Here is a 72,089-nt window from a genome sequence, read left to right on the forward strand (position 1 = left end):
CATGCACACACACACACATACATACATGTCTGAGAGACTCTGAGGGAAAAGGACATAATTGAAGACCTCCCCGTGGCACTTCAGCTATTTATTTTCTTTTTCCAGTCTTCTTTTCTCCATTTTTTGTTCATAAAAAACATCAATTAAGTATTACACAGCGATTAAGGAAAAAGAGAGCTGCAACGTGGATGAGATGCTCAAGAACTGAGACCGCAGTCTTCTAACAAGATTCATCGATTTGTTCAACCTGGACATAGATGTCTGCTTTCATACCATCACAATCATTTTTCCTCTACAGAAAACTGCTGTATGTTGATCAGCAAGGTTCATACACTCATGTAGGGGAGTTAATATACTGGGGATCCAAATGAAAATTCACCAAAATTATGTAGATTTTACTGAAATGAAAGATACATTATGTTTTCCAAGGTTATTCACTTGGGGAAATATATACGAGAAGTTCTTCGTTTTTTTCCCAGTCTCTCTCTATCCTGTCTTAATTAAGAATATGCATTTTTATTTTTAACTTCTCCTCAAATGTTATCTATTATTAAGAGCAGATGTCCCTCCACTGAAAGGGAGAAAGAGACTCAGACGGAGAGCATATAAGCAGCGCTGAGTCAGCAAACTGCTTTCTCTGTGCGTACAGGAAGGTGAAAAACATCAGTGAGCAGTCAGGTCAGCCTTAATATAGAAACTCTACAACTAAAAGTAAACACAAGTAAAGAGGACATGAGACACTAAGGACAAATATTTGCCATTTAATGGCGACAAAGTGAACTGCACAAACCTAAAAATAGTCTGGTTTCTATTGCATTTCATATCTTACTGTATGTGATGTGTTCAAGCACAGATTAGAAAACGTTCCCTCTATCATTGATGTTTGTAGCTGACAGTTTAGTGCAGCTCTGATGTTAACACAATGATGGGTAATTACAATCTATCAAAGAAATGATTCCAGGGTATTTATCCTGTTTTGTCTTAACTACTGTATCTGACTTTATGTTTCATTGCCATATCTTGTTCATTTTTCTGACTTGTTTACAAACACACACACCTTAGTCAGTTTTTTAACCTTTTTTTTTTTTTAATTGAAACATCATAAAGTTGACAGGGTGTGCTAGGCAATAACTAACACGTGAAGAATAGTAATCCAATCCAAGGTTTATAAAGGTGACATGGTTGAAAAACACATCAATGTTTATCTCGTGTTTTTGCTGTAACACCTTTTCAGGCTTAGATAATTAATCGATGTAAAAGCACTAAACACCAGAAATGTTGCTATAATCTTGTTATTTATCATTTGCTGAACAGAATGTTGAACTGTTGTGGTATTTATTATTTTCATTTGAGTGTTTCCTTCTTTTTTTTCTCTCTCTCTTGTTTTGACTGCAAAGTTCATTTGGAAAGTTGGAAAAGATTAAGTCTCAAACCGTATATGAAACTAAGCACAATGACAAAGATGAAGCAGCCTGTGAGAATATCATTTACATTGCATATCATTACAAATTTTGCAGAGACAGTGTTTTCTTCTGTGTCTGCTTACCAGCTTATTTTTTTTCTGCATGTTCATCATCATCATTATTGTCATTCATTATGATGTGCAATGAGCAGAATGTAAATATATACCATACCATCTGCTAATATGTTTGATACACTGTTTCGGTCCATCAGTAACAAAAGTCACAAATAGTCATAGTACTTTATGGCCAACATTAGTAGGCTTTTTTGGAGTAGACAGCTTAAAGTACAGGATGATCAGTGTTGCATAGTACAAATGTTTACTCTATAGTGCTTATATACTGTAAATGTTGTTTTACATATTACTGTAGATTATTGGTGAAATGAGATGACAAGTCTTACTGTAAGTTTTTGCACTGTAAGTGAAAAATCTCTGATTGGATGTAGGTGTGATCTAATAGAGCTGTCCAAGGCTCAGCTGTGTTTTACAATTTATCTTTTATCACTCATCAGCAGATGTCAAATAAAGAGCTGATTACCAAGCCAGTCATCATTTATAGAATTGAAATAGGAGTTAAACAGGAGCACAGCAATTGTTGTTCCCTCAACAGTTTACCTGATGGCACAAATCAGTATTATTTTACTGACCTTAAGAAACTGCAGGTGTCATAAACTCAAATATGAGACCATCCAGAATATTTTAGAAACACATTAAGAAAAGAAAAGAAAGATACTGAATATGTATATTCAGTATATATATGTATCATTTAGATTGAATGAGATTTGGAGGAATAACTTTCTGTCTCACAGAAGCAGCTCAAAATAATAAATTACATTTGTGAAACTAAATTCCACAGATTGATTTTTATACAAATTAATTCTCATAAATTAAATAAGAAATACATGGATGTAAATAATTCATAGGCGATGTGTTCACAAACAGGTATTAGATGAGCTCACTACTATGATCAAAAATGCTCAGTATCTTAAGTGAAGTAAACTGATGATTGTACAGAAGTGTTTGTGGCCTGGTCTCTTCGGCTATCCAGAGTGCTTGTGAGCCACCTTCTGGTTGGAAACTACATAACAGGAGTTTTAATCAGTATTCAGTGCACTGGATCCTCAGGAGAGAGTCTAAATTTATCCCAGGCTTGAAAACCGCTACAAAGCCTTGGACAGTTATTCTAAAGGGGGCCCACATCCGCTCTACACTGTAATTATCAACTCCTGAGTGGACATACTGGACATGGTGCAAAGTTATTATATTATCTTTAGTTCCATTGTGTGAAGAATAAGTATTAGCTATAAATTGAAGGTGTGAATGAACTCACGCCTCTTCAACTCACCAACAGCACACAGATTTGTAATGTTTCCCTCTCTGATGCATAGAAGACAATCTTTACAATGACTTTTACTAGCAAAGCACAGAGTTTCCGTGCTCAATCCAATACATAAGGCACAGAACACACTTGAAGAATCATCAATCAGTCTCTGTAACTGTAACTGTATGCTTTACTAGCTCTATTGCTTTTATGATTAACTATTGTGTTTGGATAAGCCTGAGACAATTTTGATCTTGGCAACAAAGTCCTTTCTACCTCTCTTCTTTGCACTTTGTTTTGTCTTCGCGCCATTTCTCCTGTACACATTCATGCTAGAGAAATTGTGGCCCTGGTCATCTTTACACACCCTAATAATGGATGATCTTAGGAGCTGTTACACAAACTGTAAATCACGGGTTAAGTGCAACAGCTGATTACCAAAAAAAGATGTAAAATGTAACTGGACACCCATGATCACCAGAGTTGTGGTTGCATTTCATTCATCTAAAATGTGATTTCTCATCTGTAACCATGTTCCAATCCTCACACTCCATTTCATTCTAATAACGGCTAGAGGTTTGTGAAACAAAGACCTCTGAACTTGTATTTCTTATTCATACAAATCTCTTATCATTTGAGAAATATGATGTGGTATAAAATCTCAATCCATTTCATTGTCATTAAAATAGAGACCTATCCCAATCAGTTCAGCAGCTTGATGAACTGTGTCAAATTATTGAAGCCATTAATCCACTTTTCTTACACATGCATATCATTTAATTGTACTTACTGGTGAATGGATTTATCATCATCAGCCCTAAAATGGCACCAAACCATACATTTTACTTTAATTTCACTAAATTGTGACAGCGATACTAACCACTTCTCTATTGCTTTAGGCTTTGCATGGGCTTGTAAAAACCCTTCAGTGGTTACAGATACATTGAAACCACACACACGCATACACACACACACATACACACACACACACACACAGATGTAATTGAATTTCCAATAAATCTGACTATGTAACAGCATTATTAATTGTCTGTTTGTACAGTGATAACATCAGTGGTATTACAGATGATGTAAACACCATTTATTTATGTAAAAGAACAATGAAGTATGTCTTTGTCAAAGAGCAAAGTTTTATTGATTAATAAAGTTTTATCCTGCTTATTCATCAGCAATCTTTGAGACATGATTCAGTTTTTTTGTAAAACAGCACAACATCCATTATGGAAGGCTTTGTCCAACCAAAATGGGAACATATATCTACAGAGTGAAAAAGTTGACGGTGAGTACCATGTGAACAAACACAAACTCCATCCCACTAACTCCAAGTCACAGGGTCAATATAAAAATATCACATTTGTCACATCATTTCTGTCAGTCAGCTGCTACATGAAAAATCAAAGTTTAAAAAGTTATAGAAGGATGAAAAAATGCAGATAAACATTATAAATATGTGGCATCTCTATATATGCACACTGCATGTTTTAAATGTCTTCAGGCAAAATATGTTATTCATGTTAATCACAGAGATTTTCATTATCGTGTGCACGGAAACTCATTATCATTAGCGGCAATAAACATCAGTCAACAACAGTGTGGAAAACACATTGGTAAACAATATGTGTATGCTGAGCAGCTGAGCAGTTCCCAAAACATTTGAACAGATGAATAAATACGGTCATTACATAAGCAAAACAGTAATCCTATTGAATTAGTCACACTTGTCTCAGTCTTTGTAAATGACACTTTTATACTTAGATTTCTTCACTATTATATGAACATTAAGCAGTTGGACATTGGCTATGTGAAGAGCTTAGTGTAATGTGGCATTAAATTGAGTGAAATTCAGGTTGTGCAGGGGTAAAGCCCTCAAGCAGCAAGTTACGACACAGACCCTGCAAAACTGTAACATCTGTTTTATACCCATCATTCAAATCATAAATCTGTGCAGAGCTGCAATTATAAAATATTGTGTAGGCCTGTAAGGTTGACCGGCAGTGATTTTAAGTTTTTAAGAAGGAGGCATGAGATGGAAGTAAAATTGCCACCAAGGTGGTATTTATTGTTCCCCCAACATGCTGCATAACACCAACACTGAACTGCACTTACATCTTATTCCAATGAACTGTTTGCATCAACACAAATACACCATTCAATCAATCATTTAAGTAATTACAATGCCACAGTCACATATCAGATTATAACACACAATCCTGCATTTGCTAAGCGTAACTTTGGAAAGATTAGTAAAAATTGATGCATGTTAGACATTTTCTACTTTGATATGTTCCTCTGATTCAATTTCACACCTTTGCATCATTATTTCCTGCATTTATCTGCTGCCGACGAGACAATGTTAATTATATCTCAAAGAGACGAGTAGAAAAGGGAGCTCATTACCTTTACCTTTTTTTAGGTTCACAGGAGGCCGTGAAATACCCAGGACATCATTAACAGCCCGGCAGTGGCTGAACTGTTATGTCTGGATCAGACTAATCCTCACTCCTGTTCAGTCAACAAATTAAGTGGCTGGGAGGAGTGGATGAGTGCCCAAAGGCTGAACTGTGTAATGTATTTATTTAAAGTCAGATCCGCCTCATCAGGCATCTCATATTGGCAAAAAAGACAAAAAATAAACAATAAAAACACAGTGATAAAATATTAAGTGACTATACTATGACTTTTAAATAAATTCTGTAACTGAGAAATAAATGGAAACGTAGCTTGAAATGAATATTCATTAGCAAATTGTACAAATCAGAAACATTACTTTCCTTGACAGAATGAATTATGTAAATGTAGTGCTGGTTTGCTGCAGGCTGTCAAATGGCTGCAAAAAAATACTCAACCTGAAGAAAGCACTGTAAGTTTTGGCCTTAAATGGAAATAACACCATATGTCACATATTGCATTTGTAATATATTGTGAGTCATAGTTTTGGTTAAATATGGTTTAAAAGACAATTTGAAACATTTAGGACATTTGAAGCAATCCTACAAGTCCTAATTCACTTTCATGTGCATTGAGGAACATCACCCAACATCTATGTGGGATCAGTTTCTGAGATCTGAATGTAGACTATGTGTACTTGACATCTCCAATTTTGCAAACTTCACCCGTAAGATGCCAAGAATTGAACCTGCATGGAGACGTCTTACTGTTGAACTGAGCGGGTTGGAAATGGCCATGATGTGCTGCTGTACTTTGATCCAAAATTGACTTTTACATCAGATCCTTATCGTAGTGTCTACACGGGTAGATGTGAATCAGAGAAACAGCTGAGTAGCAGAGGATCAGACAATGTTTACAGTTGTTGTAGCCTGGGAGCACTAAGTGATATGAGAAAGCTCTGATGTTTGACTGTCTACGCTGCAGCTGAAAACAGAGAATGAAAAGGAGAAGAAATCATCAGAAGCTGTGTAACATGTTATAAAATCATTGAGCATGTAATTCAAATGTTGATGCACGATTTCATCTCAGCATGTTAAGGAGCTGTGAAACCAGAGATGAGTAGAGCTGGATGAACTCCATTGCAGAAGAGCTCTCACTCAAAATTAAGTCTGTAAAAAGCCCTTTGGAGGACAATTTTCCTCAACTCAGGTACAAATGGACCCATCTGGTGTTTCTTTCTTTATTGCTCTTCTGTCCTAATTTTTCTAACTCGACAACTAACTCTGTCACCAGCTAAAACTTCTTTAAAAGTGTATGTTCATGGGTTATTTTATATACAGGCAAAAGGTCGGTCCAGGAATGAGAAGCTGCACTGAGGCAAAAAGCCAAAGCAGGAAGGTACTGTACTGTAAAAGGTTTCCTGTGTAGGCTGTGAGAGCTTAGATATATAGTATCCCACAGTAGCTTTGATCTTGAACACAGAATATTTGTGTTTTCCACCACCTCTAAGATGCTTGTTTGCAGGATGTAGCTGCCTCTGACTTCAAAACCTAGAGTGTGCTCACTGGAGGTCAGCTCCTATTGCTGCTGCAGAAGTCCAGGAGCTTAAAGTGAGAACATGAGAAGAAGGTAATACATTTCTACTAATGCTTTTCTAATTACAAAAGTAATCCTCCCTATCTTTTTTTAAACCCCTTCAACCTGTGATCTGTTTTTCAAAAAGGCGTTAACCCTCTGGAGCATCCCATCACAGGTAAACTCATAGGGAAGGTACAGTGGGGCTCAATCTGAGATATACCAAGTACTTCTAGTGGAGTGGAGTGCAATGAAAATATAATGTAGGGAGGGAGCTGGATCCAAATTTGTTTGCTACTCTGGTGTCATCAAGCTGCATCTCCACTGATGCATACTTGACACCACACATAGAGTGTCCTCACACTGAGGATAGCACTCCTGTCTTGTACATGTCATCCATATGCATGGCTCTCCTATGGCCTCAGTCTAAGGATGCTAGGATGCCAGCCACAAAGATGACACATCTGCCATTTATGTATATCTCCCTAGTTATATATATTTGTTGTCTAACAAAGACTGTGGCTTGATTTTACTGTTTGAACTACTAGCTCATCATTTGTCTGTATGGTGCGTTTGGTTAATTGCAGGAAGTTAAAGTTCGATGAGTGTTCAGGCTACACAGTGAAGGGTCTAAGCTGGAGAACAGGAAGCACCAAGTTCTGGAAAAGACAACCACACAAAAACCTGCAACAGACCACAAATACAAAACTGTTCAAAATATCCTGATGCTGAATAATCACATGGTGTGTGCAGGTCAGTATGATTAACTCTTGCACTTCTTTACTGTGACCACACGGTGCCAGCAAACACCAGCATATGAGTGATGCAAACTTACACTTCAGTACTGCTCCAATGAGGAAGATCAGAGGTCACTGACCCGCTCCTGGAGAGCTACTGCCCTGCATGTTTTGGGTATTTTCCACTGTAACACACCTGATTCTGATTATTAACTCAACATCAAGCCCTTGACAAGCTTCATGCTTCATTCTCCTTGATAACGAGCTTATTATTAGAATCAAGTGTGTTAGAGTGGAGCAGGGTTGGAGACCACTGAGTAAGAGCTTACACAAGTTAAGTTGTCATTATGTTCTGCATTTACTCACACTTTTCAAACCCATTAATAATTATTTTGTGTAACAGGAGAAAATATGGGTTTAAAATCATTAATTTCTGGTAGAGATTCTAGTATTTCCACATATTAACCATAAACATATTGAACTCAATTGCAGGGAAAAGTATATAAAACAATGACCGAACAGTAAACCAGCAGAGAATTGGGCTCAATAACACAATATTATTTCCAGTGTTATTTTCTGTCTGTTTCTTCTCTGCTGGCCTTTTCTCTTAACTTCCTCTACACTGAATCAGATCTTCATTTCACCCTACATCTATATTTTATCTTTCTAACTTTTATATTGCTCTCCTGAACTCAAATGTACTTGTCCGTGAGAGTGTTTCTTTGTGTAAAACTACATAATATGATCAGTTGGGAGAAACTTTATCTTTTGTGATATACTATAACTCACCATTGTGTCCTATCACTTATACGTGTCATTTGCGATATATAATACACCATTAACAGATGTATAATTTAGGAAAATTATACATCTCGACACTCTTCAAACTGATAATAAATGGGCAAATGAAGGCACTATGATTATGTTCATCACTAATCCTTTCTAATTTAATATGGCCTAAACCTTAATCAAATGCCCACTTCAAACTTTGAATGACAGTAAATCATTTAAATTATACTTTTCTTAAAAATAACTAGGTTATGGGTCATCATAATTAATCACTAATGCTGTATGATCCAACATTTGAATATTTAAATGACCTTTGAGAAACTAAATTACACACACATGCTTATACACTCACTCTCACATAAATTACAGATACTAAAAATAATGTCAGGATCAGATCTGTATTTGATCCAAGCTGTCTGTAGTGCTGTCTGAATATGTTTAAGGCCTGTAATGTCTCTGTAGATCAGGCTGGTCTCTGGTTTTGAGAAACAAGGTGGAATGTGAAATGAGTAGGCATTATGCCGATAAGTTCACAACAATGCTATATCTTTCAGCCTGTATCACTTGTTTGAAGCTTTCAATTGGTCTATTCCTGTATGACGCCAGTCACCCTGATAGCTCACCCTGCAACAAAAGGCTTTTTTGTGTGGACACTCACTCCTTTAGGTATGGAGGCAGAAAGGTGAACATGAAAACTGTGGAGATGATTTCACTCCAGGGGATTCGTTCTCCAAGGGGAGCCTGTGTTGAAGGCAGTACCTGCACTGTTAAAACCAGATTAATCTATAATCAGACCAGGATGCATTTGGATCAGGGGGGTGAGACACAGAATCAAATTGGAACTTAGAAATTTCTCTCTACTTTGTTCAATTCTGAATTCAACCAGTATTAATTATAATAATACTGATACACTACTACGCAGTCACTATAATGATACCACTACTAAAACAACAAAAAAATTAGACCCAATCTCAACTTTGAGCATTCCACAAGTTAAATGTCAAGAGGCTCAAATAATAACAATACAAATCATGCTGTGGCTGTGAAAGTACAGCCGGTTGCTCACTAATTGGAAGATGGGCAATTCGATCCGCAGCTCCTCCAGTCTGCATGTCGATGTGTCCTTGAGCATTATACTGAACCCCAAGGTGCTCCTGAGGCTTCGCTGTGTGTCTGTGTGTGTGTGTGTGTGTGTGTGTGAGAAATCCTGATGAGCAGGTTGGTACCTTGCACAGCAGCCTCTGATGTCAGTATATGAATGTGTGAATGTTGACATGTATTGTAAAGCGCTTTGAATGTTTGGAGGACTACTAGAAAATTGCAATATTAATGAAGTCCATTTACCATGAAGAGGACAGAGGAGAAGGTCTCTGAGACAATATTATTTGTTTTGTATTTCAGCTGTGGGATTATTTAAAAAATGCTCAGCCTAGAAGCAAATATGTTTCGGCCATTGTATCCTATCAAAATCTCTCTCAGCAGCCAAGGAGGAAATGGCTGCATGTGATGATTCATTCCCTCTTTCAAAAGGTAATTGTTTATGAGTTCTGATAAAATCACTTCCAATATCTGACGCAATATTTTGGTTACTCATGTCTGACAAAGAATTGGGTCAATATGAATCACATAAATTTCTCTTTCTGTTTTCACTTTGCTCTTTCTAAGTTTCTCAACTGAGCTCAAATCTTTGCCAACATCACCTCTGCTGTTTGTCAGTTTTGCCACTTTCCCCATCCAGATCAAGACTCAGCTAATTAAAATCTGCTGCTTCTTCTGACCATCAATGCAATTCATTTTGATAAAGGCATTTAAGTGACATCATCATGGTAAATGGTAAATGGACTGTACTTATATAGCGCCTTTCTCGTCTTTGTGACCACTCAAAGTGCTTTACATCACATGTCATTCACCCTTTCACACACATTCATACACTGATGGCAGGGGCTACCACGCAGGGTGCCAACCTGCTCATCAGAGGGCAATTTAAACCATTCATTCTCATTCATACACCGTTGGCACAGCAAAGGGAGCAATTAGGGGTTAAGTGTCTTGCCCAAGGACACATCGACTGGAGGAGCTAGGAATCGAACCACCAATCTTCCAATTGGAGGACGACCGCTCTACCTCCTGAGCCACATCATCACTATCAGGTTATGTAGGAAAAGTATGTAGAAAATGAGCTCAAGGGACATTGAACAAAGTAAGAACAAGAAACATTCAGATGTGCAGTTTCACAGAGGGTTCAACCACAATAAATGAAACCGTTTTGAAACTGCAGGATATCATAACTCTATCTTAATAGAGCACAGAGATGAACACTTTACACTTTATCATGTTTTGCATTTCCAATATTGAGTCATTTACACCTGGCAGGGTTACTGAGACAGTGATATATGTGTTTGGAAACACTCAGATACCTCACTGAGATAGATGAACACATTCACTACTGTAGCAACGTCAGTCTTCATCTCCTTCTTCTAAACCACTGAGGATCACAACAACAACAACAACAACAACAAAACCAAAACAGCATTACAGAAATACCAAAAAGAACAGCTAACATGCTCACACTGGGAATGTTAACATGCTGATCTAAGCAGCTATAATGTTTACCAGTGTTTACATGCTTTGCTAATTACAACACAACACAAAGTACAGCTGAGGCTGATGGGAATGTCCCAAGTTCAGGTCATAAACTACAGTTTTGGACAAATTGAAACATTTCATAACAACAACAACTATAATAATTATTTATTTATTTATTTATAGCGCCTTTCACAGACCCAATGGTGCTTTACATACAGGAACAAAACAAAGCAACACAAAGCAAGCAGAGGAAGAAGATACATGTTTATGGAAAAGGTTAGTTTTTAAGCTGAAGGCGGTGCTAGATGAAAAATTAGAGGAGTATCAAAGTTATAAGGCCATCAGTTTATGACCCCATCATAGACATTATAATAATAATATTGCCAATGCCACCAATGTAAAATGAGTGAAAACCCTATTTTCATGCATCTTGATGAACTTTAAAGACATGCTGAAGAAGACGACTACATGTTTTCACCTTCAGCTCCTTGATGGATGGATGGATGGATGAACTTGAAAAAGATCCAGCCAACTTGTAGTGTATAGACTGTCCTTTTAATCAATCTGTAAAACCTCCAAAAGACACATTGATTGAATAAAGAGCAGTAAGGCAGTTACTAAGTTTCTTTTTTAGTAGTTCATGCTGTCTTTGCTTTCAGCATTGAGGGTGTGATAGCTCTGCTCCAAGAGATCCATGTTTAATGCTGGTCAATCTCTGAAACTGGGACCTAGTCTAACAAACAGGTTTAGTAACTACTGTGGTTTCACACCACTTTATAAAGAAAAAAAAATCAATTCCCACGCACATTTATTATCTCTGCATTGATTTATTAAAAATGAGTTCCAGTCACAAGGACTTTCTCAAGACATATCAATCACAAAGGGGCACATGTGCTGAAATACAGCCTATAACTGCATGATAGCCCACAGGTGGGTTGAAGGTGTGCCCATGATCACATACAACAGCTTATTCATGAAAGACTCCTTCAACTTTCAGAACATACAATATCTATAGTTGAAAGCAAAGATGCAAATGCACAATAAGTGTGTGTGTGTGTGTGTGTGTGTGTCCAGGGGGGTAGTAAGCAAGTAGTGTCACATATTCACATAGGTTGTGGTACTTTTTTTCTATTATGGAAACCTGCATGTGCTGTGTTCTATAACTACCCACAATGCAGCTTCTTAATCATCTCATCCCTCATTATGTCCTTTCTCTTCCTCTGCCTCCATTTTAATCTGGACTGCAACTCTTCTTTGTGGTTTCCTTTCAAAGGAAGTGAGAGAGACTCTGAGAGATGGTTAATTTTAAGAAATTATTTCGCTGCACTGAACATAATTTCTAAATCCTTCCATCTGAAAAGAGCCGTTGAAGCAATCAGCAGTAGTATACAATTACTACTTATATTCATAGGACTTCGTTAGCAAATATAAGTTGTGAATTCCTTTTTAAATGAGCAAACATGATTTTAGTAGTAGTCTACTTATGTCCATTTAAGATACAACAATTATATGATATTATATTTTATCATAGTTGCCTGAGGATTGCATCATGATAATGTGATTATATTTAAGTTTAGTGCTCTTCATTATTTATAGGCGAGAAAAAATGGGAGGTAAAAAGAGAGAGGTTAAGGACAGAGAAGACAGACAGAAGTGAGGATTAAAGGTAAGAGGGAGCAGAGATTGTGATTATATTGATATCTCTTCAATAAACAAGACTATTCATCTCTTGTCGAGAAAATAGTTTCCACAAAAAAAACCCCAACAAAATACTGTGACCGCCACCTCACTTAGCCAAATCACAGCTTATATTAACTCAGCCTCCATTTCATATACTCCCTTATGAATAGCTCCAATTTCAATGCTGTCTTGTTTAAATGTCTCTTTTTTTGCATCAGCTACTGTAACTGTAATACAGTCTGTGTCCTTTTATTGAATACGCATTTAAAAAAAAACAAAAGACAGGAGGATTAATCATTCTCTATTCAAATGGTGAATAATGTATCTAAAATGAAGTTACTAGGACTGCCCTAGGTGAAAAACATGTATGCCACATTAGCTCCACAATTAGACACAGACAATGTATGATTATTTTCTTGTGTAGTCAGTGTCTATATTTCCTGTTCCTGCTCAATTTTGACCCAGCTGTTTTTCCCACTCCTCACTCCTCTCATTATGTCTGTGTTCTCTTCTTACTTTACTTTCTCGCTTCTTTGTGACCGGTCAAGCCTGTGTCCTCTTGGTCAGTGTACAATCAAGAAGCTGAAAGCAAAAGGAAGGAAGCTGTAATTTCCTTCATGCACTTTACTCAGGGTCCATTAAAGGCCAGTGTTTAATGTTTGTGGCTGACAAATGTTTGGAGGAAAGCATCTCTTTTTAACTGTGTATATTAATAACATTTTACCTATATATGTACTTACTAAATATTCACTGTTGGATTTTTTTTTCTTTCTTATGGGAAAAAATATTGTCCAACAATGATGGGTTGACTCATGATGTGAAGATCACACTCTGATGTGTTGTAAGCCTTCGGTGAAGTTCTTGTGTTTTTTAATATGAGCTTGTCTGTTTACACTCTGCTTGGCATGTGAAGCAAAACAAAGAATGTGAAATATGAGTATCATGGCAACGCATTTCAGCTTTATAGCCAGCTATATGGATGCAGAGGGCAGGGTTGTGTGTCATATCCGGCAGAGTAAAGGGAAAGCTGACTGGAATGACTTTCCTGTCTGGCTTCTTACTGCATGTCTACTCTCTCAGTGTTGCATTTCTTGGCCAATCCCAGGTTCATCTGAATGGACTAAATGGACTAATTGTTTTCCAGTCTGTACTGTCTGTGTCAAGCAGTGTGGTAAAAAAAATCTAGTTTACCTATCATCAGCTGTGGAGCCACCAGTTACACAGAGACAGTCAGGGGCAGGAATGCTGTTAGAATTGCTGACATGTTATACTCATTAAGTTTATACTACAATGATTTAGTTTATATGGATTACAAATATTAAAACATGGCAAATATTGTATTACTTTGGCTTTCAGCATTTATGAAACAAGTGTTTAGCTTGTTATTCATCCATCCATCCCCTTTGTATTCCCAGGGAGAATTTAATTTCTGAAATTAAATATCAATACTAAACTGAGCACACCACAGTTTTCTGACAGCAATTAAAGGAGAGCTGCTCACTTGGCTAACTTGGCTGAATTGCATAAGTAACCGAGTTTACAATTATTCATATTTGTATTTGTTGAATTCTTTCTGTTTACTTTTAATTTATATTTATAGAATTAACTACTAATAGTGTAAAAACAAGGGTTCACCCTAGTGTGAGCAATCCAAGTTATATCAGTTTACTCTGGCATGCTTTACTGAATTTTAATCACCACCATGGACTAAAAAAACACATCAAATACCAACATGATGAGCAATTACAGCATTTGCAGAATCAGGAAGAAGGAAATCTTACAAATTGGACAAACTGAACCAAGAAGAAGGTTCACTGAGTTACACTACAGTACGTGGACACATTTGCTCATTAAAAACAGAACTCTGGTCAGTCCAACTTTGTATAGACATCCATGATGAGCAAATTTGCAGAATCAGATGGAATAAATCTTTCCAAATGAGATGACCTGTTCTAAGAAGCAGGTTTAGTAACTTGTGGGTAAATTTGTAACACACAGAACTCCCTGAAATCTGGAGCATGCGCAGATGAAAAAAAACAATGCTCTATTTTTTTCTGCTTAACAAAGTCAAACTCAGGTATATCAATGAACTCATTCCTTCAACACACTGAAAATGCAGAAGCCATACTGCCCAGGTATCTTAGAGGCTTGGGCTTTAGCATTCTCTGTAAAGAGCCAATCGCTGAGAAAGACTGGCCTGTTTTCATTCTTTGGTAACAAAAGCCATCCTCTTTTTGTTATCCTAAAGAGGGTAAAAAGCCTTTCACAATGTGTTGTGGCTGCAGATGCCCTTGCTGCTGTACCCTATTGCCTCCTAGGCTGATGTAAATGCATTATTTTAACACACAGTCACATCACACTGGTACAGGGCTTCAGTCACGCATCAAAAACGAAAAGCCATTAAGCAGAGTGAAAAGCATATTATTGAATAACAAAGATAGAAACATACTCAACCACTTTGACTTTTTTTACCAGAGTACACACACCTAGAAATTCAAACAGAGATGGACAGAGAAAGAGACTGATGGGGAAAAAAGAAGAGCTAGGGATACAAAACTGGCTAATAAACAAGCAAAAACAACACAGTCACAGAACACAGAAACAATCATCAGACCCCATAGATTGAACAAATAAATGCAGTTTATAACCATTTTTGCAAGTAATGGTTCTATTTGGGGACTTTTTGGGTGTCAGAACAATGATGCAACTTACTGTAAGAAGCTCCCGTAGAATTCAGCATTATTAGTGAATAAATCTCATTAGATAATCCTATGGGAAAAAGTTATATAGTAAAATGCTAGATATCAGAGTTGGGGAGAGAGGCTGATGTTTTGTCATCATGGGACTACCTACAGCAACAAAAAGACTAAAAAACACCGAATCAGAGAACATAAATACTAATTTTGCTTCAACATCAACAACTTCATCCTTATTGGTATTTAATATTTTATACATGATTAACATTCATAAGTTAATTAACTCATCAATATGGTAAAGGTATTCTGTGTCAGAGCTATGTATTTTCTCTTACACTAAAGGAAGAAAGGTTGATTTGGGAGTGCTCAGAGATAACAGAAAGAAATCTGTACACACAACACCTGGTGAACAAACACACATCCAGTAGACAAAGAACAACATTAGCATTCATTTGGAGTCCTGTTTCTGCCCACCTGATGAATATATGTCTTTTTTATTTCTCCTTCATTTCTCCTTCTAGCTGTTTATGCTTTCTACCAACTCCCAAGGACAAATGTCTATTCACAATCTTCCAAGTCTGTGCCTAAAATAGCAGTCCGGTTTCCATATGAACACTAAAAGAGGTTTTCCTTGCTGTAATCATTCCTTCTGTTCATACTGGCTTTTAAAATATCCCCCTTCACATGCGTTTTTTGTACAGTAGATGTAAGGTGATTTATGTGCATTTGAAATGTAGGTTGTACCTGTGGTTAAAGCATAAAGGATCACTTACTCATCCATGCTTTTTCTCACTGAAGAGTGGCCTTCGTTTCTCAGATGTAGGATGCTTTTTTTTGTTATTGATTGATAGAAGGTCCAGAATAAAATGTAGTGTTCTTGCCAAATACATAATCTAGCTATAGCTTCTGGGATTGTGTCCATATTGTGTGACTGCACTGCACACTGGCACCTGTCCATGAGTTCACATTTAGGCCATAATACTTTACATTGAGATGACCTCATATACATAAGAAATGCTTTCCTTGGCATTGGAAAAGTTTTACCAATATAAAAAACATTATACAAACAGTAATATATCTTTTGTGCAGTTCTAGGTGTCCTGCCAACATGCTTTTCTCTTTCAGTGGTGGACTAAATTGAAAATGCTTTTTGGACCACAGGGTATTTTTTTGTTGACGCAAGTGGCCACTAAGACCAATTGGAAGCAAGGCTGAGTGGTTATCTGTTGAACACACCCATTGACTTAACATTCAAACCATTCAACAACAAAAAAAGATTACCATTTAGTCTATTTATTTTCAAAATATAGACTTTTAAACTTTTTTTCATGAAATGTTATAAATTATTGGTGAACCCTAACCGTAAGCTATCTGGCCCCACCCACCTGGTTTTGCTTTTGTTGTAGCTCAGTTTGTGCACACAATAGAAACCATTTGTTTTTGAGGGAGGCAGGCAGGCAGGCAGGCAGGCAGGCTGCTAGGTAAACAATGGTCCATGGCGTCCAGAAAAAGGTGTGTGAGTGAGGCTCCTGTCAGACCCATTTAAAAGCAGGCTGTCACTGGGCATGAGAACATAAGATCAAAGGGTGAAGTGGTTTTACTTTTTTCACTACACTCAAAAAAGAGTGATGTGAGTCTAACTATGATTTTTGAAGTTAAAAGAGAGAGGATGTGCCAAACAATTCTGCACCTGTTGATCTTGATGGCACTCAGCTGTCTTTCTTGGGCTGAAGATAAGACAGAGGTTGCTGTCTCCTGTCCAGGATACCAGACGGCCTTTAAAAGCTCCTGCTATGAGTCTGTAGATCTCAAGCACACTTTTTTCAGTGCTCAGGCTTGGTGCGAGCAAAAAGGTGGACACCTTGCATTTATTCCAGATGAAGACACTCAATATTTCTTTCAGAGATACCTGGACCCAGAGAAGGACATATGGCTTGGGGTAGCACCTTCTGCCTCGCCAAAACTGCTATTTTCTCCAACTGACAAAGGTAAGAAGGCAGAAATGTTCACTCAAGCATATACCTAATTGCTTCTATCCACAACTGAAGCAATACATATATTATAAATAAGCTTCTTTTTCTCCAAGTGACTTACTTCTTATACTAGTGAGTACTTTTGACTCCATATTCTGAATTCTGCATTGGCTTAAAATAAAGTACAGTGACATGTTCACTGGATAATGCAAGATGTCATCCAGTGTAACCGTGTGGATTATAGATGTTTTATTGTGTTTGGATAATAATAGAGGTCACTGTAAAGATAAGCAACATCAACCCTTTTCTACACAGGCAAGCCTAGTTAGAATGATACATTATAGGTTTGGGTCTTTATTGATAATGAATGTTTAATTTACTGCCCCAAGTAACTTCAATTAAAACACGTGTTAACATTGTATAATAATAATTGTTACTTGTACCCAAATAAAAAGAATCACCATACAGGTAATGTTGGGGGAAAGAAACCACAAAGGTCAATGTACTTACTGTCACATTTGCTTAAATGATATACTGAATATTTTATGTTCAGCAGTGGTTTGCTCCATCCTCAGGTCCTCTCTCTTGGCTGGATGGTTCACATATCATCTACTCAAATTGGATTAGCAGCCCGCAGCCAGGAGCAGCTTGTGGACACATACTGAAAAATTCAGGCCTCAGATGGAAAGCCACAAGAAACTGCAACCAAAATCTACACTTCATCTGTCAGTATGGTATGTTTTTCTGACTCAAACTCCGCAATACTGTAATACTGAATCACGGTGCGGATAATCATCATTTTGTATTGCTTTTGTAATCTTGTGCTGTAGAGTCTGGGAGATCCATTGTGTGTGAAGGTCGTAACACTACTTTGCAGTGTGGTTCTGGTCAAGTGTTAATGATAGATGGTGGCTTCTATGGTCGCAAGAACATTTACTACTGTCAATCCAAACCCTCTGCAATAACAACATCCACACATCAGTGTGGCTGGGTGGATGGTACAGATTCATTAAAAGGTAAAACACGGTCAAATACTTTTCTGTGTGCAATAAAAACATCAATTATTTCCTTAGTATTTAGCTGTTATTCTCTATGACATTTGATGTATGTATGAATATTATGCTATCACCTAATCCAGCAAGAGTTAAGTGATCTGAACTGTACAACAAGCACTCTTAGCTTCACAATGGGCTCTGAATTAATTGCCATACCTAACAGGGAAACAAAAAGAATAGGAAAACAAACCCTCTGTATGGATGAAAACTGTGATGAAATTCAATCCACTTTTAAAGTGATAACTAGATATCACAAAGCATATATTGTGTCACTACAGGCCTTTATTTGGAAATAATGATGATGACATAATGATGGCTTACATCTTCAGTAGAGTCAATATTGACTCATACATTTAAGTGGTGGCAAAAGCAGACTATATCATTTATACTTCCTTACTCAATTATCATGATCAGTGTCATGGTGCAATGCAGTCTATGGATAAGCTGAGGACACCTGACAGGTCAACAGTCTATCAAAAGCTAACACACACATAGACAGACAAAGGAATAATTGAGAATTTTAAATTGATCTGAACTGCATGTCCCTGAGCAGTGAAAGGAAACCCATTCAGTCGACATCCAGACTGGTCTGCTGCCTAATACTAATGTTGAATTTAAGAATCTCACATTGTTAAGTCCTAATACCACCCATATCCATCACATAATGTAGTAACACATCTTAACATTCATAACAGAGGAATCAGAAGAATAATTAGAGAATAAGTACTTTGTATAACAGTGAAGATGACAGGTGACTGTCGCTCAGGTGGCCAGGAAGCTTGCTGAGTAGTTGTGAAGTTGCTTATGTACCCGGTTCCTCCTGTTTACATGTCAAAGCATCCTTGATTAAGACTGTACATACGTAAACACTCCAGGCCTATGTGAGTGTGTGAATGTGAAGTGTTTTGCTTCATGCATGTTAGAAGTATTACACAAGTGTCCCCCTTTTATGATGAATATTAATTAATCCATGTGTGATTATTTGTAGGAGTGTTCATTGAGTAACATGTTGTTTACTCTCTAGAACTTGTGAACATGAATGTATAATTTGGCCTAGTTTAAAAGTTTATTTTTTATTTATTAAACGGTCAATGTCTGTATAATTGCTGTGTATTATCATCATCTTCTCTGTGTTTCTCAGCTCACTGCCACGGCCGTCAGGTCTGCCACATTGAAAACTTTGTGGACTCTTTTGGTGAACCCTGTCCTCAGCTGGGGAGTTACCTGTCTGTGGATTACCGCTGCAAAGATGGTCCGTCACAGTAATCATTTATAAGGTTCAATTGTGAATGTTTCAAACAGTACTCACAAATGTTTTTTCTTACATCCATCGCTTCAATCGAGGACAAGCAGCACTGAGAGCACTGAGATAAAGAACCACTGATTGTACTAAATGTCAGCACCAAAAGTCACCCGTGGCTTTATAGAGATGCACAAAAAAATGCCAACCTCTCTTTCAAAACACAAAGTTCTTTTTGTTGTGTATTATCACCATTATGATCTCAATAGCTAATTTAAATTATTCAAATTTGTGTCTTATGGATTTGAAAAAAGACATTGAAGTTTCCAGTTTGCATCCTGTGTATTTGATTAGCACAAATTGCTCAGTAGTTGCCTTCTTGTCTTCTCCCTATTTTTATGCTGACAATAGGTCAAATGAATATGAATATGCTAAAGGTGTGGCCTGTAAAGACAGACTCACAGGCCACACTCTGCTGTTCCTCTGTGGTTTGATTTACAGCCAGCAACTTACCCGTTTTGGTTCACCATCACCCCTTTAAGACAATGTTATTTCTAAACACATTTTCCGGGAAAAAGCTTTAAAACACACATTATAGGATACTTGACCAGCATTGAAAGGGAAAAAGTAAGTGTCAAAGGGGCTGGGGGGACAGCAGCTGTGGCTCAGGAGGTAGAGCAGGTCAATCCATTAATCGATAAAACCCCAAAATGCTCCCAATGGCTTTGCCAGCAGTGTGTGACTGGTTAGTTCCTCCTGATGGGCAGGTGTGCACCCTGCGTCACAGCTCCTGCCATCAGCATTTAAATGTGTGTGTCAATGGGTGAATGTGTCATGTAGTAAAAAAGCACTTTGAGTGGTTGGAGGCCTAGAAAGGTGCTATGTAAGTGCAGTCCATTTACCATTTATTACATGCAGGTGCACATAGTGGAGCTAATAGAAAAGGGCCAGACATTTTACTCCGGCATTAGTGGAGAAAGTGAATATTGGACTTTGATGGACAGAAACGCGACTCTAAATGAATGCTCATGTCGCTCTGTGTATTCTTGCTTGGTTTCTTGTGTTGCTTCGTTGCTGGCATGTGAAAACATTCCTGTGCCTTTCTGCTGTCTACTGCGATGATGAAGATTAATGCTTGTCTATTTGTTAGAGACCTGGTTGCTTACAGGCACTTTGCTACATCTCTGATCATTACCTCCCTCCAGGGCTCACACTGTCAGTGAGCACAGTGGCTGCTGTTTTCAGTGATGTCACCATCAGTGTGAAGTGGCTTTTACATTTGCCCAAAGGAAACATTAGCTGTACACTGAGTGCTGGGGACAGCCATGTCATTTATCTACAAGGTTCAGATGGGTGAGTAAAGGGTTACCTCATACCTCAACACAACAACAATCTCATGATGCAAGTTGTAAATGGTGCATGTGACCACTTAATGAGAATAGGACCAAGTATGAAGAATACAGTACATGAGACAAGCATCCAGCATGCACTATTGGCGCTCTTGTAGTGCATAGAGTCCGGATCTTTGCAGATATGGGTGGATAATTACATTCACGCCAACACTGATAAGTTTATGCAACACAGATGCGGAAATCATGACTTGGTTTTCATAGACAAACAGACTGTCCATGACTGAATTTAAAAATTTAAAGAAGCACTCAACTGATTATACACATTAAACAATCAGTCAAACAAGTGTCATTTTTAAACCATTCAAATTCCCAGTGTAATTCAAAGTGCCTAACAGAGACTGACAAGCTGATAATAAGGCAGTACATATAACAGGATGACAGATCAGTTTAGTCATCACAAGGAATAATACTGAGCCTATAAACAGAAATGATAATATCTTAAAATATAACAGTGACATTGCAGATTATGTAAAAAAAAAATACTTAAAACTAAACTTGCATACTGCTTTCATTTTTAAGCAGTCCTACTGAATAATAACTTTTCTCCTGTTGCCTTGATTAAATGATGAGGCATAATCATAAGCACAGTCAGTACATCATGCTTGGAGAGGCAACCAAATTAAGTGGTCAACCTTTCTTTTTTTTCTTTTTTTTTTTAATTGTTTTTCTGAAGAGATTCTTTTGGCCTGAACTGGCACGGTGTTGTTGGTGCAGTGACACTATTGGTTGGTGCAAAAAAGAAAGTAAAAAAGAGAGGTAATTAAAACATGTTTGCTGAAGCCATTTACATGGTTGCAATAATACAAGCTTTTTACAGTTTTAATTATACTGTATCTCATGGTGGTAATTGTCACATCATATTGCAAAGTGCAACAAATAGCAGTATTTACACTGTCATAAATAAAGCATAAAGCATTAGAAAAAAAGTCTGAAAGGAGGTCCTGATGCACAGCAATAATGAGCTCCTGTAAGCTGACATCTACCGTATAATATGCCCAATATTCAGTATAATAGACCAATCTGACACAGTTTGGACACACTTTCAAGACTTTTGACTTGTACTTTATGTGTGGGTATTTGTAGAAGCCTGGTGTCCTCTGCACATGATTTAATGGACGTAAACACCATGAACAGCTGTGCATTAATGGCCCTGAGCTCTACCACAGCACTTCTCAAATCAGAAGCTGTAGATTTCTCAACATATCTGTCTTGTCCTCCTCTTCATATGCTGCAGGGATTTCTTGAACAGGAGGATAATGGTTTCATACAACATAAATAGCTGTGGACAACAGATAAGCCTATTGTAGAGATCACCCAAACTAAGTTAGAGATAAACGTGACTTGATTTCTAGACGTTTTTACGTTTGACTCATTAAACAATTTTGCTTATGCTGATTTAAGTGCATTTAAATGGGTGATCAAAAAAGTTTAGTTATATTTTAAGCATTCCATTGCTGCGGCAAGTGTTGATATAACTCTGAGACATCTGTTCAAATGCTATGCTATTTTGTGCTGCTTCATTTGAATCAACCTCTGATCTGTGTGTTGCTCTATTGTCACTGTTCACTCTGTGCTGGGCAATAAAATACAGTTCACTGCTATTGTTATATGAACATTTAGACACTTAGACACACTTTATGACATGGTTACAAATTAGTTCACCTTTGATTAAAAATAAATTCATTTGGCTGTGAGCGCTATGTCCACCTCTTACTAAAAGCCCATTCATTCAAAATATATATCAGTTAGCTATTGCAAACAAATAATTATCATGAAGACAATTTCTAGAAACATTTTTACCAAAATGTTAGAGAGTCTTATCCTCCCCTAGCCTCTTAGTAGCACAGCATACGGGCATAATCAATAACCTATTTCAAGTTTAGCCTTGTTGTTATATTGTGCACATGTAATTAGAACTGGTTAAATAGACCACTTGAAGAAATTAGATACTGAGGACACATTTTGTTATATTATAAGATGAAGTGTTTGTTTCTAGATGTCAGTATTTATTTTGTTAGCTGTATTTATCTGGAGGCCAATGATAAACTTTGATAAAGGAATAGTTTGACATTTTTGTGAAATATGCTTATTTACTTTCTGCTGACAGATTAGAAGATTGATATAGAGCCAACAGCTGTTTAGCTTACAGGGGAAAACTGTTTCTAGGCCAGGCACAGCCACTTTCTGAAGTCTTGTTGACACACACACACAGACCTCATAAAACCCTAATGTGTTGTTTTCTAATCAAACTCTTGGCAAGAAAGCAAACAAATGTTTTCACAAAATTGTTGAACTATTCCTTTAAACTGTACTGAGGTTTATGATATTCATAAGCAAATGACACACAGTTTAATATATGTAATTAGTCCAACCTTTTCAGTCTTTTTATGCCTCTTTGTACATAACACCACAGCTCTAATGACAGGTCTACAGTCACATATTTGAATATAGGTCCAGTTTTTATGGTAAGCAAGCTTCTGATTGTACTTTTAAAGATGGATTAGTGTGTCAAAGACATATATAACCAATTGTTGTTTTTCTACAGAATCCAAAAGGCATAGTTACTGTAATTGCTTCTATATGTTCTTTTATGTAGGCTGGAGAGCAGCGTGGTGCACAAATATACCCATCCGAGTGCTTTCATTGTGGCAGCAGAATGCACCAGCGATGACCTACACATTACAGCTCAGAAAAAAATAACAATTCAAGAGCTTATCACAGAGTTCGGTGTCATCAAGTGCAATGCTGGAGACATGTCTTTCATGGCAACAGACTGCAAAGCCCTTTATGGAGAGCCATTTAAAATTCAAATTGAAGTAAAAGCAGGTAGGTACTTGTCAGTATGATTGTTCCTGAAGACTCAAAGAGGAGACGAATCAAGGAGTTCACTTCAGTGCTAGTTTAATATGAGCTCGGGTCATGCATGGGTCAAATGACAATGAACAAACAAGGAGCAGCTTATATAGTATTTCTGAGTTGCCAGCTGTTATACATTATTTAAGGGGTTATGTTAACAATATATGATCTGGGGCCTGGCCAAGTATTTTTGTCCAAATCTGTTAGCATGCTTTCTATCAAGCTTAGAGACTCTGAAACTCAGGCCTCTCTCTCACTAATTGATTGGCCATACTGTATGCTATATATGGAGGATAATTATAAAAAGCATACTAACAGTAAATATCATCTTGTCCACTTTTCTATCACTGCTGGAAAAAATCTGTTTTTTGTCTTAGTATATCATGCATTTTATTTTCTTGGATTTATATATGTGAATTTTAAAAGCCATTTTGTGATAGTGTATTTAATTTTTTCTTTTATTTCTGCAGGGACAAATGTGACCTACAGAATCCAGAGGGGTGATGTGTTGCTGTCCAGTGTATCTGTAGCGAAAGGAATTTTACCCCAGAATATCACAGTGACTCCAGGCATAGTAAAGCAGCTTGGGACTGGCTGCCACCGACTGATCCTTTATGCATCCAACATGGTCACATACCCTGAAGTATCCACAGAACTGCAGGTAAATTCAATTAGTAAATATGACCAGAAATATAATTCATCATCCATGTGGGGTTGTTATGTGTTTTGTTATGATTGTGCTAGTGGCACATGACATATAAGGTTTGTAGTTAGCATTTTGATCATCTGATTAAGGCATTGATTGAGGACTTTTCTAAATAGAGATTAAATTTGACCTTTGATTATAACATCAGTCAAGTAGAGGCGTGTACAGTATGCTAACAGCAGAGCACCCTTGTGAATTTATCTGAATCAACAACCTGTCAACCTGTCAACCCTCAACGTTAAAAAGTGTGAACTTTAATTGTGGTGTTTCCATTAGGCTGGTCAGTACTATATTTTTAAACACTGCAGAAATCATCCCTTACCTGTGTGTTGTTATGGTGCACTTTTCTTTAGTCCTTTGAGTAATGTGGTTTGTTCTGGGTTTTCACTGTGTGCTCCCTCCACACCTGACCTGCATCAGCTTCGTTAGCCCTGCCTTGCCCTCTGTCTTTTTCCCCAACCTTCACACCATCTTGTGTCAGTCTCGTCAGCCATGCCCTGTCTCCGCTGTCCTTTCAGTCTGTCACTCCTAGCTTGCAATTATGTCTTGTCACCTGTTCCCCATTCCCTCGTTCTGTCAGTATTTAAGCTTTGGTTTTCTGTTTAGTCTTTGACAACACTGACAAAGGATCCAACAGTCTTGTCAGTTTTATCAGCTTTGTGCTTTTGGTTTTGTTCTACATCATTTTTGGCTTTTGGTCTCTACATATGGGTCCATCTTCCTCTAGATCACTAGATCATAACCATTAATCAATGACTCACTAGCTTTTACATGTAAAGAATGGGATTCCTTGTTTTAAAGTGGAAACACATGAACTGAAACATAACTGCAGACCTGTAAACTCAAAAACCCAAATGACCAAACAAAGCAGTGTATTATCTGTTGTGATAAGTTTAACTGAGCAGTGATATGAAATGAAAATGTGTGTGTTTTTCTGTATTCTATGTGTTAATCTGTTTTCTTCAATGCTTCATACACTACAGGTGTGTGTGCTGGAGGATGTAGCTGGACTGCAGGCCTCTCTGTTGGCAGATAGGGGCGACTGTCTAGACTCTTCAGATATTACCGTTGGTGTTTCCCTTGAGCGAGGTGCACCTGTGCTGCTCTTCTTCTTACTGACTAGTAACAGCAGCTCATTCTTGGAGACCAGGGAAATGAATACAAGGAATGACATTTTTCATATTGAACGTCCAATTCAAGGTATGGAAAAGAGAGACTATTACAAATGGGTTAGGGTTACTTAGAAGAACCAATTTCTCTCCAAAAAGTGACCAAAGCATTTAATCCCATGCTAAACAACAGATCACTCAGATCAATAGATGACAATCTAGTTGAGTTCTATGAGAGGTTTTGGACCCTTACTGTATATCACCACTGTCCTCTAAAGTAAGTCTTAAATATACAAAATGATATAATTCCACCCACTACCTATATATCTCTAGTCCCCAAACCAGATAAAGACCACACTCCACAATACTATATTATTAAGCAACACTAACATGAAAATGATAAATTAAGCTTTATGACTGGGATTTGTCATTTCATCTCTAATGCACACAGTTCAAACTGGTATTATCAAAGGTAGCTGTAGGAATAAATCTACCTTTATTGTAAATTTGTACTCGTGAGATGAGGCACCACCTTCATTAATTAGGAGGAAGATAATTAAATCAAATTATTCAGTCTCAATTATTCAGTCTCAGAAGCTGCAAGCTCTTTGGATACATTGACTTTGAGTTCCCTGCTTTAGGAACAGGAACATTCACCGACAAACGTGTATGAAAGAAACATGTTTATAGCTAAATGTAAACAACAAATGTATAAATGGCATAGTAACACATAACTGTAGAATTAAACAGATGAATGTAATGAATAGTTTGAATGGATTAATTGGGTTTAGTCAATAGTGAACGATTGTAAATGTTAAACTACTGGGAAAATAGTGCAGTGTTAAGTTAAAACTAATTACAATTCTGTAGTGTTTTTAATGTAAGGCTTCAGAGGACTACCAACATCAACTCTTGATCACAGAGGCAGATGACTGACAGAATTCAGTCGTAGCATTGTCCTCAGCTGAACCCATGTGACTCAGCATTGTGATGCTCCACAGCGAACCACCAGGGATTCATTTGTTTTGTTGGGCATGCTGAGTGAAGAAAGAGATGGACAGCAGGTCCCTCAGTGGTATCACACTAGAGCTGCTGGTACAGAGTTGTAGGCGTATGTGGATAAATGGTAACAAATGTTAGTTGTGAGTCCTTGGATGAGTCTTGATCTTTCATCTTGAGTTTGACGAATAGAGATAACAATTAACTGACTAACTAATAGACTAAACTTTCCATACAAAAATAATATTTAAAAAGGAATTTCAATGGCTGGGCAAGACTACTTTAAAAGCTCCTAAGTATGAAAGAATGTTAAAGATAAAGCTTGCTGTCATGGAAGTCGAAATACTACACGTATCTGGGCGAAAAGACACAAACAAATGCAGGCTAAGACTTAAACATGAGAGACCTTGACGTAACCGACAGATAAATAAAATGGTGGAAGAATTCTGAGACGAGCTGTGTGTCTTCAGAGTCCAATCAGAGAATAAAGGTGCTGTGAGATGAATGCGTCTGTCAACAGGTAGTGGCATGTTTTGGGGATAGGCACGTTCTTTCATGCTCAAAGTACTGACATGTCTAGAATCCTTTGTCTAAGAGATTTGATTTTTCTTTGACTATCTAGGATTATTTTGGTTATTACTTGTAACACTAATGCATCTGTGTGTGTCACATAGAGAGGGAGGAGGAGACGGGGAGAAAAAGAAAACGATGGCACGATTGTTTTAATCCCATTACGTTCTTGATGAGATCTGAAACCTTTTTCCCTGAAAGTCTTTATCAGGGAAAGTTTTTGTTTCTTTGTGTTTGTATTCTTCCTAAGGTTCTTGATGCAAATGAATCAAGAGAACGAAAATTGCCCAGTCAGGTGTCATAAATACATTTCATGATACGGCAGGGGTCCCAGAGGTTGAGAGAGCCTCAGTGTGATAGTTGCGGAAAGTGTCAACTGACACCTTCCGATGGATGGGGTGAAAAAGGTCAGTTTATCCTGAGAGAGAATTTAGAAAAACAAAATTTAGAGTGACATTTCACGGAAAAGGTAAGAAGACCTCCCAGAAACTACAAGATGACTTTCGTACCTGATTCAATACAATAAAAACAGTAACTTCCCCAACAAGCCTCCATTTATCATCACATCCTTTGATGCTGAAAAAGTATATGTTAGGGCACACTGGTTCTTCCTCCTCATCTCTCTGATCCAAATTGGTAAAAACATTACACAACTCATCTACAGCATCTGTAATTACCAACAGTATTGCATTCCAGCTGCAAAGAGGTTCTCAGCAAGGAGTCCCATTATCTCCACTACAATTTTCAGTCTTTATTGAGCCTTCGCCAACATCCATCAGAAACTGTGACAGTGTTTCAGGTTACCAGAGTAAATATAATAGGGTCCTTACAGTAGCCTGGGTTGGTCTGCTTTATCCATGCTGGGTAAAATCAGCTTGTGATGAAATTCTTTTTGACTACAAGTTCACAGCAGGTGGTAACCATGATGATCTATGGTAAGCTGCACTGCTGTGGTCCTGTTGGCTCATTGTTTTCAGCTCTGTTACGGACCCCTTACCAACATATTTAAAAGGACGCTCAAACACCAGGGGTCTAAATGAAACCAACGTTTATTTAAGTAAAACAGTAGAACTCAAAGTATCAACAAAAAGAGGATGGAGATCCCAGCTGAAATAAACAAAAGGAGGGGGAAATCACTGGGCAACAGCGCCCCTACAGGCCCACACGTAACAAGCTCTCAGTAAATACAGATTGTTAGGATCATTCTGCAGTGCACATTGTATCAGTTCAGCTCTGTGACACAGTGCAGTCTGCTAGCAGGAGGCTAACAGAAAACAGTGCATACATGGCCAGAGCCTCGTACTGCATCCAGTTTGGTGGGGAAATCCACAGCTGTGTTAATGTCCGTTACCGTTACCTCTAAGTTGGTGTTGTGTTGTAGCATCAGAAATTGACATTAAATAATTATAGGTATTTTTCTCATGTTTCAGCTTATTTAGTCATATGAGCTGATGATTATTTTGTTTTCATGAGTGAATGTTTTACTACAGGGTCTTTACATGTGAGACTCCGAGCATGGAACGTCTTCTCCTCTTTGGAAGTGGATGTGGATATGTTGGCTGCCTGTAACAAACATGATTATTTGTTGATGAGACCGGTAATTTTTTTTTCCATTTACTTTTAATTTCGAGTAATATTAGAAATGTGGGGTGTCCTGCTATATTTTAATATATTTATATACAGTAGCTATATGTTAATTAAATCCTTTTGTTTTTTTTAATTTTCAGAGAGAACAACATGTTAGAGTTGTCAGAGGAGCTCCACTCACACTCATTGCAACACCTTCAGATACAATAAATTCCAAAAATACACCTATCACACTTTCAATGCCTGCAGAATCCTATCCAACTTCTGAGAACGCTCAAGGTCGGTGGGAGTGCAGTAAGTATCTACTCAATTCTTTATTATATGTTGTGTTTTTTTATGTGTTGATTTTCAAAACATGCAGTACAAGTAGTTTGTTAAGCTCTTTCTTGTTAGCCGATTGTTCATCAGCCATCCAATAACACTCTCCTCAGTTACTCTTGCTAAGCATGTCAAGCTTTACATTTTCTATAAGATATAAGATAATGGTTGCAGATTTACCACTTGAAATTTTCACTGATTTCTGGAATTTAGGTCTTTGATTTCAGACAGAGATAAACAAAATCACCCTCTCATTTCTAGTCAGCAACTGTCAATTTTGTCAGCTGAAATAACATTTGTCCCCCAGCAGACTTTATCTGAAGCTATAGTTAGCCAGCTAAATACACTCATGCTAGTTCCATTAGTTGTTTGAAAATGCTCTCTCCAATAGACTTTTTTGAACCTGTACAGCTGACCGCTTTGAAACTTTGAGCTTGGTAAATGCAATTGTGCAAAAATACCAAGGCTAAAGCTGCATGTCCGTGGCAAGTAACACAAGGAAATACAATACAGATTTGTTTTTGAGTTGTATATTCAAAAAAGACAGTTGAGATGTAGAGCTTGTTTAGTATAAAAAAGATCTACTGTATCATCAGTATTGTAATTAATTATTTTACCTTAGTAACCATTTATCTCTCATTCATTAATTCATTGACTTAAAATGTAAAAAAGACTTAAAGGAGCAGTGTTTAGACACAGCAAACCATCAGCATTGAAAATACAGGTCACTAAATCACAAATGAATGCAACTGACAACTGTATGGCAGTTATTCAGATAACAGACAACAAGCAGGATAAAACCTGCATCAATATGTCCAGTAAACTAAAACATGCAATACAGCTAGGACAATAGAACGTAAATATCTTATTCATAATGATTGCACATCAGCACTGACATTATGTCGCGCTAATCCTTTGGTCATATCGCAGGGAAATTTTTATCTGTAACTGGCTGACCAGGGCCTGTAGGACACAATTCATTTTGGAAAATGCAATATGTCTCTGGAGATTAACTTTTCATCCAGTACTTATGCAAAATGACAGGTTGTTAGGCCCTGAATTAGCATCCACATTGTCCACTTACTGGTGACAGGGATACAGTGCACAGTTGTGGGATATGATATATTTTAGAAAGATTTTTGTGCATTACCTACATTTCCAAGGTTTTTCTCAATTATTTCTTTAAAAATGATCTGGTTTCTCATTTATAAAGCAATGCATAGGACCCACACTGAAAGTGCAGATGTACATAAAAAAAAAATCAGATTTATAAAGCCATATGTATGTACACCTGCAGGTAATGTTATATAAATAAATAAATGTGTGCTTGGATCAGCCTCATATACCACCCTCTATATGCCCACATTCAACCATAATTGGCCGTTGCAAAAGCCTTCAAGAATATTGATGTACTATTCCTTTTGCTGGACAAATCAGTCTCTCTCTCTTGAGATGCCCATCAGTGTCGAGAGTAAACATAGAAGTCCACCTCACTCATCACTGTTTTTTGGACTCGTTTAAGTTATGTGTGTAACCCACAACACCCATATACAACTTCAGTAAACTTTTGTGTGGATCGTAACGTCAGACATCTTTGGTTAAGTTCTTACTGGACACCCTGCAGGCGGCCTGTTCAAAGTTAACCACTTTTAAGTAGTTTTTACACCACACATTACAATAAAAACTGTATTAATTTATATTTATTCCAAAATCCAGCAGGCAGGTGTTTCTCTAGTTTACTCTGTCCATATATGAGTTCAGGTGGTGAAGATGGCACCATGTGTTAGCAGCCACCATGGCGTTCACTGCAGCGATTTTACATACAAAAGCTATCAGAAAAATATTTACAATCATACTTAGTGATATATGTAATATGAGAGCACTCTGTTCTGCAGTTCTTTAAGTTATTCAATGTCATCTCCACTACAACCAATGATGATGATTTCATCAGTTAGCTAATGTAGTTGAGGTGAAAAGGAATCGGTATACCCCTGCTGAATATCAGAGAAAAAGCAAGCCAGACTTTCCTTTCATCCTGCCACCTGCCACATCCTGACATATCTTTCATTTCCACAACTGACCCTCTCCTCTGTGCTCTGGGTGAGACAACACTGACGTAATGTTGAGTGAACTTTGGTTTGAGATTTCAGTTGGGTTGTATCTTTTTAAAATAAAAATGTGCTTATGGAATAGTTATGGCTCACTGGCACAAGCACCAATTATACTGCTGGTCTGAATGTTTATGATAAACTGATTAAATTAAAATGTGATATGAGATGAAATAACATGTTTGAGAGCGATTATCACCATCTCTGTTGCTAATTTCCACTGTCTCAAAGCGTTTGTATGCACAGGGTAGAGTTAGAGTGCAGGGTTGCAGCGGACTTGGCGGGCACTCCCACAGCATTTGGTAGCAGAGAAAGAGGCTGAGTTTAAAACAACTTTGAAGCCTGATTTCATGTATTTGGTGATTTTTTTAATGATTCAACTTTGGCAGGGTGGTTAACAACACACTTTTCTGTGGAATGTCAAACTCAGAAGACATACTTATTCTTAGTAGTATTTTTGTTTGTTTGTTTTGTTATCAGCCTTTCAATTTTTACAGTAGTATAATGACTTCCTTTGTTCATTCACAGAAAATCCCTGTAAGTGCCAAGGAAGTTGGTACACCAGGGGTTACACCATTGAAGGAAGCTGTCTGCCAGATCCATTTGAATTTAATAAATATCATTTTATTGTGTCTTCTAAAACCAATAATAATGTGTGGCGCAGTAAATCCATATGTATCACCTACACTCCCAATAAAAACATCCCAGAAGGGCTAAGGTACGTGATGTTTTTGAAATGTATCTACTCTGATATCTGAGAGAATTGAAATTGACATTCACATTTGTCTTATCAATACATTATATGGGATTATAAGTATCATTTATGGATTTTAGTGGTTCTTTTTACATGTGAAGATGTTTTTTCATAAATAACCAAATCAAGCAGAGTAACTAAATGATCAATCGGACATGGAGTAACTCGATATCCTTTTGGTTGTATTAATGTGAATACAATGATCTTTTTTTCGTGTGCCGTAGCTTAAGGTGTATTCAAGGCTGTAATCCAGTAAACTTTATCAGAGATGCAAAAATTCAAATGAAGTGTAAAGGCAGATGTCCGGAAGTTGTGTGGAATATTATGGACATACGAAATGAGGGATATTGGCCAGTAAGTGATTACTCAACATAACATGACTTTCTTCATTGATTCTAAATAGTTTGGACTACAAGATTCAATACTGTAAATTGAATAATGTATCACTGACTGAATGTTAATTCATTTGCAGGCAGAGACAAGGAGCTGTTACTCAGAAGCAGAGCAAAGGCCACTTACAGGGAAAAGGAATGGTGGGACTGTATACACCGTAAACCGTTCCATTCTTGCATGGGCTAAAGCGGCTAGTCAGAATGTCGTTGTGGTGATAACTTCTGGTGTGTATACATATGTCAGTAAAACAAAATCAAAGCTAGACAGTGTTATTTTTGAGATTCTGGCAAATTATTTATGTGCAAATGTTGCAAACTTACAGCAGTAATGAGGGGACCAGAGTACGACCAGAGTAGTTTTGTTAGTACTTTATTCACTGAATGAAGCTGAATTCATGCAAGGAAATGAACTCGCCTGTGCAAAATTAACAGTACTATTTCAGTGCAATACATGACATTCAGCCGCACTAGCTATTTGCGATGTAAGGATATAGTGAAGTATTTGGCGACCTGAGCAGTCAATGAAGTAACACTCCCTGTGTATGTTTATTTGAACTTCTCTGTTTTTTGTTTTGGAAGTCGGTCCAGTCACATGCATGTTAGTGTAAGTGAGTCTGTCTGCATCATCCACATCAGTGTTCATGATGGTGGCCGTATCACAACTTTCTCAAATTACAGCTAAACAGTACACTGAAATACATGTATGAAAGCACTTGAGGCGAGAAATAGGCAATGCACTAACATAATCTTGATCCTCCTTTGATCAACAGTGCCTAGTTTGACAATTTAATCTGAGCTTCTCATTTACTCAACTTTATTGAGTAAATGACACACTTTTGTTTTAGTCTGAGATGTTAGTACTATAGTGTGACATCTAGTGGCTGAATGTTGTGTATTGCAACTGCAAAGGAATTATTTTATGGATGTTGGTCTTTTCATTGTTTGTCCACAGTAAACCATTAACATCAATACATAAAATAGTACCTTTATTTCTTTTAAATAATGATCCCTACATGTTACACATTGTCTTTTTCTTTTATACTAAAGCGGATGCTGTGCCTATTCATGCAACATTCACCATAAGGACATCACCTTCAGATCCTGTTACCCAGAAACCAGTTACAACTGTGACAAGAGCAGAACCTGAAGACAGCCACGAAGAAACTGATGACAGCCACGAAGAAACTGATCCCACTGTTGAACCTGCCAATACACCACCTGGCATTACTATTGTCACCACTGTCACTGCTGAACCTGCCAATACACCACCTGGCACTACTACTGTCACCACTGTCACTGCTGAACCTGCCAATACACCACCTGGCACTACTACTGTCACCACTGTCACTGCTGAATCTGCCAATACACCACCTGGCACTACTAGTGTAACCACTGTCACTGCTGAATCTGCCAATACACCACCTGGCACTAGTAGTGTCACCACTGTCACTGCTGCCCCTGGTGGTACAACTTCACAAGCGATCAACAACAATTCTGATGAGCTCTCATGTAGCATATCACCAAAGAGTGGTACAATACTTGAGGCTTTCAGTATAACTTGCAATACTAAAATTCCATGTCCAAAGTGTCAGTATTGTTTTAAGACTGGGGGTAAGTACATGAAGTTGGCAAAACCTTTGGAATAAGACGACTCATCTAAGTCTCTCATTTTTCATAGTATTCAGGTTATAACTTTTAATGTACTCTCCAATAAATCTTTTAATCTGCATGACTTTCTTGTTTGAACAGGTAAGCTGTTGCGTTGCAGTAGGAACAGTGAGGCGAAGTCTGTATTCCTTCCTCTTGGAGACAGCAGTTCCAACTTCAACCTGGTTATTACAGCAACTGCAAAACATAAAAGCTTTGTAGCAAGTGCCACTATTACTACACAGGTCTGTCAAAACTGTGATGATTAAGAAATGGAGGATACTTACAGAACACAACCTATAGAAATGTTGATTTACGATACTGTAAGACGATGGCTTTTTCCTCCTCAGGTGCTGGATTCTACTGCGGCCTCCAACACTGTAGACCATCTCCAGGCTTCAGTCACGAATGCTGTGGCTCAACTTAAGAAACAAGGCCTACTGTCAGGAGTAAATGTGGGACAGCTCTTCACTTCTGTTTCTAATAAACTGAATGGCCAAACTGATATATCCCAAAAAGATGACAGGCAAAAGGTAAATGCACTCCTGGATAATACTGTAGATATAGATAACTAGAATATATATCTGAGCACATTAAAAAGAAATGATTCAGTGGTATATGTCGATTTAAAGAAGTTCGCCATTCTTGGATCTATCCCTAACCTTAAAGAGTAACAACACCCAGACAAGTCTAGTGCTGTCTAGTAGTGACTGTGCTTTTTCCATATCATGTGCACCAGTTATGTAACATTTGCCCAAACAAGATGTAGTGTGGAGTAAACCAGCCCCAACATACACAGTGGGGTCCAAAAGGCTGAGACCACTTGGACCCCACTCTTCATATCTAACATAACATATTGAGGGAGAAAATATTGCAGTGTAATACAATGCAAAGCCACAACACCACAAAAGACAACATCCAGAATTATGTTTATCAAATTTATAGAAAATGTGCATCATAAGCTTTGCAAAGGTCTATCTTGTTATTGTACTGAATTGGATTAGTGCAAACGCAATAATCACATTACAGGCACTCATCTCAGAAATGATCCATTACTTTGACATTTTTGGGGGTCAGCTGATCTGCTTTTTTACCAGGAGTTGAAGAGTGTCTGTAATTTCAGTGGTCTTGAATTTATTGGGTTGCCACAGGCTGGAGGTGGAATAATTCCAAATGTTTCCTCTTTACATCTTAAGCTGAATTGCTAGCTACTTGTAAGCCTATATCCAGGAATAACTTACTGGAGGTGGTGTGAACACTGCAGCTTTACTTTGACGATGGGACTGCTCAAGTTCTGTGTGCAGTTACTGGAACAGTGCCTTACACAATGCATTAAAATATGAAATAAAGAGAAACAGCATAAAGCATTACAATTCAAAATAATATAAGATTAAAAGAATAGAAACCTGAAAAGAAATGCAAAATGTTAAGAACAGGATATGTAAAGATGTAGGGGTGACATAGTTAATGAGGGGTACTTAAGCTTCTAGTTGTTGTACTAAACTAAATAACAATAAATAGATCCTGATTGTAAATACGTTTGTCTCTTGAAGCTTCGTGAGCAGATGCTGGACGTAATGGTTGGTGCGGTTAAAGAAGTTCCCAATGAAACTCCAGGAGAAGTTCTGGTCACAGCAAAAGGTCTTGCTTCTATCACCCAGAAAGGTGCAGAACTCAGTGTCTCTGCTCAGGTACTGTACAGTGAATCCCACACCAATTTAGAAACATAATTTTTAAGAGGTCGGAATAAATCTGTGATATCACTGTGAAATCATTATTTGCTGCTTTCACTTTGGTTCACTGCTTTATAAAAATGAATAGCCACTGGGAGAACAGGACTGCCTTTGCTCAGATTCATAATTTTTGAGTATTTGAAGCATTATGTTAGAAATAAGAGGATGTTATAATGTTCTTGATAACATGCTGTAGCACTCCCTAACAGTATTTGATTGTGTGAGTGATGTTAATTCTCGACTCCAGGAAGAGGCTTCATTATTGATTGAAAATCTCAGCTCGTCTCTTCTCCACATGGGTGTGAAAGAAAGTGAAGAAAACAAGAAAGAAATGCACAATGCAGGCAGCACTGTTGTAGAAGGAGTGAGCAATATCATGGACTATTCTTCCAATGTGAGTTGTTTAACTCTAATGTGCATGCTGATCGATATGTTTTCTCTATAATGATTTATATCTAATGTGTTTATTTCTGAGCGCCTTGCTGTTTTTGAATTTCTTCAACTCAGCACACAATGAATGCTTACATGTTACTAACCACTTGGGCTAAAATGTTGAATATGAATGAATAATGAGTTTAGTGACCAGGAACAAGACCAGTTATTCATCATGGCCATCTTCCCTGGAATTTTCATCTCCTCTGAATGGCGGAAAGAAAAAAGAAAAAGCAACCGATACCTTTTCATAAATGTCTTCTGTTATCATTTGCAGAAAAAGATCTCTGATGCCCTTCTAGTTGCTCTGACAAATGTACAGACTGTACTGTTAAGATTTAAAAAGCCAAATGAGCCACCAACTACTATCCAGCAAGGTCATCTTAGTATGTTTGTTAAAAGGTAAGAATCCCCCAAACTACAAGTTGTGATATAGATATACAGTACTTACTTTTTTGACTTGATGAAGAAAGGTTGTCCTTTAAATCTTTAGTCTCTTTACATCTTTTCTTCCAGAGCAACACCGGCAACATTGCACATTGAGCCCATAAATATTCCCAACTGTTCCTGCTCCGAATTTTCCCTCCCAATCCTACCTTCAAACACATTTCCTTCTAAGGATCCAGTGGATATACGAGTAAGTTAGTGAGAGTGTGTGCTTTGTTTTAAGTTCAGGTTCCAGTGTTGTAAAGAAGATGATGTGCATGTTAGAGCTCAACTGTCAGATTTGTTAATGTGGTTTAAATTTACTTTCCTCTTTAAAAACTTTCACAGATGCTGAGTTCGGATAAAAATCCATTTTCCTGGAATGAGAGAGGGAACATCAGCGGCTTAGTAGGTCATTTATCCCTCACGACAAAAGATGGCTCTACTATACTTGTGGAGAACTTGAAAAAGGATATAGAGGTCAGTGCGGTAACAATATCTGAGAGTTGTGCAATCCTGGATTCTAAGGTTAAAATGTTTTGAAAGGCATCAGTTCAACCAGGGAGGGCTAATTTATAAGCTTAAAATAACAGACATCTATTTCAATATGAAGAATTGAGGCACCTTGGAGGACTTGTTAAAGTAAAAATAAATAAGACACTTCTGATTAAAGACTTTCTCTCCTCAAAACATGTGTTCCTTATTGTTCTTATTGTTTGACCTTCACTGCAGAATGATATAATATGCAAAGTTTGACATTTTGTGGAAAAAAGGCATTCAAATATTCAAAGCAGATTATTTAACAATGTATTTTTTGCATTTGGTTGCATTTATGCTGAAGTAACAAATGCAGCATTGAAGTTGGTAGATTTTCAACCTGACTTCTCTAATTGAAGTGAAGCCACATTGTTAATTACGCACAAGAAAGTCACACTGAGAGCATCTGTGATGCATATTGAAGTGGTTATAATTAGGTGTGCTGGCACCGAAGCCGCAAAGCACAACTCTTGTAATCCTGAATATTTATATAAAGAAGAATAAAGAATAAGAAAACAGAATAATATATTATTCCGTTTTCTTATCTTTATTCTTCCAGTTTGGCATGCTACTCCTTCTTGTTGTACCTGCACCAATAGAACACGTGGACACTTTTGCCTTTTCTATTGAGCTGTGTAACTAAGCTTAATGCTACAGTCATCAAACTTGGTACATTTTGTCTCTGTCTCAATCAGATCCTACTCTGCATCTGATTGGCTCTGTGGTTGTGATTTCATTTTTTATTATAGTTTTCTTTTAATTTGTCCTTGTTACCATGACAACAATTATGTACCGTACAATGTGCTCTTTTAAGGCTAAAAAAACTCTTGTGCCTGGCTGCAATGACAAACAGAATAACAAGAGTAAAAGAATAACAAGAATAAAAATAAGAGCTGAATTATAATATTGGTTCACAAGGACAAGGAAACTGGGTCTCTCTACTCCATTACAATAAACTCAGTGCTCTCCCCTCCCAACTAGTCCCCCAAATTATTGTTGGTCTATGCACTTTGGAGCAAAACATACAAGTGTTTTCAGACGCTCCCATTGTAAGTTATCAACAAGACAACGTCATTTGTCTGTGCCTTCCAAAACCAGACCAAATCATTGTTATAAAATATATAAATATGTTTTATCATGTTATTTGACAGTGGTCATAATCAAGGTTTAGGCATTAAAACGACCTTATTTAGGTTTCGAGAAAGATTGTGGTTTGGGTTGAATTAAGCACTCTGTTAAAATGAGGGAAACATGGTTTGTGTTAAAATAATAACTACTAGGTAATGGGGCAATCATGGTCGTGGTTGGAAAGAAAAACATTGTTTAATTGTGAAAATCTATATTAACGTCACCTCTTTTCTTTGTTTGCTCCCATTATAATTACTAAAGCCATTAGAGAGCTTTGACGTTTGAATTGTCGATTTTCGGCACTGCCTGAAAAGACCGATTCTGTAATTTTTCTTCTTGAGAGAACAGTTTCTTTAAATCCTTAGAACTGTTTTGCGGTTGTAAGCAAAATGTGAATGTGTATTTTGATCTGTTTTCTCACATATTGCTTGGCCCACAGATTTTGTTGCCAAGGCCTGTTGGAGAGCAGGTCAACACTTCTGTAATGGACTTGAGGAACTACAGCACAACAAACATTGATATTCCTTCGGATGACACTACATTGGTGTTAAAGGTCTAGTAACGTGTTTTATCTGCACTGTGTGTCACATAAAAAACATAGATGTATAATGAGTTCTTTCAAAAATGATTTCATAGCAATTACCTGGACACTATGACACTGTTTAGTCCAATATCTTGACTACTTGATTACTATAAGCAAATCATTGTAACATCAGTTGTAAAGGAATTATTCTGTCCCAAGTGTTTTGATCCAGAAAATGTTGATCACTGTAACTGTGATTACTATAAGATCAACTCTATAGATATAGATAGGAAACACATAAAATGAAATTATAATATATTCTACAGATTTGAAATTATGTCAGTCTATTTCCTCTGCACTCATACCTTTTTCTGCAACCATTTTTAAAGATGGTGCCGTCAGAGGATCCTTTACCCTTCAAACTCTTTCTTGGTCATATGAACTACCCCACTGAGACAAATTATGTAGCAATGACAGAGATGCCTCATCAGGGAACTACACAAGGTAATGAATCACTTTGCCCAGTGGTGGAGAAAGAATGTTTTTAACTCTAATCCTTTTTTAAATTAGATTTTTGATTCATTACCTGTGTGTGTGTGTGTGTGTGTGTGTGTGTGTGTGTGTGTGTGTGTGTGTGTGTGTGTGTGTGTGTGTGTGAAATACAGAGGAGAGATACACTTGGCTACTAGACCCTCAGAAGTTAAAGGGAAACATTGGAGTGCATTACCTTGTAGTGAGGCCCATAGTGGGCCCAGGAGTAAAATTCGTCAATGCCAATTTATCAATTACCTCCATTGTTACTGCATGTAAATTTTGGAATGAGTCACTTTTGGACTGGAGTGATAATGGGTGCAGGGTAAGTAGAAGTAATTTTATCTTTATGTCATGCATAATTTGTTGCCTAAACTTTGATGACAGAAAGTGTTCTTGTCCTCCAAGGTTGGCATTGGGTCTACACATTCAGTCACCCAATGCCTCTGCAACCACTTAACCTTCTTTGGAAGCTCTTTCTTTGTCACTCCTAACCTTGTCGACCCATCACGCACTGTTGAGCTGTTTGGGACCTTTACTGAAAATCCTGTGGTTGTGTGCTTCATGGGGGCGATCTTTGTAGCCTATCTTTTAGTGGTTGTGTGGGCACGACGAAAGGACATTCAAGATGTGGCCAAGGTATTGTATATCTCCAGCACTATTCATAAATCAAGTAATATTGCCTAACTTATTGTCAGTTCCCAGCAAACCATCTTAAAAGATCTTCTGTCCTTGCAATATCTGCCTCCATTGAAAGTTTATGTAATATTTGGTATGTGTTGGCTCTTGGGCAGGTGAAGGTAAGCGTGCTAGAGGACAACAACCCCATGGCTGAGTACCGCTACCTGTTGAGTGTTAGCACTGGTCATCGGAGAGGAGCCTCTACTTCCTCTCAGGTAAATCTGCCAGTTAACTAATATGGAGATGCACACTGAAAGATCTTTCACTGGAAGACAGACAGCTACTCATCAGTTTGCTCTCAGTTCTACTTCATAGATACAGATTTTTTATGGTGTAAAATTGAGTATTTATACTATATAGTTTAGAGAAAATTATAGATCCAAGATGAAACTGATAGAAGTGTGGGACTGAGAAAAAAAGAACAATAACATACAAATCCATCTGCTATTTCAGCACCATGGACAGCACCATGAATTTATTATTACACAGCACAGTTAGGCTACATATATGTCAGAGCTATGGTCAGAGCCATAGATTCTAATTTGCACAAACCTCAGTCAGATAAAGGATAACTGATCTGCTACTAGGGGATGACAGGCGGGGTGACGTTGTTAACATGGGGAAAGCATTTTAGTCAATTTACTAACAAGGGGGATAAAATCACTCCTGATACCCCCCCCCCCTTATATCGCATGCCGGATACGACTGTCGTCAAACCAATTTCATGGTGTCCAGACAGCTGTGTCAAAGAGAGCACATGTAACTGCTGAATAACAAAACACACATTATTTAAAGTCTAGTGCTTGCTGATGTGCAAAAAAGAGCTGTGTGCAGCATGCACTATCACTCTATTGTACTGGTAAGTACTTTTATGCACAGCTGAGTGGACTTTTAAGTGTAAGATGACACAAACAGTTGTTAGCATTGCAGCAAAATAGGCAGAGGCATCAGCTTTTATACTATTGGGGGTTTTAAACTGGGAAATAAAAATAAATATGAATTTGATCAGACGTTTGATCAAGATCTTATAAACCAATTACAAGTTAATGAGTGTATATTAATATTGATGTGAAAAAAAATCCCAGTGACATTATGCATGTTTTGCATCAGTGTATCTTAGTCCAACTGACAGCCATAATATCATCAGATATGAGACTCTTCCAATGTGTACAAATAACTAGCCAATCCAGGCCTGCTTTATATGTAGGGCTTTCCTGTTGATAATCCAGACAAGCACTGGAAAATGTAAAAGATAACTTAATCTTCATTTAAAGTTAATGCTCATTGACATGAGGGGACAGCTGTTTGTGTCACTGTCAAGCTCTCATTTTATGCACAGCTGGTTTGTTTTTTGTGAGTCTCTCAGTGTGGTGGTAACAGTCTGGCTAACTGAGACACAACAGATGATAAAGTGTGTGCATACGGATCAGTTTGTGGACTGAAGGGAACACTTATGCAGATCATATTTATTACAAACAGCAATAGTCAGCATGTTTCATTTCACTGGATAGGCAAAAAAAAAGATGCTCTCCTGACTATTAATAATGTGCAGTTGGTAATCACTAATAAGATCCATTTGTTTCTCAATATGAGCAACTCCTAATTACTACTTCATTTTGAAAAATCCCTGATACAGAAACAGTATGGCTGAGCTCTGCATCTGGCAAAACACACCTTTGTAACTTGTGATGTAAATGACACCATCTCTTTTCATGTAGCTATTTGATTTCTTCTAATACTGCCAAGGGAAAGCTGAAATGAAATATAAAGATGCAATAAAAAAAGATTATCCATCACTCTCCCCAAAAGCCAAACAAAACAAACAGAAGCCAAACAAAACTGAAATGATAGAACGCTCTCCCTGCTTCTTTAAGTGTTACTACTCTTGTTTACTCAGGTTTGTTCATTTTGATTTACCGCGTGAATCTTTTGAGGAATGTCTTAACAGCATCTAATTCAATGTTTGCTGAGTGTTTGTATTTCTGTCTTCGAGAATAACTTGACTCTAATGGATTAAATGTTGTATGATGCGGTTTCATCATCTTCCATTTACTATATTTACTTAGGTATACATGAGATAATGAGATACTCATTTGTATTTGGTCCATTGTAGCATTTTGTATTTAACTGCACTCAATAGCCAAAGGTGGGTGTCACAACATGTATTACTTGTTCATTAGTCAAATGATTACTGTCAGTATTGTCTAATAACCCCCCGTTTACACGGATTACATGTAGGTTACATTGCTTTTATTTAACGTTCTGACTTTTCAGTTTTAACTTGTGGAGTTCTTAACTGTTCTAGGTGACAATAACACTGCTTGGTGCAGAAGGAAACAGTGAGCCACACCACATGACAGATCCAAAGAAATGTGTATTTGAGAGAGGTGCAGTTGATATATTCCTACTAACTACACCGTTCTCCCTGGGAGACCTGCAGGGCATCAGGCTGTGGCACAACAACTCAGGGAAGCATCCTGCCTGGTAGGCAAATGCAACGGAGCAACTTTGAAATAAATCAATATATCTGATCTAACAGATGAGTACTGGTTCTTCTTTTCAATCCAGCCAGTTAGATCGTTAATTATAATTTAGATGTTATTTTAGTTCTCCTGCAGAGTAGAAAAGTAATTTGCTCTCTTTTTGGTCTGTTTAGTGAAATAGATCAAGATTGAAGTTCTATTCTGTCAACTAAGTTGCAATATACTTCAGACATAGTCATGTGTAAATAAAGCTCTTTTGTAATTTAAAAGTTAAAGAATCTTTACATGTTTTTCCAGGTATGTAGGCAATGTCATGGTGCAGGATGTACAGACTGAGCAGAAATGGCATTTTCTGTGCAACTCCTGGTTGGCCATAGATATTGGGGACTGCTCCCTTGATAAAGTTGTTCCTGTTTCGACAGATATGGAATTGAAAAGCTTCAGGTAAGGCAAAAGCGTTGAGGTTTTGGGAAACAAAATTATACACACAAACATGTGGTTAAAGTCTAAAGGCTGAATGTGTAAGCCAAGAAAAGGATTTTTCATTTGAATTTGAATACCAAAGACTCAGATCAAATGTGAATGAAAATTCAATGGTGGGCATTTCAATTTGAATAATGGCAAGTTTACTGCAGACTCAGTTTTTGAAAAGTCCTGAATCTATAAATATGCAAATATTCACTTCTAAAGTTTAACTGCTCGGCAGAAGATCTCTCCTGCTCGACTGAAATGTCATTTCTCAGTGTTTGTGCTTTTGTAGATTTCAAATTTTCAATATAGTAAGTGTGATAGTTTCCATATCACACTTATGTAAGTTGCATACTGCACCACTGTTTGCCTCCAAGCAATAGTTTTGATGTCACTTATTATGCTCATAGGTACACATCTAGAAGGAGAGCACAGAGAAACCTTTAACAGATGAAAGGAAACTTCTAGTAGCAAATTCTACACATTGAAGGCCAAACATCTATGTGAAGTAACAAGAAAAACAGATTTTTGTGTGAAGGGGGACATTTATTTGAGTTGAATTAAACTGAATTGAAATAAAATGTGAAAAAAATCTGTCACTAATCTAATCCTGGTTTAGCCTCTATAAATATTAAGCATACACACTGAAGTTGTAATTTACTGAGGATTTATGGCTCTTTCTTTTTGCAAAAAATAAAATAAAAGGTTAAAGCTTGGAGAAGAGGGTTTATAATTCTTTTTATATTACCATGTACATGTTGCTTTTATTTTCCAGTAATTTATTCTTCTTGAAGACAACAAGGGATTTCAGTGACAGACACCTCTGGTACTCTGTAATAAGTCGACCAGCTAGCAGCACCTTTACTTGTGTCCAGAGAGTGTCCTGCTGTTTCTCCCTGCTGCTCTGTACAATGTTGACCAGCATCATGTTCTATGGCATCCCGACAGACCCTTCAGAGCAGACCATGGACCTGGGTACAGCACATTTTCATTACAGTACAATTTACTCCATGAAAAAAGACCTGTGAGATTACGTGTGTATATATATGGAAATGTTATGATGCTGCTCGTGATGCACCTGATGAAAGTCGGATAGACCGAAGCGTTGCAACTTAATACTTACTTAAACCAAACGGTAGAGAGCGAGACAGTGTGCGAATGAGCTTTCGTCATTTTTTGATTTTGACACCTGCTACTACTCAGGTGTGCAGAGATTCCTTTCTTTAAATTTTGTTCTCTCTTCCTCTCTCTCTGTTCTCAGGTCACTTTGAGTTTACCTGGCAACAGTTCATGATTGGAGTACAGAGTTCTCTCATGATGTTTCCAGTAAATATTCTCATTGTTAGCATATTCAGATACACTCGTCCTCGGGAAACATCTTGTTGCAAGCGCAAACGAGAAGAACCAGATGAACTTGAGCAGGAGAATACCTCACAGTCTCATCCCTCACAGATTGCCACCAGCAACATGAACACCAGTGTCACTATAGATAGTGTCATCAAGGTTGGTGATTCATGTTTTTCATCTGCTACTGTAGGTAGCTATTTTCTGCTAAATAAGCAGCATCCAAGTGATAAAATAAACATTGTGTGGACTATGACTCTTTTTACATATGCATGATAGTGATGGACATATAGGTTGTATTTCATTTACTGCATATTAGATGTGGATTCAAATATTTAAAAACAAACAGTGCCAGTCAAAAGTTTGGACACACTTTCCCATGCTTTTGATTGACACTGTTTATTTAAAAATCTTCCCTCTCAGGATATCACAGAAATAGCCAATTCACTCTCCAAGACTGTGAAAAGCAACATACCATGCAACAACTCTGAATTTGGACCTGGACAACAAGCTGATATCAATGCTGTCCTTTCTGTGGTGGAGGACTTCATCAGGCAGAACAAGATCAGTGAGAACACCCAGTCCAAAACACAAAACCTCCACAGCTTTGTACAGCCTCAGCTCCCAGGTATGGTCTTCTGTGGATAATGGATACAGTGACATTTTATGCAATTCTGTCCTCATTAGGTCCAGCACTGTTATAATAAGAGGTGAGATGAGTGTGATGAAGAGCTGAAGCTGTCTCCCTGTCTCTCATATTTCCTTCATATGCCCTTTTAAAAAGCCAACACCTGATACTAAGGGTTTCCGTCCATTTTCTGAGATACTTGTTCCATTTGGTTCACTGTAATTTATCTATAGAGGGTTCTTTGCTATTCAAAAATATTTTGCATAGCACACCTGATCATGTTTTTTATATTGTTAAAATTTAAGAACATGTAATTTGTTATTGTCATCAACAGCCACAGTAGCACTGTCAAAGCCTCATAGGAGCTGTAGTTGTTGGATGTTGAAATGATTAGAAGCTGCACAGATTTTTGCTTCCCAGTACAGTTTATGTATCAATTTAGCTTAAAATGTGGATGTTTCAGCTTTTCACAAAGACAGAAAGAAAATAAAAATAAAACTGAACATAAGCTGGTGAAACAGGGAAATGGCTTCAGCTCCCAAAGCATCATATTTTGGGGTAAATTCACAAAGAATGGATTTTAGCTGCTGATGGCACCATGAATTGCGAACCACTTGCAACTTTGCTCTTGTTTTGCATATGGTTGCAGTTATCCATGTGGCAAAGTATAAATATTGTGTTTGCGCCAAGAACACAGTAGGCAGAAGAATTTCAAAGATAAAGAGAACATTACATTTTCAGACTGCAAACTACAAGTCCTGACAAACGAGGTGCAGACGCATTCCTCAAAACTTCAGGCAAGGAATTTAAAATGTCACAGAGATTTAAATACATGCAAATAGAAAAAGAACATGGGAAGGCTATTTGCTTGGCAGCGAGGTTAGGGATGCATTTAACCCTTAGCGGGTGCGTTGTGAATTACACAGCTTCTTTTGTCTTATTTGTGCAGGTTCACACACATAATTGGTTGTGCATAATCCTCTCATTCATTTGCCCCTCAGTCTGTTACAACGACTTGTACATGCAGCATATTTACATTTTTAGGACATTCTGTATATTTGCAGAAATCAGTGATACTGAGCATGCTAAGACAACAGTGGATGGAATACAGAAGATGAGCAACAAAACCCAGTATCTGTACCAGCAGCTGTGTCACATTGACAAGGAGCTGAGTCTGCTGGGACCCTCCAGATACCCTACCTCAAACAGCTACAATCAGGCTCTGCAGCAAGTCCAGGGCATGAAGAGCGTCCTGGAAGATCAGCACTTTACATCAAGCTGCATGACCATAGATGAACCAACCCAGAAACAGTACAAATTCATACATTTTAAGGGTTATGCATGTGTTAGCTTATTATCTATGCATTGTGTATCTTCTAACTTTACAGAGTATGCTAGAGGTCATTAATCATCATGTTTTTGTTCTTTTTTCTTTTTTTATCTTTCTCTTTACCTTTTCTTTCTTACTCTATTAGTTCTTGGTCATCACAGGATAATGTTTTTGGTTGTGATTACAAGGACACTCTGACTTCCAAGATGAGAAAGTTGCTGCTAGGCATTGCATTCACAAATTGAGAATAAAATAGTCTGCCCTGCCCACAATCGTGGTACCAAGGATCTTCAAATTCTTCTCTGCAAATTGGTGCTAAAATTAATGGAATCCAACTGCTGATTGAATTGTGGTTTTGGACAGCCGGAAGTAATGTTAAGAAAACAAACTGTAATCAGCTAAAACCTTTAAGCCTCGTTTTAACTTGAGTTAAGCACAAAAGCCATCAGCAGAAGGAAACAACTGGTCTTATTTTTTCAAAAAGTTTAAAGTGTTTTTGAAAGCACAAGTAAAAAATATAGTATTTTACTTCATAAGGTGTAAGCTGTATTTGAGCAAATGGTACTTTTTCATTCTTTTCACTTGCAGGTTGAGCATTGCAGACACCGACGGTGATGGTAATCAGAAGAAAAAGATGTGCTGTCATGGAGGGTTACCTTGGTGGTTTATTTTTGTCGGCTGGCTGCTAGTAATCGGAACCAGTTTTGTAGCAGCATATTTCATAATGCTTTATGGGCTGAAGTTTGGAAAGGAACGCTCTATAAACTGGTTGATATCGATGATTGTGTCCGTTTTTCAGAGTATCCTTGTTATTCAGCCATTGAAGGTGAGAAAAAGTACATGATGTTTCTCCTCTTCATGAAAAGCCTAATATCTCACCAGTACTATTCAACACAACTTGATCTCATAGTTTTCTCATATTTTGAACTTTTAGATAATAGTAATTCTATTTTCACACATGTAAATGACTCTTACCACAGGTACTATGTCTCGCAGTGTTCTTTGCTCTTGTAATCAAGAAAGTTGAAGAGGAGGATTTGGAAAATGTGCCAATAAAAGGAAATGACAGAAATTCAGGTAAAAATTTGAAGTTCTTTGTCTCAAATTTGAAGTTGTTCAGTTGTTCAGGTTTTCTCACAACTCTGCACCCACAGATGACTGTAAGGGCACACAAACTGTCAGACGGGACAGCAGCCTTTATGAACCACCTCCTCCTGCAGACATTGAGAAGATGAGGATGAACAAGATAAAGGAGCAGAAAGCCTTTGCCCTCCTCAGAGAGATTTTGAGTAAGTTGAAATACTGTTGGTTTTTTTTTTTTCAAATCTTTACTGGAGGTTCCAACATAAGATTGACATGCCAACCTATAACAATTCAAGGACATTTGTTGAAAAGTGAAGATTATATTTCAGAAACCAGGTTCACTGAAAGTCTATCGGTTGCTATGGAAACTCACCGGAAACAACACTATATATCAAGTTTTAACCTCAACCATAGCGCTTAATTGACAGCAACAGGAAATCCAGATTTTCTCAACTCGCTGGATTTGTGAATTTGATCCTCAGCCCTGTTCTTACATCTTACATTTGGACAACTGTCATTTTGTTTCATTGGTGTGTGTTGCAGCCTACATGGGGTTCTTGTGGATGTTGCTGCTGGTGGCGTACGGCCAGAGAGACCCAAATGCTTTTTTCTTGAACAAACACATTCGAAAAAGCTTCAGTGGAGACATCACAGACAGCATGAGTCTTGGAGAGGTGTTCACTTGGGCCAACACATCTCTGCTCAATAACCTCTTCGGAGTTTATCCAGGTAATATCACTCATCAGTAAGTGATCAAAAGATGTTGGGTTACACAAAAGGGAAAAGTCATTTATCCATCAAGCATTGTCAAGGTAAGTGCAACCCATTTTTTATCTTGTTCCAGTTTCAGCCTTCTCCATTGTAAATCCTCATACTACACAGACAGTTGTCTTTTTCATTTTCTATATATTCATTCACCATAGCAAGAAAATTGACATGCTTTAGTACTATATATAATAGTATATATAATACTATCTTTCAGATAGGGCAGGCAGCTCTTGAACTCTCAATGTGTCAGAGAAAATGGAAGAAGAGTTTTGGAGTTGTCTTAAGCTTTTATCTTTATAGATGTAGGACATAGTTGTCAGCTGTACTTGGGGTTTAATTAACAGTGAATATGCATATTTGGTCAGCAACATACAGCAACATACTTCCAAGACACAGATTTTCTTTTGCTTTGCTGTCATTGTAATACAACGCCAGAAGCTCATTATGCAGGAAATATAATGAGACGCTTCATTTCCTTTTTCTCATGTTTTAGCATAAAAGTGTTCTGCTCAATGAAGCAAAGTGAAGCAGAACACAGAAGTGGATTTGCGCCACCACAAGAAACTTGCATTTTATTTTTACTTTTTTGCATCATTGTGTCAAAAATCTGACAATGTTTTAAGACCTTGGGCGATGGCCAGAAAAGTGGACTCAAGTCTTACTGGCAAGCAGAATACTTAAATATTCACATTTCTTATTAAAGAGCATCATGGCTGGACTTAATTTTAATGATTTAAATAATTTTAAAAATGTGGCAGCCATCCACATTATTAAATTAAAGGCAAAGCTGGCAAAATTGTGATAGTTGTGAATGTGTGTGAAACACCCCTAAAACGATTCTGGGCTGACACCCAAGTAACAGACCAAAGTGTTTAATTATGTAACACCTATAATTACTTTCAACCAGCAGTAACTGAGAATAAAAACAATCTTTAAAATCTCTATTTCAGGATTTATTACAGATGGAAACTCCAAACTAGTTGGCAATGCCCGTCTTCGTCAAGTGAGAGTACGGAAGAACTCTTGTGAGACTGCAGGCTCCATGCTACAGTTTGTGCCAGACTGTTTTGCTTCATATTCTTGGGAAGTGGAGGACACAGGCTCCTATAACCCAGGCTGGAATCACTCTGTGAGAGATAATATCTCTATGAGCACATTTGGTCCCTGGGAGTACCAGACAGAGGCTCATCTCAGAGCTTACCCTGTCTGGGGCCATACAGTGCTCTACAGAGGAGGGGGCTTTGTTGCAGAGCTTGGCCCAAATTCACAAAATGCCAGCAGGTGTGTATCATTAGCAAACAGGAATGCATGAAAACCTTTTTTGCATTGTTTGCTACCAGACTGCAAGCTTACATTAGGCTCTGGGTGCTAAGAATGTTAAGTAATCATAATATAAAGATGTTAAAGAAATGTGCTATTTGAAAGGATGCTATGTGATCACAAGACTAACACTTTAAAGTAGAGAGACCTACAGTAAAGAAGTACCTGTGCACTTCTTCCACAGCACCCTTGAGCATCTATTCACTAACAAATGGCTGGATACACACACAAGAGCGATCTTTGTCGAGTTCACCGTTTATAATGCTAACGTGAACCTCTTCTGCATTGTCACACTCTTGTTCGAGACCACAGCTGTAGGTGAGGATGGAACTTCTCTCTGATCTCTCTTTCATCTTAAACCATACTGTCAGATAGCCTTTTTTAAAATTGTACTCATAGCCTGTGAGTGCAGTATAGTCTATTCACTTTTTCTTCAATAGCCAGTATGAATAAAAGCATGCTGACCTACATGTGTTTAAATAAAACCATTTCTATTGATTTCATAGGAGCATTTCAGTTTCACAGTGAGCTGCACACTATTCGTCTTTACCACTCAACTGGTGGTCTTCACATCTTCGTTATGGCTGCTGAGATCATATATTTACTGTTCATCATCTATTACATGTTCCTGCAGGTAAGCACTAACATTCCCAGAAAACACCCCTGCTGTGTGCAATAGTGCGACTGGCAAGAATCAATCTAACAACAGTATTATTAATATTAGAAAGAATGACTTGAGGTTTAATATCTGATGAAACTACTGTGCTCAAATATACATGTGGTTGATGCATCAAACCTCCAATAAGTAATTTACACCTCGCTCAGAATAGCTGTCAAAACCTGTTCATCTCTACAGTTCATGTTTCCTGTGATTTTCCACCACTAATTTATTACCCAGAACATTATATAACGTGCTTTTATTGTACTCTATGTCTCTTTCAGTATGGTGTTACATGACTAACAATATTTCTGAAGACATTAATAGTATAATGTGTTAATGATGATGTTCATGTTGCTGTGGGGATGTCTTCCACAGCAGCTCTTAGTCAGGTCATAATCACTTGCTTTTTTTTCTTCAACAGATCAGTGTTTTGTTACAGCATTGAGTCATACTTCAATTATGATCCCCCCCCCCCCCCCCCCCCACTTTCTCCAAAACCTGAGGTCTCATTGTACATGCTACAATGATACAGAAATATAATTGTGCACAGAAATAAGACTATGTTTTTTTAATGCTATTCTTGAAAAAATGCAATACAGATATACTTTTTACAACTTTGGTTGAACCCTTTGAAGTTGTCCAAGAACTGTGGATATCAAACAATACTGAGATCAAAGAATAACTCAGAAATAAGATATATAAAATCACTTTACAGTAAAGGTTACGCATTTGAAACCATCCATTTGACTAAGACTAAACTGAATTATAAAGTAAAGTAAAAGCACAAATCAAAGTCAAATTGGTTTACATATACAGTATAATGATTTCCACAAAGTCACAATCTTCAATATATTTTAATTAAATCCATAGCCCAAACTTACTTGAGAAATATCAAGTTAGTTTTAAAGGATTAGTAGGTACTGTGTTTGTCATTTTAGAGCTATTTAATTTGTATTCCACAAATAAAGTTTCATACTGTAAATACAACATATGATGAGAGACCAGCAGAGCTTAAGACCTCTGATGTAATGTTTAATAAAATATAATTAAATTCTGCAAATGAACTTATGAAAACTTTTATAAGAACATTATTAATATGCATTTAATATGACACTGGCAGAGAATGAGGAACTGAATGTAAATAGAAAACAAGAGTCTGAGGTGGTTATATCTTTAGGTATTTAAGCTGCATTTCTTGTATGAAAGGTACTATACATATACAGTTAATATTAATCCTGAAGCCTTATGTATTGGCACAAAATACGAAGCAAACTGTTAACAGAAAGAGATTAAAGAAACTCTGGCAGGGAGTTCAGTGGTGAGTGTTTATGCCAAAGTAACAGGTGCTCAATAAAGGGATTATATGCAGTATTGTAGTATAAGCACTGCCACAGACTGAGGAACTGATTGAGCAGGACTAGTGATCCAGGGAGGCTGTCAGGATCACAGAGGTTAATACTTAGAAACATTGGAAGACTTGTCTATAGTCGTTACAGTTAATTAGCTAATTAGAGTGACAATAGGCAACAGATGCACATCACCCAATTTTTTTTTGAACATGATTTGTAATATTTCCCCAATGTGTTCTCTGTGCCCAACGGATGAATCTTAATGACTTTGTCAATCCTCTCATATTTCCTCAAGTGCCACCAGTAGCTCAGTGAAATATCTCAACTTCTACTGAATTAATTAGTATTAATTGGTCCCCTGAGTTAATCCTAGCACCACCATGAAGCTGGCATTTGTGATTTTGAGTGAAATCCCTCAAAGACACACTGAAATGACAGACCATGCATTATGATTAGCCTGTTTTTTAGTTATGATTGCTTTTTAGTTCAGTGTATACAGTATATACATTATTGCAAGTATTATATCAAAGGCAATGTAATAACTTTGACGGACAAGAAACAAAAAATTATTTGATTTTATAGCGCAAATGAAGTCTGGACTATCCCTATAGCTTTGAGCTCAAGACAAAATATCTAAAATATCATATTAATGCTGTTATGGATGCCTTTCCACATGCATAAAATGTGCACAGGCGCTTGTCTATATTTTGAGACACTGGTATCGTTCCTGCTGCTCTGTGATGGCTACTGGTATTTAATAAATCAGCAAGTCTGAAAAATTAAACAAAAGAATATGTTGTTGGTGGATAAAATCTGATATCTATGCCTTTTCAAAGCCATTACAAGTCATTGTTCAAATTATTTCCTCATTTTCTCTTGTAATATTTACTACAGATGGGAGGACAAAATGAGAAGTCATACATGCTTTTTAGCATTTCGTGTGAAGCCGCTAAATACAGATGCACAGATTTGCTACCATGACTGTATACCATTATTTATTTTTTCTTATAAGATTACTGGAACAAAACTACAATTATTTCTCTGTTCTCTTCCTGGCAGGGCAAATTAATGAAGCAGCAGCGATGTGCATACTTCAAAAGCAAGTGGAATCTTCTTGAGCTTACCATCATCCTACTGAGCTGGAGCGCCGTGGCCATCTTCATCAAGAGGGCTCTGCTTTCGAATCGTGATATGGACTACTACCACAATAACAAAGAGCAGTGAGACTAACTTAAACTACATTCCACTTTATGCTTAATCTTTGGTTAGAAGGGCAAGTGTCAAGCCAACACTGATGTGCAATATGGAATTTATATTATTACTGAGTTGCTTTGAAAGACTTCTAAAATCATGACAGTATTTATTTATTGTGTATGTAGATTTGCCAGTTTTTATGAGACAGCCACCACTGACGCATTGCTTCAACATCTGATTGCCTTCCTGGTTTTGCTCGCCACAATCAAACTATGGCACCTGCTAAGATTGAACCCCAAGATGAATATGATCACAGCCGCACTGCAGCGAGCCTGGAGTGACATATCGGGTTTTGTTGTGATTATTGTGATCATGCTTATCGCATATGCCATTGTGGTGAGTATCTTCCCTCTATACCAAGTTCCTCACCTTTCCAAAGTTCAGCTTTCTAAAAAAGGATACGAATATTACATTTCTGCTTTTTTCCACTCATTGGGACTTATGATTTAGTTATTTCTTTTTTGAGAATATGTATCCCCTAGGCCATTTTTAAATAGAGTGAGGTCTATAATAAAACTATTAAATTAAAAACTATCAAATTTAGGGAGAGTAAAATAATTAAGTCCCCAACCCCCACTACTATTAGGACAAAGTATCATCAGGGATACAGACATTAAGAGTAAAATTGTCAGAACTGTAGTATGTGTGTGTACTGGGATATATTGTGAAATTAGCACAAGGGCATTGCTGGTGGAGTGGGTGGTTATTTTAATTAACATATCAATTATTTTTTATATTCTTATTAGATCTATTTCTGTACATATTCTCCTCCTTAGAATGGCAATCAATAAGGCTTATGAAATACTAATGACCTTCAGTCCCTCAGTCCATTATCTTCAAATTATCTATGAGAAATGATTTCAATGGTTCCTCTGCTGATATAATCATCTTACTCTTTCTAGTGCAACGTCCTTTATGGCTGGAAGATGTACTCTTATAAAACCTTATTGGATGCTCTTTTGAGAATCATCAGCCTCCAGATAGGCATGTTTAACTATGAAGAGGTATGTGAGAACAAACACTACTCACAGATTGAATATTTTGAAATAAATAGTACTATATTAAAATACTTATATAATACTTAAATATGTGATGGTCTGGAGTAATAATAAATACATACTGCAGCATCTCCAACAAGTAGCCATGTGTATGGATCATAATAATTCCTTTTATGTGGATAGTTTGATTTCATGTTAATCATATCTCACTGATTTATTGTTTACCAGGTTTTGGTCTACAACTCTCTACTTGGAGCATTACTTATTGGTTCCTGTATTGTGTTCATGTCCTTTGTGGTGATCAATTTCTTCATCTCAGGGATTCTTGAGGCATTCAGTCAAGAGCAAATACAACACAAGGTAATATTTATCACTTACGACTAATGTGTTTAAAGTTTAAACCAAAAAGTATTAACTATGCTGTAGCCTATACCTTATGTGTTGTTTAAATCATAGACACAAAATAATCCAATTAATTTGATATAACATGAATTTAATGATCACATCTTCATCACAGACTGAAACTGACAGTGACATGCACACTCGGTTTGTGTTAGTTGACAGGGTATAAGTAGTAGTAGTAGTAGTAGTAGTAGTAATTTGTTTATTGTGACCATGGACAGTGTTACACATAATTGTTACCATTTGATACTGACCATTTGGTACTGTACCAAAGTTAGTTAGTTCAGTAGGTCAATATTATATTAAAACATATTACAGCACATCTTATCTCATCAACTCTATGGGCCTGATTTACTAAAGGTTTGCGTGTGTAAAAACATGTGTAAACTTGATATCACTTTCAAAAAATGTGCAAGCTGATAAATTAATGGAGCGCACTGAGGCTTGTGTCTTTCAACTGTGCAAAATAATATGCAATGTCCATTTCGTACATTTGTCATAATGAATATGCAATATGAGGCGTTTTTATCCTAGTGTGCAAAATACAGGGAGGAGAAAATGCAAATATGCTAGGCTTTCTGCTTGTCCAAACTCTCCATTAAGACCACAAAACCCTCATTTAAATAACCGTCTCCACCCTTCTGCACCTGTTGTCATTTGTGCAGTTATTCTTAGTTGATAACCCGCAAATCGCACGCTAACCAAACGTGCAATCTATTGGACTGCACACGCAATTTAGTACTCTTTATTTGAGATCTTAGGAAATCAGGCCCTGTGTGTATACGGACATATGGGGAGCTGTTTTCATCAGAAAATCCACTGTAACCAGCTTGTAAACATAGTGGAGCATTTAGCAGATGATGAGCCACATTGTCTTAATGTTTGCTTCTGGTGTGCAAGATACAAGGCTGAAATTATGTTTCCTTAGAAGATCTTTGTTCTTTACTTGTTTCTTCAGCACCCAGAAAAGCTTCAGTTTCACATAGAGATTGATCTGACCCCTTGATTTCATGTGCATTTTAACATGTAGTATGTAGCTTAATCATGGCATTGTGAACAGAAAAAGCAGCTGAGTGTTGACACTGTAAGCCTCTACTTCGCAGAATTTATTCATCCAATATATTAGTTTCTCACCTCTTATTGTATTCCATGGCAGCTGTTGTTTAGTTTGGACTTGGCCCACCATCAGATCATCTTTTCTCTCGCTGGTGAAATGGTAATTGTGTGAGGTTGCATTTGTAAATACAATCTCCAGGCATCCAGACAGCATCATAGCTAGCGTGGTAGGCATGCCAAGTCAATCCATAGCTGTTCTCACAAGGAAGTGTAGAAAATGATACTAATGAAACCCTCTCAGTTGTCACATGTAAGCAGAAACCTTGCCAATGAATTTGGCCTCTCATGTCATTCCTTTTATTGCAACACATTGCAGCTGTTACAAAAGCTCCATTTGTAGCCCTATACTGTTGATTTTAATCCTATACAACCTATTCCTAAGGAAGAGGTTATGAGCAAGTTAACCGTGAAGCAGCATCCATCAGTCAAATCAGAGAGATGCTTCACAGTACAGAGAAACAAAATCAAATAAATGCATCAGAGATATGAGCAGGAGCTCTCCTTTATTTTTCTTTGCCTGTGAGCTAGCACCTCATTAGAAATGATGTGCTTTTTTCTCAGTAGTTCTATTTCACAATGACACTTTTATTTAATTTTTCATTTTATTTCATTTTTCATGGTAATTAAGTTGTCACATGTCACAGTCTCCTCACTGCTCAGCATGTATTGCCTCTCAGCAGACTTGACAACTGCTACTGAAATAGAATCAGCTAGATATTGTTAGCTGGAGGAGCAATGCCAAAGAAATTTGGAATCAATCAAATAGCTGCTGCTGCTGCAAATAAAGACAGTGAGGAGTCACTAAGCTTGGCTTTTTATTTAGCTTACTGTAACTATACAACTCATAATGATACCTTCCTTGCCAACAAAGTGGTTGAGCTCACATTATTACACATCATCAGAGTGAAGCAACAGTGTTAACAGCAGAAGCTAACTTGGTTCATTCAGTTTTAACAAAAAGATAGAAGCTAAGTCCAAAATCTACATATTTGCTATATTAGTCCACTATAGTTACCTTCCACCATTTGTTGGATTTATATCATAATTTATATAAATCCACTACATAGTGCCCTCAAAATTCCACAAAGAAATGAGTAGTTTCATAATTATTTCTGCTAACAATCCCATAATCCATTGCACTGTATTTATAGATGTAAAAATGACATTTATTCTTTATTGTCCCCAGGGGGAAATGTGTTGTCATAAATCCGTACTCATTCAAAAGGTCAACAAACATCATCAACAAGAAAAAATAAAACTTGTAGAGATTCAACAGGATACAAAAAACAAAACAGACCTTCTAGACACCTACTGGATGTTTTATTTAGAATAGTGATGGCGGATGGAATGAAATTTTTACCAAAGCGGGTCTTCCTGTATGTTATTTGTCTGTATCTGATGCCAGAAGGGGAATGAAACATGAATGAAGAGGGTGACAGGGACTGTGCTTTGCATTTGATGGCAGTATCAACAAGTGTGGAGAGATTGGGTGTGGGGAGGCATATGATTTTGGAGTATGTAGTGGTGATTTTTATTATCTTATTTCTGTTTTTGCAAGATCTTGTGTTGTATTATGTATTATATTTTATATTATTATATAGGGAGTGGTGGCTTTTGGACTTTACTTTTACTTTAGCCAGCGTTTAGCTCCACTGTCACAAAAAGAGACATTATTAAAAAAACGTCAATATGGGAAAAGAAATATTGAAAAGCGGCATTTTGAAATAAAGAGATAACTCAACAAATGTAAATTTTTTTCATATTTCATAATAATATTATATAATTAACATTGAACACTTTTCACTCATTTTTGATTATGGGCTAATATATCACTTTTTAGTATTATACAGTGTTTTGTTGAAGATCATTTTGACCACTCACAGTACAAGCACAGGCTTGTACTTTCTCATATACCACATTCAGCAACACATCAGCAGTATACCAAACACTGTATTAAAGCCAGTGGCACAGGAGCTTGGGTGACAACAGAGTGGTGACGCCTTCATGGATTAAATTAACTTCGTCCTCAATTCTAAAAAATTCACAAAGAGATGCCAGGATTTTTTACAGCCTCAAAACCTAGAATAGCAATACAGTCATTGTGCAATTGGAACAGCAGCTTACTTGCTGACGGCAGCAGCTCAGATTCAACTCACCTATCAAACCGTGCTGTGACCAAATAATCTCAACTCAAAGCTCCACTAACTACTTTTCTCAAAAACAAAACAAGAAAAACAACTGATTGACAGTGAGGTGCAGTAAATTAGGTTCAATCAATCTATAATGTAGCAATGATAAAAATCCAAACTGTTATGAAGGTTAATAAAATAGTTTTAATATAGACTGATATTGAAATGTGGTGATATCTTGACATATATAGCCCCAGAGGCTGCCCTGTTCTGTCCAGTAAAAACATGACGCTTCATTACATTCAGTTGTTAGGTTTTATCTGTGAAACAAACATTTATCTTCCAAAAGGAGTTATTTCACATATTAAAATGTTACAGAGGCATTAGCACCAGCGGGAAATCACCAAAGAGCTGCATAGATCAGTTCATCTGATGTTCTCCCCGTGATAATGACGGGCGTTGACTGGCAGATCATCTCAGGAGTCAGGATGCTCGTGGCTGAGACAAGCAGCCGGTCTCACTCAGCCAGCAGCTCCTCCACACGTTTCTTAAAGTACATTTCCAAATCAGTGTATACAGCCAAAATTATGACAGCTTTTAGCCTGACTCATAATCTCCATTATCGCTGCCGGTTGGTGCGAAATGCATTCTGGGATACTTGGCTGCTGGTGGCCTTCAACTGAACAATGGTGTGACCTCATCATGCAGTCAGGGAGTCAGTGACTCACAATTATGGGGCTGGTCCCTGCGGTCCAGCCAAAAATATGTCTTTAAAAAGGTCATTGTACACCTGCACAATATCACTGTAATAGACAAAACACAATCATTTATGTTTATTCTCTATGGGGTTTAGGTGTTCCTCATGCAGTAACATACAAGAAGTGAATTGCACTTCAATTTTTAGATGTCTGTATTTCACACAGCCCAAAAGCAAACAAATACATTTAAATAGAGATCATGGGTCAAAATCACTCATTAAATGAATCTCTTTAATAATAATTCCTCTCACACTAACAATGATTTTCCCTTCTCTCTCTCCTCTCTCTCCCTCAGCCATCAGAGGAGGAGGAGATTGTCGACATAATGTTGAAGAAAATCTGCAGTCTTTTTGGGATCAGATATCAAGTTACAAAAGACACCCTGGGGCCTGACATGAACAGCGGTAGTGGTTTGACTTTTAATAACAGCAAAAACGTTCCTAGGAGTACCTCAGTTGAAGTAAACAATATTCAGATATCTGACAACTTGGAAAATCCCTAGGTGTAGGAATATACTGCAGTCTGATGCATATTTGTTTCATATTTGGGTGTTTTGTATACTTATATACTTATAGCCACATGATCATTTGTAGCTGTTCTGCATTCTTTCTTTTAAGGTCAGGGCATGCTGTACTGTTTTTGAATATGGTGTGATAGATAATTATCACATACAGAATTAGACTGCCAATTGCAGGTGTGAGTAGTGATACAGAGGATATTTTATTCACTGCAGTTGTTTTTCTTTTATTTGCCATTCCACTCAGCTGCACAGAGAGGAAGTGTCACATTATAGTGTACCGTATAAATATACACCACATTTTTTGACAAAGGTGTGGCTCCTAATTAATGAACAGGTGAGGCACAATTGACACATACAAATATAAATACATATACATAAACAAGGACTAAAACACTAAACAGCTAAACTTAAGGGCTGCATAAAGGACCAGTGGAAGATAAATAAGGAAGATTTAAAACTGTAAATCATGCAACAATATTCCAGTAGAGCCCCCACATTAAAAATATAGATCTGAAAATGTGCATATGTCTCCTTTAAAGAACAGATGAACTAATAAGTATAAAAAAGACTGTAAGGAAAAGAAATACGTCATTTCATGCAATGTATATTTTAAATCTCAATGTATATTCCACAATAAAATAATACTCCAGTCAAACAGGAAATGTCAATATAAAGTTATCGCACCAACACATATTTGCTAAATTTAAAAAACAACAACATATCTATAGGTTTATTCAAATGCATACTATAACATAGTTTGTCATTTTGTTTTATATATATGTTGAATATATATATATTTGTTCTGTGAGATTTGTATTGCTTAATGTTCTTGGCCAATTAAAGAGCTCTATGTGATAATGGCTGACACCCTATTACAGTACAGTGTCTTGTCGTTAGGTACAGTGGTGATGATAATGGTTTAGAATTAAAGCTTATTTCATGTATGTTCTTCCCTCTCTTTAAATTGCTTTCATAAGAGTGTTGGATAATTATATCAAATAAAAGGTGTGACTGCTATTTCTCACCACATGTTGATAATAATCCCAGTGCATCTTTTATGTATATTTTTGATAACACTGTTGTTCAGACAATATCTCTACAGCAGAGATAACCTTGTCATGTGGGAAACGTGTACTGTACATGTGAGTCATGTTCACTGAGCAAAACGGTTAATACAGACCATAATGTTTAATGTATGAGGTGAAAGTTTAGACTATTATCTCTTAAAATGATGCTGTCAGCACCTGGCTATATACACCAGATGATGGTACTTGAATGTTCAGGAATACCCATGGTAGATTTTCTTCACAGTTTTTCATAAAATCATACTGATAAAAAAAAGACCCTTTTCTGTTTTCTCCAGTTGGAAAATGATCCACTATTTACAGTCAGCTGTGTGTGTCAAGACAAAAGGATACAGCCTGCAGTAAACAACCAGGGTCAAGAGCTTTAATTTAACATTAGATTTGTGAAGAACAAATACTGGGAACTGCTAAAAACCATTGCAGTCAGAGGCTTCACCAGTAACAACTGCATGTTCCTAATGTGTGTAATCTATTGCATCCACTTAACATGGTATCCTAACCTGAACAGTGTATTGAAAAAATAGACTCCTTCTCCAAAATCATGTTGACACCACTACATTACATCCATATGAAATTCCAAAATCATATGCTGCTATAACAGCCTTCACTCTCCTGTGGGCTTCTGTCTGGGCCAGTCAAGTTCTCAAACGCCAGACTCTGAGTCCTTTCTTAATGGACCTGGCTTTATGCATGGGGCCAATTTTCATGTTGAAACAGAAAGAAACCTTTGCAAAACTGTATACTTGCAAATATACCCACAAGAGGAGAAAAAACATACTTTTACTGTCAAATTAAAGACTTAAAGGGCATGCCAAAATCACAAATCCAACCCCAAAACATTATTCTTTTGTCACAAAAATTTAGTGTTTGTGGCATTCTCCTGGCATCCACCAAAGCCAAAATTTGACTAACAAGTCACTTGAATTAAATGACAAACTACAGTATGTGGTTGGCCAATTCTTATGGCAGTTTCAGAGATTTGTCATTTAGAAGTAAACATACTGTCATCTTTGCCTCTCGCTAAAAGAAAAAAAGGCATTTTTCACAGGGGACAGTCTCAGTTCTCACACTGTCAGAGCAGGAAGCACAGTTCATCACCCGAGACTAAATGTTTTTACTGTTGTTTGAAATATTATGTACTTTATGCTTCATCACTCTACAGGCCTTTTTGAGTACTTGTGTGGTCTACTACTCTGAGGCTAATCTGCTGTTGCTCCTAGACATCTTCACTTCACAATTACAGTTGATCAGGCTAAATCTGGCAGGGCAGCAACTTGACAAATCTCAGGCAGTGGCGGCCTAAAGATTAGAGCAAGCGAGATTGTAACTGGGTCACAAGTGGGATAAATATGGGTGGAGAAGTGAAGAAGCAGTGCTTGCACAGAGGTGTCCTTTACCCCAACTGCTCCAGTGGCGTTGCTCAGTAGCAGATCAGACTGTGGTTGTACTCGACTCGAATTCCAGGGATGAATGCGATCAGAGTGTTTCTAAAAAAAAATGAAAAGACTCCCTTGAATGAATCAATGTTTAAAAAATGAAGGGTTAGGGTTAGGTTGGAAACATCCCATCATAATGTCACATTGAAAGTTCCTTGTATTATTTGTTAGCCAATGGAGATGGCATGGATGTACAGTAATGCTGATTTTTGTCTTTTCATTAATGAGTGTGATTGGATCAGCCAATGCCATGAATTGAAATAAACTTTTGGAAAGTTTTGGAATTATAAATACCCAGATTCTCTCTCTTTCTCTCTCACTGTCTTTTTCATATGTTTTTAGGAAAGTTAGGGCTGAGGCTATCAAAGACTGCAAGTTAATGGAGTCTGCAGTCTGTGCAATTAAAAATATCAGTGAGTGTAAGAATTAACAGAGATAAAAGGTCACACTCATCATCACCCTGGCTGGAGGTGACAGTCATTCATATTTGATATGGGGGCTCAGCAATGAAAGGAACCCTGTAACAGCCCTAGTAAGTGCACTGATATCACCAAAGTCAATTCTACAAACTGCAGGAGGGAGTCATTATACACAACAGATGCCTTCTGTCCAACATTATCTCCCTGAATGAGGACAGACAGGCAATGTCTGCCCGGTCTCACTCCATTTCCATTTGGTGGGGATTTAGGTATCTCCCTCCTCAAACTCTAGACAATATCAATGAACACTTTCATTCAATGCAGTAAGACATGATGGCATGACCACTACTGCTCTGCAGGAAATCCAAATCGATTATTTTGTGTGCGTGTGTGGGTGTGTGTGTGTGTGTGTGTGTGTGTGTGTGTGTGTGTGTGTGTGTGCAGTGCAGCAATCACAGGCAGAATGACTTGAATTGCTATGGGAAAAATATACAAAGACTTTGTCACCAGAGACTAATTATCGCACTCTGTGTCCCATATGCTAAAGTCTAGACTACAACAACAGTTGGTTACAGTTAGGGAAACACTGTGGTTCTGTGCATTGACATTTTCAGTAGTAAAACCAGACTTTCCTTCATTGTAGTCCATTTATTGCAACAATATGCATTTTAGTTTGACTGTGTGGCTCTGCTCGTGTGATACTGAAATCTGAGCAAGCTTAATACAGACAGACACTGAGCTCACAAATCCCCCTGCCAAATGCCTGAGAAGCACAACATTTGATAAAGGTGAACACATTAAATGAAACATCCAAGATTCATAGTCAACTAAATGCAGGAGCAAGGAGTTATATTTCTCACGGAACGCATGATGTAGCAGTGAGGATTTTAGAGTTAATTATTGATATATGGAGGATGAATGAGAGCCAGATAGTTCTTGGACATGCATGATTGGAGGGTGTATGAAATATGTGACTATGAAATGAGTTCCTTGCCTGCCTGAACCATTTGACGCTATATTACTTTAAACTGTCTACACACACCTACAGTATATAAAATCTTGTTAAGTCATGCTTTGGTTGCCAGGAGTAGATATTATGGGGAAAATAAATGGAATAAGTTGGCAGTGACACTGTAACTTAAACATAACAATTCCAAGAAAGTGTTCTGTGACATCCATTCCCAAAAGAATAGAAAATACAACACAAAATCTCATCTTTGCCCTAGACACATTCATGCTCAATTTAACATTAATAGATCATTTTTCTCATACTTCTGAAATGTAGCTCCTGAGAAGTAATGGTGTCTAACTTTAATCCTCTTTTAAGCTCTTAAAATGTTCTATTTTTCTTTCCTTGAGCCACTGTTTTGTTTTTGTTTTGTCTGCAGGATATCAGCTTTTTAGAAACCAGTAAGACCCAAAAACAAACTTTCTGACTTTCCACACATAGCTATTCAGTTACAGACATTCCTATGTTTATTAAAGGACATGCACTATATAATTTAAAACATTTAAAAATGCTCTGATTAAAGAAGATGATAAAAATTAAGAAAAACGGAATAAAGTTGACTTTGATAATAATAATACTAATAATATATTTTATATATAGAACGCTTTTAACATTACTCAAAGACACTTTACAGAATCGAAGACAATTAAAACAATAAAACCATACAAAATACATGAAAACACAATCAATAAAAGCAAAGTAGAGAAAAAGAAACAAAATAGAAAAACAAAACAAGAAAACATCAACAACATCCAACATTAAAAGCGGATTTGAAAAGGTGAGTCTTGAGATGTGATTTGAATATGATTAGGTCAGTGAGTGGGAGCAGCAACAGAGAAGGCTCTGTCTCCCTGGGTAAAGTCCCAATCATCAACTGTACTCGTTTGGATCAGGCGTGTGTGTGTCACAGGTGAAGCAGGTGGGCTCAAATGCAAGACAAGAAAAAAATGTATTTTATTACTGAAACTGGCAAATAAAAGCTATCTAAGCTGACAGAACTGAATACCAGGCATGGCAGAACAGACCAGATGACTCAACAAAGTCAAAACTTAACAAAACTGGACTAACTGAACTGAGGGGTATTGCACGAAACCAGGATAAGGGATTAAGCTGGGATATGTTAGTTATCCTGGTTGAATTTAGCCTCAAGTCGGTTGCATGAAAGCAGGTTAAATTTAACCCGGCCCAGTTACTATGGTGATTTATTCTCTGCAGCTAGCCTGCTCCAGACCAGGCTAACAACCAGGCTAAGATTATTCTCAGGGATCAGTGTGTGTGCCAGCTATTCATAGTAGGCTATACAATCTTTATAGTATGGTAGTATAGTATACTATCTTTATAGCAGCAGCTTAGTACAGAATAACTGTAGGAGCATCTTGTATTTAGCTGTCCTTGATGCAGTGACAAAGTGTTGCAGTTGGCATGGGAACAGTGTAGCTATGTGTAAGTAGTGTTGCTTGATATTTTGAAAGAATGTGTGAGGAGTGATGAAGATTAAAGAAATAAGATGAAACAGAGTAGAGTCAGTGGGGCCCATGAAGGAAGAAAAAAAAAAGCAGCTGTATTGTTTTGTGAATGAAATAGCTCGGTGGGTCAGTAAGGTAGGCTAGCTGAGTGGCTGGTATGGGAGGAGAAAATGATAATTTATCCAATCACCTTGATAGCTGTCAGTCATGATGAGTCGCGATGATGTGACGTAGTTGTTTCTCCTTTCAGCAGGAAAAAAAGCAAGTGGATGAAAGTTGACTAGAAAAGCTAGTATCATGTTTAGCAAGCCCAAACAAAAAAGCAGTGCGCAAAAGAGGAATGAAAGAAAGAAGCAGGATGAGGGTAAAGCTAAAATGACCAAATTAGACAGGTTTTTTACTCAAACCCAGGCAACCCAGGCAAAAGCTAGCTTGCCGCCGGAACCTAGCGGTAGCTTGCTAGCTAGCTACGTAAATGAAACGGCATTGACCGCTGCGTCCCGCTTCTCCGGACTCAGTGGACTGGCTATACTCTCTATTGGGAACAGCTGAGAGGACTTTGGACCTGAGCAGCTTCGTAAATGACTTTGCTGAGCGCAGGGCCCGTAAGATGAACTTCTGATGAGTGAGTACAGCTTCTCTTTGTTATGAAGTGAGATTTAAATCTATGGCAATGTACTTGTAACCTTCATTAATGCTGTGTTTTTGTAAGGGCTGTGTTTTTCTTGATGGTTATGCTTATGGACATAATGTGCAAGATATCTTTGTGTAGCTTTGTTAGTGTCGGCTATATTTGAATGTTTGATAGTTTGGAGACATCATCAGGCTGTGGTAGTTTGAGCCCAGGTCAGGGCAGGCTGTTAGATAAGTGTTGATATGGAGCTCTGGCTGCTGTCCAGGATGAGTGTGTGGCCAGTCGCCTGTAATGTTAGCCTACATAGTGACAATAGCAGTTCTCTCGAGTTTTCTCATGTGTGTGATCAAGTGTGTGTGTGAGTGCGCTTGTGTTTAGGGTGGAGGTGGGGGCACAAAACAAAATTTTGGACCGGGGCCTATCACCATGATGTTGCTGCTGAGTAGAGTACTATCCTTTCACAAAAAGAATAAGCACCTCAAATGACATTTTCATTCACCTCTGAAATCAGAAACATTGTGGTTATGAGTCAGATACTTAATAATTACCAGTGAACAAATGTTGCTTAAGTCAAGTGTAGACATCTTCACAACTTCAAGACTCAATCAATCTCAGACAAAGTGTTTTGATTACAAGATTGTCAAACATTGAGAAATCCATGACTGGATCAAATTATCAGGGTATACTATAGCAGCATTTTTTTGGGTGTAGATGTGTGTAAAATAGAGATTTTACAAAGGGTTTACGAAATTCACATGGAAGATTGTGGTGGAGAAAAGAATCCAACTTTATCTACAATAAAGACATCTCACTGATAACAGACATAGAATGAGGGTCCCACAAAAAGCAACTAGTTAATTAAAATTAATAGATAATGAATAAAATAAATAAATAAATAAATATACATGCTTCTGCCTGAACAGATACTATTTTAATCAATACAGTTGTCTACACATGTTTTACAGGCATAGCTGCAACCCAAAGTGTATTTTTAATTTCTAGTCTATTTTCTACCATATTTGTTTGTGTGTGGACAAGGTGTGGGTGACCTACACAGCAATACTTAAATAGATTAAAGCTTCTGCTCTGCTATTGTGTTTCTTTCACCATGCAGCCTGAACTAGTACCCCGTAAACGTCTCCCTTAAAGGTGAGTGTTCATTGTGGGTCACCACACATTTATGTATGATTTTGTATTCTTTATATTTCAACACAATATTCAAATAAGTGTAAAACAAAACAAAAAAACAAAAAAATATCACTACAGGCTGCAACTGCCCTCTTGATATTTTGTAAGTGCATTCATCTCAGTACTCTTGTGAGTCATCATTCATATCAACACCACCTCCACCTTCTCTGCTCAGACCTGCTCAGCATCCCACTCCCATCTCTCTCTCTCTCTCGACTGATTATTTTTGCTCCAGCTTTTGGTGCATCTCATAATGTCACTATCCTTGTTATCATTCCTCTGGAACCTCATTTAATGACACATGCTGGACTAATATAAAATAATTAGTGCCTGTATGTGTTTTTATGCTGCTTTCCTTCCTACCTGCCTCATAGGCAATTGCACTTAGATTCATACATGTGAACATCAAACAGCTTGAGACTGTCACCAAAAGATACGACACAATAGGTAATAATGCCAGACACTCGAAAATTACATTTACGTCTGAGTGACAGTAATTATGACTCGGAGTGATGGAGGAATGATGGAAATATTAACCCAACAGGGGAATTTGCCACAGGAGACCATTGTTTGTTTCTTGTTTCCACTCACAAGAATCACATTTCCAACCGCAAGTCCGGACAGTCTTATGAACGTGATTACGATATACAAACTGCTTTGTTATATCGCCATGACAACAAAGGTGACCCAGGTCACATTTCTCTGACTTTAACAGAGTGATAATATTTACCCAAACTATAATCTTTCTTTAAAGCTAACCAAGTGGAGGTTTAACCATACTGTACTCACTCATCAAAAAAAACATTTTTTTTGTTTTTTTTGTTTTGCTTGTTTGTTTGTTTGTTTTTTGGGTGGGGTCACCTTATTGAATAGAATACATGAAATGATGGGGGGAAGAAAGGGGTATGAAATGCAGAAAAGGTACCTTTAACGTTTGGCTATTGGGCGACACACTGTTGGTTTCTTTCATCAATTATAATTATAATTGATCCCTCTCTTAACCAAATAGTTTTTGCTAACTAAACTTTTGCATGATGAAGTGGCTGATCAGAAAACACTCCAATTGATCATCTTTGTAACAGTCAAATGCTTTTCAGATGGTAATGATAAAATGTCATCTTGTCTATGTGAATGCCAGTTTAGAAAACGTCCATTTGGTTCATTTTCCAAGGCAATGACAAACTGTTCTGTCATATACGTTAGTGGACTTGTTCCTTAAATCCTGATCAAATGATTATGAACGTATCAGCATGACAACACTGACTGGGTCAGTGGAAAACAAATTGCATTTAAACAAAAAATAACTGATCTGAAAAGACAAAGAACAGCATCTGGTGGACAAGCGAAGAATGGGCACTTTCATAGGACAGTGGGACAGTCGCCATCCAGCAACATATAAAGAAAAAAAAATCACAATACTGTTTTCTGGAAACGATTGAATGTGTTAAAAGATATACACTCACTCAATCATTGACTCACATCTCTGGTGAAACACTGACGTAAAAGAGAGGACAGCACGTGTTTGTGCCCAGCAAAAACTCCTACTGCCTTAAGGTAATAGGCATTACAGTTGTTCCAGCAATTGAGCCTGCTGAGAAAAATGATGATAAATTTCCTGGTAAACCTTCCCCGGCAGCTGTTGTCACGGGGAGTCACGGGGGTCACTTGTCATGTTTAAATCCATAGGTGATAGAGAAACACCTGCTCTACTGGTCAGAATTATTAATACTGTAGTTTCATATCTGACTCACCAGTTTGACCAACGAGGCTCTCTGCAGGTCAAGGTGGGTAGGTTCTTACCCCTGCAGCTCCTAAATCTTTATCCCTCACAATAAACTCTATATGTTGTTAAACCTTGTATTTTTGTTTCTCTATATAAAAATACTTAACAGATGGTGACTTCATCTTAATTATGAGAAGGATAAACAGCACAGATTGTTAATATTTGCCATTTACCTCTGCTAGATAACTTTTAATCAACAAGTTCTACAAGTGGTTTTCGAAATAAGAATCCTTATGGGTTGAGAGAGAGTGTGTGTGTGTGTGTGTGTGGTGGCGGGGCTTTCATTTTTACCGTATATATCTTGTTTCACCTACAATTTGCACAATTTTATTACCCTCGGGTGCAGAGGACCCAGACACCACTTACATAATATAAATGTGTAGAGGGATGCAGAGTGTGCACTCAATATAACTGCGCTATTTTAAATGTTCCACAGAAAGTGAGCCAAGACCAACAAGTTTCAGGTTCAAAAATTAATTATTTGCATCATTGTTATTCTTTTAGTAAACATTGGAACAGACCCAAACACCACACAAGGGTGAAATGTTCCCAGCACACTGTAACAATCGATACTAGGCCTGCACGATTAATCGAATTTTCATCGTCATTGCGATGTGAACGTTCGCGATGAACCCATCGCAAAAGCTGGTCTGTAATGCGATAAATTGGCCACGCACACTTTTTTTTTCGTGGCGTCCAAAACATTTTGCCTTGTAACAGTAGACCAATAAAATTGATGAGTAGTTCACAGAGGTCCAATGAAATTGTGTGATAAATCAAGCACGCTTTATTATTGTAAATCAGTCATTTGTACTGACTCTCATCAACATGGAAAATACTCGAAGAAAAGCATATGATGCGGCTGTTACGTACTTTATTATTTTTTCACTTTGCTTCATGGTTGATACACGTTGTCGTCCGACTCGTTCATAGGAGAGAACGGGAGAGTTCGCTCAGTAGGTAAGTTTTAATTCAAAGCAAGACGTACAATGACAGGTGCCAACGAGGTAGATTACTCCAGTAAAAGTAAGACTTAGTTTAATGACTTAGAAGTCGCCAAATGACTTACTTTAACGAATTTCGTTAGTTTATATAATGCAGATTTGTAAAATATTACTTTTATGAGGGTCACACAGTCACAGACTGTAGAAACTTAGCATTTGATAATTGTGGTAGCAGCGGTGCAGCAGATGTAATGACGTCCACGCAGCACGCTGGATGCAAACTAATATTAAGCATATATCCTATTCATTACAATGTCCATGGACATAAATTGAGTTCTTTTGCCTTAATAATGATAAAATAATACACAATAAATGCGTGATGGCTGTCAGGCATCGCCAGACCAACCCTAGCTAATATCTCATATTACAACGTGGGACACCTGAGGCTTAAAATCCGGTGCGGCTTGTACAAGTACAAAATTGATTTTCTTTCTAAAATTGGAGCATGCGGCTTTTAATCAGGTGCGCTCTGTAGTCCGGAATTTGCGGTAATTACAATCAGCTATTCAGTGTTTGAGAGTACCTAAAAGCAGGGAATCTTTTAAAGCTGAAAATCTGAAAGAGACAGGAACTGTATGCAAACTTTAAATATTTTCTTATTTATCGCAAGTCATATCGTCATCGCAATATTGAACAGTGTGATCGCACATCGCACATTTTGCTGATATCGTGCAGGCCTAATCGATACCACAACATAACACTGACAGTCTTACTGAAAACATGTGTTGGTGGTGTGTTCTCAGACCCCATACTGAGGAACAGGTTCCACTTACTACTGCAATAGGTCTGACCAATTATGTAGTGTTTCAGTACTTAAATGCTTCATGCTTAAGCAGTATTTTAATTTATTTTTTTTTTTTTTAACCATTTTTGGACGCACAAAGTGAGCCAAAAGCCACCATGGCCTGTAAAACCATTCCTAGCATGGTGCAAGTGGTTTACCTTGATAATGTGTTGGAGTGGTGCTTGTTCACACAGACAGAAAAATACCATTTATACAACTGTGCTTCACCTGTTCAGTGAGGACTACGTCTGGCATTGACTGAAAGACACAGCCCACCTCCCAACTTTGTGACAGTGTTCCCAAATTTGACAATTTTTACTTTCCCAAGAGAGTCTTGAGATGAATCTAGCAACTCTTGGGGCCGGTGTGTTGGCAGTCAGCCAATCATGCTTGATGAATCTGCAGAGAGACTGACAGTGGAGAACATGTATTTGCTGCATGTGAAGACAGTTACTGGGTTGTGCTCACAGACCAGCATAAGACTTTTAGTAGGATGGCAATTGTTCTACCCCAAGCTAAGCCTCAAAAATAAAAATAATATAAAATGTATATGCCCCCATTCCATGCCCTTGTCTTTTAAAAATTGCATTTACATTGAGATTTGTATATATTAGGCATTTAAACTTAAACACTTGGAGTTGGAGGGAGTAGGTCAGGATTATAGGTGTACAATGTCTCTTTCATCATTTTTTCTTTTTCAAATCATATTGGATATTTTACTGCAAGATCACATATTTTTCCCGAAAAACACAAAAACTCACTGACAATTTATTCATATGTTCAGTATCACATTTTTTGCAAATACATTAACATTTTCTCATTATGTTCAGTGAAACCATTATTCAGCCAGCAATATATTTCCTGCGAAGCATATTTGCAGTTTAGTAGTGTAAATGTGGAGACAGGGTTCCATTGAAAGACATCATCCTGTTCCCCTTATTTTCTCAGCCTTTTGCTTGTCAATTCATTCAAGCTATAATTATCTCCTTTCATCAAATAGCCATGTTCCTGGCTATTTCGAAACAGCAGTTTTATGTCCATATGTTTCTATGGCTCTTTAATTTTAATTTGTCTCTTCTCCTCATACCCCTGTGAGCAAAGCTGCACCCCTGGTGTTTTTCCTGGTTTCCCATCTCTGAAATTGATTATCAATTTCCACCTCCAAGAACTGATCTACATACTGTTTTATACACAGATTGTTACCCTGACAGACTCCAGTCACCAGTGTGATGTTGCCTGAAGGCACACGTAAACTGTTCACTGTCTGTAATTATCCTGACATTTCAAAAGCCACAATTAGCAACTGAAAGCAACTGATGGTAGAATATCACCACTGTTCTTTCCCATTTTTGAGTTACTAACCCTAACCCTTTTTACTGTCAAGAACAGGCAGTGTTTCAATCCTCTAGTGTGTAAATGCACTGCATCCCAGCAAAAGTGTTTTCATGTTTTTTTCCTTTATTTTCAGTGTGTGTGTGTGTGTGTGTGCTGTCAGTGGAGTGCAGTCTAAATATTAGAAATCACTTGTTACTTGTAACTACTCCAAAAAAATCATATAGCCTCTCTGTTCTCCTGGTAGGCAAGGACAATACATGTTGTCTATATGACATAATAAAGTAATAACATGAGTGTTTATTTCAGAAAGTGTAGTCATTCATTGTTGTCTGAATCACAGTTGCAGACACACATCAATGAATGGACTGTGCTCCAGTAGCACAGACATGTACTGTTGGTATAATATCTGTGTATTGAAATACACAATAAATCAACAGTGTTATACTAATATGTTAACGCTTGTGCTGGAATAAAGTAAAGAAAAAAAGGGAAAGTAGAGATTTATTGTTTCTCATTTTAGGACTTTAAGTGCCACTGGACATTTAAATGACATAGTCTGCTAGTTGTGTGTGTTTGTGACGCTGTCAATCTGTGATATTATTGAAATGGTGGAGCAACAATCCTCCTCCACTCAAAAATGTGTGTTTTTCTTCTTGTGCTTACAGTGGGATGTTTGAGCTTCACTGTGCAGAATGATGTATGTGTAGAGTTTGATGATAGACAGCTGTTTCCACATTAACTTGCTGAAAGTGGAAAGTGTCTCTGTGCTCAAAGTTCACAGGGTTTACGTATGAGCGTAATTTGTGACTTCACAATTAGTTTGGAGCCAACAATGGTCCAAATCACACAAATCTGACTTTAGAACTTAAAGCCTTGAGTGCAAATACACAGAAAATTAACTTTTCAGTGAAGTAGAAGACATCTTGCATTTAGCAGTTAAATCTTCAAAATGAACAAGGTTTGCATATTTATATGCATGGAAATCCTATTAGATACACATAATTATTCAAAGCAGAGCATTTTTATTTATTTCTAAACACGTCTGGAGGGAATCTTTAAATACCTTCCTCCTACAAATAGTTTAATTCATGGGCAATAAAACGCATCCTTGCACATTATACATTCTGGGGTCTCTTTGCATCTTTACGCAGTCTGGTGTGACCAGAAGCTTATGGTTAGCAAACTAGATGGATATTTCTGTGTAGCTGACATAGCAGAGTCAGTTTATTGACTTGTGAGGGAGCTGGAAAGTACATGCCACCCCCCCCCCCCCCCCCCCCACATAGGTAAAAAATACACATCAACATTGACTTTGTTAAGTTGGATATAATAAGACCAATACAGATGGTCCCATTGTTGCATCTAA

The 72,089-nt window shown here is 37.4% G+C and overlaps 1 protein-coding gene across 1 annotated transcript; it reads left to right on the forward strand.

Moving 5' to 3' along the window:
• Positions 1–16,954: 16,954 nt before the first annotated feature.
• LOC128368332 (polycystic kidney disease protein 1-like 2) lies at positions 16,955–58,562 on the forward strand. The gene is given in 40 exon segments (XM_053329122.1): positions 16,955–17,240; positions 17,801–17,959; positions 18,056–18,223; positions 19,422–19,532; positions 20,726–20,873; positions 23,529–23,758; positions 24,259–24,449; positions 25,478–25,561; positions 28,900–29,038; positions 33,379–33,861; positions 34,081–34,223; positions 34,329–34,511; positions 35,532–35,669; positions 35,959–36,105; positions 36,421–36,545; positions 36,660–36,780; positions 36,918–37,049; positions 38,674–38,787; positions 39,147–39,261; positions 39,423–39,650; positions 39,653–39,927; positions 40,083–40,184; positions 42,275–42,453; positions 42,750–42,896; positions 43,696–43,895; positions 44,182–44,423; positions 44,688–44,892; positions 45,957–46,155; positions 46,811–47,048; positions 47,203–47,299; positions 47,377–47,511; positions 47,849–48,034; positions 49,024–49,354; positions 49,578–49,711; positions 49,900–50,027; positions 52,463–52,623; positions 52,783–52,993; positions 53,560–53,661; positions 53,884–54,015; positions 58,356–58,562. Coding segments are annotated over 40 exon segments (7,056 nt in total).
• Positions 58,563–72,089: the final 13,527 nt, after the last annotated feature.

This window comes from Scomber japonicus, chromosome 11 (assembly GCF_027409825.1).
Source record: "Scomber japonicus isolate fScoJap1 chromosome 11, fScoJap1.pri, whole genome shotgun sequence".
NCBI classification, from domain to species: domain Eukaryota; kingdom Metazoa; phylum Chordata; class Actinopteri; order Scombriformes; family Scombridae; genus Scomber; species Scomber japonicus.